Below are 72,089 nucleotides of genomic sequence, written 5' to 3'. Positions count from 1 at the left end.
AAGCTGGAGGCTTGATGGCAGGTGGTGTGGATCAGAGGCCTGAGAGCTGCAGAGCCAGCAGTGAAGACCCCAGTCCAGACCATCAGCCTGTGCACTCAAGGAAGGCACAGAGGGATGCAAAACTGCAACACTCTGGGTCCAAGTTGAACTTCAGTGTCTTATCAACTCAACAGGTTATGGTCAGGGTAGAAAATAAATTGCTAAACAAAGAAAGTAGGAACACAATAGCAACTAGAGAAGTAGCTGAAATAGACCAAAAGTAGGCTTATCTTTCTGGAATATTCCAGATGTAGGCATTGTCCAGGGTGTCAGTAGCTGCCCTCCAAGTATTGTGCCAAGCCCCCATAATCCTCCTGCTGCTCCCTGCTGCTCTCTGGCCCTCTAGCAAGGTTCCCGCCAGTGCATGCATGTGGCTCACACTGCTCACCCACATCACCACTCCCAGGAGGAAAAGGAGGGGAGGTACATCTGAGGAGGCCACTCAGAAGCACTTCTTGCCAGTGCTTGCCCCACAGTGATGGCTTGTCCCATGGCCTCAGTGGGCTAGGTGAAGCAATTCTAACTGGCAACCATGTGATCCCCCAAAGTAGGAAATTGTCATCACCAAAAGGAGGAAAAAGCCAATGTTCACTGGAGATCAGTGACTGTTCACTGCTCCCTGGGCCATTAAGAGACGGATGGGAGACTCCATGGTATTTCTCTTTGGGGACCACATGTGCACACCCCAGCACCACCTGAGCTATGCCAGAGATGCCTGAAAACCTGGATATGCCCTAGACACCCTTTTAAACAGAGACCACCAATGAAATCAAGGGGAAATTATCTCCCTCTCAGCTGTGGGTTAGACACCAAACTCTGGCTTTTAGCATCTTTTTAAGGTTCTTCCTTTTATTTATCCACCTGACCAATAAGACTTCTTGTTTTGTTAGTGTAGAAATTATATGCTTTCTGAAGTCTACACAGTAGAAGAAATCCTTCCTCACCCAATTTTGATTTCAAAGCAATAAAACTTGAAAAAAAGAACTAAACTTCATGTCATGAATAAAACCCTCTGTGTGTGTGTGTGTGTGTGTGTGTGTGTACATGTGTACACCTTCATGGATGTGCTCTGCCATACCCAGTGTTTTTATGGGCCTTTCCATCATTGTGACCAAAATACCCAATGAGAACAACTTAAATAAGGGGAAGTTTATCAGGGGCTCATGGTTTCAGAGGTCCCAGTCCATAGATGGCAGACTTCATTTCTCCAGGCCTGAGGTGGGACTGGAGGATATCATGGGGGAAGGATCCTGGAGAAGAAATCTGCTCAGTTTATGGTGGGATCAGGAAGCACAGAGACAGAGAGGGAGGGGAAGAAGCTGCAGGAAGGCCCAGCTCCTTCAGCCACATCCCACGTGCCAACAGCTACCACCCAGCCTGTCCATTCCAACTGGGATGGACTGATTAGGTTCCAGCTCTCACAGTCCAATCACTTCACCTCTGAATATTTCTGCATTACTAAGCAAGTGTTCTGAGTTCCCCCTGCCTCTGGAAGGTGATTATGTCAATAAATCCTTTCCTAAAAGGTCTTCTAGCAACCTGTTGTTGTCATTTATACACTGAGAGAATTTCTAGCTTTTCTCTCAAGAATGCATAGTAGATTTAGTGATTCACTTCTAAAGAACAGTACGTTGTGAAAGAAGAGTGGATGGTTTATAAGACTGGGTTATAAAAGGCAAAACATACCAATAGTCCACTTCTAAGTGCCTTCTTCCCATAGCCCCCAATTTGCAGTAGAATTCCATTCTTTTACCTTAACGTTAAATATAACTCATGCTGTATTAATATGAAAATAGATTAATGGTCTGTAAGTATAGTTTATGCAATTAACACATACAATCTACTAAAATATGATCACCAAAATAATGTAATGTGTTTATTACATTTCTAAGAAAAGTCAGCCTTGAAAACCTAAAGTTAAATTTAAAACTTAAAGTCAAATTTAATTCTTGCATTTCTCTGTCTTTCTGTGTGTGTGTATGTGTGTGTGTGTATTCTCAATTTCACAGGGCTGGGAATTAAACCCAAGTCTCACACATGCTAGACAGGCATTCTACCAATGAGGTAAATATGCAGCCCTTTTAAAATCTTGAGACAGGGTCTGAGCTTGAACTTCAACTTGCAACCCACCTTCCTCAGCCTCCTGATAACCGGGACTATAGGAATGTGCCCCCATGTACTAATTATGTCTCCGTTTTAAAAATTTGTTTTAATTAGTTAAATGTGTCTAATTATTAACTATTTATTTTTACTTTTAATAATTAATGTGTGAAATTATATATAAAAATAACCTCATTAATATTGATTTATATGAACAAGCACACTAAAAAGTCCCTGTAAGTGAAAGTTGAATTTTCTGCTTCTCTTGGCGAGTGGGTTCCTAGTAAGTGGCAGGCCTCAGCAGCCAAGGTGCTCTTGATAGGAGACTCTACTCACTGGCATTCCAGCAGACCACAGAAGCTCACCACCAACTTTTTTCCCCAGGAGTCCCAGCTTCTGAATTTACAAGATGCAAACTACCTCCAAGCATTTCACAACAATTCTCCAGTTGACTGTGCTCAGCTAGTGGTGTATATACCTGTTGTTTCAATGCTATTGGTTCATGTTCATGCTAACAAGGGTTTGGAAAAAGTACCATCCCCATTGGTGGAAACTTAAGAATTGCTCGTGGCCCCGCGCCCCCTGAGGGAAAAGCAGAAGCCAGGGCAGAGAACTTGTGCTTATCCAACAGGGAGTCCTCCAGTCCATGCTGCAGCTAGAGGTGGGGGGGTGGGGAGGAGATGGGGGGGAGGATGTGGGGGGGGGAGGTGGGGGGGAGGTGGGGGTGGGGGGAGGTGGGGGGGGAGGTGGGGGTGGGGGGGGAGGTGGGGGTGGGGGGAGGGGGAGGAAGAGCCGGGGGAGGAGCCGCGGCTGCCTCCCAGAAGGAGCAGCCAAAATGGAGCCAGAGTAGCCAGAAGAGCCGGAGCAGCTGGAGGAGCCAGAGTAGCTACCGCTGCATCCCAGAAGGAGCGGCCATAGTGTCTAAGACAAAGCTGCAGCTGGAGCATGGGAGCCCCTGGAGCGCAGGTACCGCTGCGGAGCGGGAGCTAATGCCCCCGCCGCCAGGAAAAGGGAGCCACCAGAGCACGCAAGCGTTGGAGTGCGGGAGCCGCCGCCACCTGCTGCCACGGCCGCCAAAGCCTTGAATTCGCTCCAATGCAGGAGGCGACTTTGCTGCTGGAGTGCAGGAGTCAATGACGCTGCCACCAGATCGCGGACCCAGCACCACCTGGTTGGTGGCGTCCAGAATTCAGGATCCCACAGTGCCGCCAGCAGAGGACCGGAGATGCTGGAGGGCAGGAGCCAAGGCTGTTGCAGCTGGAATGCAGGAGCTGCTGCCTCCAGAGCTCAGAGCCGCCCCCAGGGGACCGAAGCCAAAGGATCCAAGCTGGAAGCCCCTGGGGAAAGGTGCAGGCACCGTGGGTCGGAGGACTGCAGCTTCTGGGGAGGTCCTCTTGGGCGAAGGGAGTCGCCACATTGGAGGAGGTCTGACCCAGGGTGGGTGTCTTTCTCTGCAACGCTGGAAGTGTGACTGTGAGTCCCGGGGTTGCGGGCTGGAGGTAAGCGGTACCTCTGGTGTTTTCAGGAGTGTGTAGGGGTAGCTGCAGCATGAGGATCCCTCAGGTGGGGGCATACCTTGCGGTGTCTGGGTGGGATCCCATTTTGTGGAGGTACAGGTCTCAGTGAGGAGATCTTAAAGGGGAGTCAAGCTCCTGGGGACAGGAAGGCCTGTTGTGGGGGTGGAAAGGGGATGCCCAAGGGAGCCCAGCCTTCAGCAAAAAGGAGAGGCTCAATTTAGGGCCATGAAGACTTCCTCCCACAACCCAACATTCTCATTCCTGGGAGACAACTCTAGGAGTCTGAAGGCCCCTTCACTTAGCGTTCCAGGCCAGAGTGTATGGACTGCTCCTTTGGCATATGGGTCTCCTCACCCCTGGCTTTCTATGACAGGAAGATGGCAGGTTTTTGCTTGGGCCAACCTCGAGCTGATTCAGGCCTCTGGATTCATAGCTCAGTCCAGGTCCCTGTAGAGGTTGGGGATGTTTACTGTTGTGGAGACTAAGGGTAGCATTTCCATGTCTGGACTGTGAATGTGTGGGTCCATGAATATGGCTGTGTGTGCATGAGTGTATGTGACTGGAGTATGTGCATATGAGAATGTGTGTGCACCTGTCTGGAGATGTCCAAGTGTATATCTAGGTATTGTGTGTATGTGTATCTGTCTGTGTGCATGAACAGTTTTTGTGAGTCTGTACTTGTATGATACGTGAGATGGTGGGAGTGAATAAGGCTATGACTGTGTGTGTGCTTGTGTGGTCACTGTGTATTACCCTTCCCTCGTCAGCGCCACCATCACTCAGCCTGGTGCCACATTGCAGCTATGTTTGCATCTTGCAAGTTTTCAGCCCAAGATAAAGGGAATACAAAATAAAAGACACAGAATAGAGAAGTAGAAAAAAGCCAGAGGGCAGAGTGTGGGGTAAAGGTGTGAACAGAAAGGGCCAGAGCATGCTCTTCCCAGCCCTGAGTGCTTCCATTTGGGAAGGTGCTGCAGCCACTGCCCAGAGGCAGCATATGACATGAGGCCACAGCTGCCTGCTGTCAGAGCACTCTTGGAGCTGGGAGTGTGCACATAGGGGCAAGTTGGTGCCATCTTGGATTCTGAGTTCTTCTTTGGTTTGCAAAGGTGGTAGCAGCGCCTCTGTAAAGACAGTTGATGCACAGAGGTGTGGCTTCCAGGAGGAAGGACAGTGGCTAGCTGAACATGACCAAGAGATGGTGGAGCACATGACCTCAGCATTTTTGACAAGGCACAGAGTACCTGTGTGAAGGCCACCTGGAGCTCACCTGCCAGGTAAGGGCTGCACTAATTACCTGATGCTCAGTCAAGTGAGTGGCAGTAGTGGATGACCTGGTTCTAAAGCTCCTTGCTAAAGGAGGAAAATATTTTAAGTGCTATAGGAAATGTTTTTGCTAGAGGAGTTGAAAGAAGGAAATTTGGAGGGAACAAAAGAGGTTGTTCTGTCAATTTGGGACCGGGGTCGGTTTGAACCTGAGAAGGCAGTCTGCTGCCTACAAGATTAGAAAAACCTCATGCTTGCTAACATTGAAAGAGATTGGCATGCCCACATTTTACCATTGTTTTCCTTTTCTATAGTTTATGTTCACTTAAATAGCTTAATTCTAATCTAATTACTAATGTAAAAAAAGCACAAGGTACAGCTAAGAGATTGCATTAGGAAACTTTAATATTTAACATAGGATTTTTAACAAATTCTATTTATCCAAAACCTGATTTATTTTGTGTAATGCCTTAAAGTCTGATGATTGATGTTGGTGGTGTGTTATACATGAACTGTCTTCTATAGTATTTTTGGTAATTTTGAAACATTCAGAGTTAACAAAATGAGTCTTTCAATCAAGACTTTTATATTGTAGTTGTATGTCAATATTAATAAGTTTGATATTGCATCTTTTAACCAAGTTCAAATTCTTGCAGATTATACTTTGAGCAATTATTTATATGCAGCAGATGGAAAAAAAATATTCTATATGTTACTATTTTAGAAATGTATGTTAAGTAAATATATACTGAAATGCATTGAGAAGTCTATCCAAGATGTTTTAGAATTTTACAAAATCTTGTCAAATTCATAAAGTGTAGCTTTAAAGACAAATTTTATGAGATATCACAAAACACTATTTTAAAGTACTAGTCACAATCCTTTTATTTTGGTAGACGAAAGAGTGAAGGAAAGCTGGCACTTTTTAAAAAACAAAATTGGTGCAAGAAAATCTTTTGAGTAAAAAAAAATATATAAAAATCTCATATATATATATATATATATATATATATATATATATATATATAGAGAGAGAGAGAGAGAGAGAGAGAGAGAGAGAGAGAAAGGGGAGAAAGTGTCCACTTTAAAATATTTTCCAGATGGAAAAAATGCAAGAATTTTTCCTGCTTTATGTAAATTTTTGTTCTGGTGAGTTGCCAATTTGAACTTGTTTTTGTTTTATGTGAGATTCAGATACACAGTGATATCTATATGGTTCTTTGAAAGGCTTTCAGCTGCTGAGGAAGTGTATTTATGCTTTCGGTTCAAAAGAACTTATTCCCTGGAAAGCACTGAAAAAAAAATGAGGACATTTCAGAATTATTTTCAGATTCCTTTTTGATACTATAGGTTATTTTATCTGTTATAGGTGTTAAGTACTTTTTTATAAAGTAAAAATTTAGACTATATTTGGAAAAAATACCTAGCTATATCTGATATTTAAAAGATGTTTTGTCAAAAGCATAAATTAACAAAGGTGACAAGTTAATGGAGGTGGACAAGTTAATTGAACTCTTTCGCGTTATTTGAGAAAATAGCATATGTTTGCTGACTTTGGGAATCATGGCTGGTGAGAAATCACTAAAGATTTACCAGAGGCGACTTTATCAGAAACAAAATCTACTAAAATCTGCAGGTTCGAATTCATAATGGTTATAAATGTTTCTAGTATTCATACTGTCCAAATGTTTCAAATCACATGTCCAATAGCAGCTGATTTGTTAGTTTTTAGGGATGGTTAAATATATGCCCATATTTTATTAATTCATACTATCCACAAGTCCAGATACAATGTAATAAAACATTTTCAGTGAATCACTTTCTTCCTTTTAAGTATTTACTTCTTTGACCTGGTCAAATTAGTGAACTGATTTAGAAGATAAAATCTAGAAAATACCACAGGTCTTACAATGTCAAATATTGATCATTGGTGGTAGACATAGGTAGCTTTTGTTTTTGTTTTATGGAAAAATATGTTAGAAGTGTTGATGGGAGGCTAAACTATTTGATTCATATCAACCTATATATTTTTAAGTTCTACATATTTTTAATTTCTTTACAAATATTTTAATACTTATTGTTAAGTACATATACACCAAGAGAAAATATTAAATAAAGGGAAACACTTGCTTGGGGAGTTTAAATTAGCTTTAAATATATATACAGTGTAGTTTTTGACTATTTTAGATCATAGTTCATTGCCTCACTTGGCATGAAATAAAAACATCATATTTAACATATTCCTATCAGTATTTCTTTATATTTTATAAACATCCTACATGCAAAATTGGTATTAAGTTTAACATAAAATTTCACTCAAGAATTATAAAGACTAAGTTAGATTACCAACTCAAGTAGTTATGTGCTCTCACAACTGTTTGGCTGCCAAACATAGGTTAAAAAAATTTCTTTACCTAAACTCTTTGCATTGTAATGAAATAAATTCTGACTGCTTGAAAAGTCATGATCTACTGGAAATTTGCCTGTAAAATAATTCGTAAACATTAAATATTTTGAATATAGGATTCTTCACAATTGATATAAATAATTTTGTATGTACATTTGATAACATCAGTGTTGATTTTTAATGTTTATCATTATTTTCTGTGATTTGTCTACTACATATTTGGTGATTTTTATTAAAGTATTGGGTACTTTCTCCAAGACTGAAATGTCAATATAAAGTGTACTTGATTGTATTAAAAATGTGTTGCAGGAATTGAGCAAGCAAAGAAAAATATAAAGGCTTTTTATGGTCTTTTTCTGTAGCTCTTTATTGATGCTATAGATAAGATGGTGCTGCTATGTTAGTGAAAGATAAAATACAAAACATTTCACTTACTTCAAAACTTGAACAGAAAGGCTATTTTATTTTTTTTTATTTATGCATGTAAAGTCCAAGTTTGTTTTCTCTTTTTTAAAATCCTGAGTGACACTTGAAATGTCTCAACAATTTTCAGACTTCTTGATGATGGACTATTTGTGGCAATTTTAAGGAAAATCTGTTTTATAGGTAGCATAAAACACTTTTAAGATTGTGTCTCTAGCACAATTTGTGATACAGGAGGAGTATCTTAAAGACAAAAGACTTAGGATAATACAGACCTTACTGGGTAGATATAATCTTCTTTCAACTTCAGATTTGAACACTTGCAGTGTGGTATATCATAAATGTGGGTTTCTTAAGAGATTTTCTTACTAGAAATCAAATCCTTGGTGACACACATTTGTGTTAGTCTTTTCAACAGTGGGTTGAAGTTCAGCCGTAACCTGAGGGAGAATCTCCTGATCATTGTAAACTGCAATAGTAAAGACTCTGTTTTTGACAGGTGCGAACCATAAAAATTACCCTGTCATTTTTCCTAACTTAATAAAGCTTAAAGACCAATCATATCTAAGTTGTCTTTTGGTGTTTTAATATTTACCATTTTAAAACAGAAAATGGTTCCTTTGGGCCAATTTTTTTGGGTTGATGCATTGTCAGATTCTAAGAACTCACTTAAATAAACAAGATTAGCACTAGCAATCTTATTATTTTTTTTTTTTTCACAAGCAGTAATTCTGACAATAATAGTATGTCTATCAGTTAGGTAAGAACTAGCCAGTGCAGTACCACTGTGAATTCTAGCAAGAAAGATAATGTGAGATGTTTTGGTTTTATGTTTCTCAAGCTAAAAGACAAAGGAGTGTTAGTGAACTAAACTTGGACTCCTTTAGCCCTGACACTTGTATTCGGTGAGCTTCCAGTATACAATTATTTGGTTTAATATCTAAACTATATTTTCATATAAGTGCCAATAGCCCAGTATTTTATAGTAATTGCTTTCAATTATTTCATCAATAAAGCTAAGTCCCTAGATATCCTGGGAAAAAATTGTGTATACTTTATAAATTCTTGTTTGTGGGTGATTCAAAAGATAGACATTATAAAACTGTGTTTTCTAATTTTTACATTTTATTCTCATAAGATTGTCTTTTTTCTAATTTATTGAATATATCAAGATTTGTTTACAAAAACTTATCTAGTAAAATAATTATTTTAAAATGGATAATTTCAAATTAGAAAGAATGTCTAGTTTCTCTCACAGTCACCACAAACGTTTACTTGTGAGTCTGCTTAATCTGTTTTTACTACATATGCACACTCTAATAAAATCGTGTCAAGAAATAACATAGCTAACACCTATGAACAATTTTTTGGCAGTCTGTAACTTTTGTAGCATGTTCTTTGGGAATATACCTTGTCTGCACTTCCACAAAGGCTAATTTGTCATTTATTAATGGAAAAAAATCATAGAGATACAAGTGTACTTTGAAATCCTTTGGAGAACTTATACCCCCTTGATTTAATAAAGGAGTTGCTTTGTGATACCTCTCAGAGATAGCAATACACGTCCTGCTTGAACATGGAAAGTGACAAGAGTACACTACCTCACCAAGATAGCAACTTTAATTCATGAACATCTCTTCTTTTGTTGAGCAAAATTAATTCTATTTTTTTTTAAATCTCCTGATACCAATGTGGCTATATAGAACTTTTTTCTCTATTTGAGCTTGAAAGTCTCATGTGCCTTGGTTTCCAAACCCTATACTCTCCCAGTTCCCCTCACCTAAATAGTTTTTCCATGTTAATCTTTATGTGTGATATGCATCTGAATGTGATCCACTTTACGGGCTACTACGAAAAGACATCTCTCTCTTTTAAACAGATGTTCTGCTTGTCTAAAAGATTTCAGGATTATACTATTTTTAATATGGAATTTACACTTGTCTTTTATGAATTTAGATTTTGCACACTTCTCTTTTTGAGGTTTATGATTGGTTAACTTGCTCCTTGCTGTCAGTGTTCATTCTTTCAGCTGCTTAAGATTTTCTAATCTAAGGAAGCCTAGCATGTGCAAGTACAAGTTAAAAATTTTGTCTTCAGCCCTATTGCATATACATTTTTAAACATCTATTTATTTATTTATCCATGTGTCTATTTATTAATTTATATGTGGTACTGTGGATTGAACCCAGTGCCTCCCACATGAGCGGCGAGTGCACTACCACTGATCTACAACCCTAGCCCACATATATTTTAAAGACCTCTTGGCACCATTTAATGTAATTGAAAAACACTATCAAACAACAAAAACAACAAAACACTATTAAACAAATCTTAAAAATAGCTAGTGTTCTTGTTGCTTTTAGATATTTTGAATAATTTTGCTCATCAATAACTTATGTAGATTCATTATTTTTATGCTTAAATGAGTCTTGCTTCTACATAGCCTCCCACTTTTCCAAACACCACACCCTTCTCTCAGAGGGAAGAAATGCATAATTGCAAATTTTCATACCACAATGGGAAATCCAGAGTTACTGAGAATTCCAAGCATTCAACTTGACATTTAGCATATTTAGGTGAGACCTATGTAGAGCCATATTTGGGGCAGGATTAGGAATAAGAAAGAACTTAGTTATTTGTGTCAATATCTTTATTGCAGGTGAAGAGTTAAGAATTATATGCATTGTGCATTATATTTAAAATTGAAGAGGCAGCCATAGTGTATTGCTATGTATTGTATTACAGATCTTCAAAGCTGTGAGAAATAGGTGGTATAAACCTGATATTCTTGAGGAATCCATACATAAAGGTGTTCCTGAGTAATTAAGTTTCAAAAGTACTCAATTCATTTCCAATCACCTTGAAAGTTGAAAATATCATAAGTCAAAAATGCAGTACACCTACTCAACAGTCCAGCCTACCAGTGCAGTACAATGTAGAATGTTGGTTGTTTATTCTAATGACAATGTGGTTCACTGGGATCTGTACTTTTGCTGCCACTGGACAAAAAATTATCATACCGCATATGTTAATCTTGGAAAAGGATAAAATTCAGCATTGGAAGTTTGTTTACTACTGAATGCATATCACTTTCACACTAATGTAAAGTTTAAAAACAAGTCAAACTATCATTTTGTCAGTGCCCATGTATATATTAAATTTTTTTCGAGCACCAGGGATTAAACTCAGGGAACTTGAACACTGAGCCACATCCCCACCCCTATCTTTTTAAAAATATTTTTTAGTTGTTGTTGGACATTCATTTATTTATTTGTATGTGGTGCTGAGAATTGAACCCAGTGCCTCACACATGCTAGGCAAGCATGCTACCACTGAATCACAACCCCAGCCCCCCAGCCCTATCTTAGATTTTATTTAGAGACAAAGCTTCACTGAGTTGCTTAGTGCCTCACTTTTGCTGAGGCTGGCTTTGAACTCAAGATCCTCCTGCCTCAGCCTCCAGAACAGCAGGGATTAGAAGTGCATGCCACTGCATTCAGCTTATATTAAGTTTAAAATGTTCAGCAGTTACTCACTATTATATGTCAGGCATAATTCTTGTGAGTATGAGGAATATAGACTTGCATCCATTCAGAAAGACTCTTATTCATCTCCCATACAATTTTTATTCATAAATAATTATATTGTTTATTTTATTGTTGTGAAAATCTACAACCAAGAAATATAAGTTAAATTAAATTTTGTTTATTGTAATTTTAGTATGGATGATGGACGTAAGGGCAATGAAAACATTACAGAAGAAAAACATATCTGGAATAAATGAGGAGAAATAAGTTGGAGATAAGTACCAAATTTCAAAGTGCATATCATACAGCATGGAAAATGAAGTTTATGCTTTAAACTTAATGGTATTCTTTTGAACAAAGATAGAACAGCATGCTTAATGTTGGACAAGGAACAATTTATATTTTAGAGGCTTTATATCATATAAGGGTTTACATATTGATTTCCAAAAAAAGCAATAAATTGGTCTCAGACCACAGGATGAAATCTTACTTTAAAATAAAATGATTTTGCTTCCACTTAACACTGAAATATTTTTTGCTGGAATAACTTTTTACGATGAAGGTACCTATTATTCTTATCCACTTTTTTTACATTTATCATATGCTAAGACAAGAACATAGCCAACTTGTTTTGAGAGTGTTTCTTAGAATATTGGTTGAGAAGTGAAAAAAAATCCTTCAAGAAGGAAAATGTAAATAAAACTAATTTAAAACTTTATATCATGTATCAGATACTCTCAATTTCACATGAGAAATATTTTAATTTAAAAATTTGCTGGTTTAGCTTAGTTAAATATAATACTATTTAATGAGTGCAACTGTGAAAGTGCTAAGCACCTTGCATGATGTTTTCCCAAAACTCTATAAAATAAAGTCTTCTTCCTGTTTACACATAAGTACATCCAGGATCAGAAAAGTTAGTTAACTTGCTCAGTTTAATGTATCAAGTAATAAGTGAAGTCTACATTCAAACTCAGGGACACCTGATTTCAAAGCACTTAACTTCTCTAATTCATTTTTATTTTTATTTTTTGGATTTTTGGCTATTTTATGCTATTAATTAGGTAATATTTTACTAGGGATAGAAGAAACAGAAAGATGATGGATGTGAAAGCTCTTTTGGATTAAGTGGTGGTAGTACAGGAAGAAATTGGACATCTTGTATGCTGTCAAGTGGTGGAGTTTTAGGGAAATATTGGGAAATTTTTGTTTACTTGCTGATATAACATTGGTATTACCTTCTGACATTTTCATACTTTCTTAAAGCATTATTCCACCTTCGTTGGTTACCTACCTGTTTCCCTCATGGCAATTATCCACCATGGACATTGCTGGAGCTGCTGTGCTCCCTTTAGCACATCCCCACTCAGTATGTTTAGTACTTTCTTGTGACACTATTATCTCATTGCTTAACTGTGTGCAAGAAATCAAAGGAAAAAAACTCTCAATCTAGTAGGTTTTTTATTGCTGCCCTAGCAATTTATTGCAAATGAATGGCTAAAACATCACAAATGTATTACATTTTTTAGTCATAAGTTTGGTGTTGGTCTCAGCAGTCTAAAATCAAAGTGTCTGCAGGGCTGAGACTGTATGGGGGAATCTGTTTTCTGCTCATTACTATCATTGACCACATTCAGTGCTCTCTGACTGTAGTACTGAGGTCCCTTTCTTCTTGCTAACTGTAAGCTGAGGAACAGTCTCAGCTTCCAGAAGCAGTCTGCATTCCTTGGCTTTTGGTTCTCTTCTTCCTTCTTTAAAGCCAATAACAGTTCAATGAATCCTTTTCAGATTTTCTTCTGACCCATTCTTCTTTCACTTTTATGGATTCAGGTGATTAGATGGATCCATCTGTATAACATGAGATACTCTCCCCAAATCAAGGTCCTTAACCTTAATCAAATATGCAATATCTCCTTTGCCATGTAACAACATATCCATAGTTTCCTGGGATTAAGATATGGGTATCTTTGGGAGGCCATTATTCTGTTTAATGCATCTTCATCAAACACAATCATTTTAGGCTTACACAAGCACTTTAAGAAATTGTTCCAATTAATCGAAGCAGTTCTATAAATTTTACTTTCTTATAATTAAACTGTATTTATTAATCTCTTGGCCTCTAGTTTTGTTCTTGCAAATCACAGTAGTTTAACTGTTAAAAAGACATTTCTCAAACCCTTGCAACAATGATTTCCTGGAAAACCTTTTATTAGTTCATTGAAGTTATTCATAATATTAGAGTTAATTTTGACATAAAGATAGAAGCATGGAATATAATTTGCTCCAGTGCAGTCCACAGAATTTCCCTTTACCTCCCTTCCTTTCTCCCCCTTTTCCCTTTCCTCTACTGCATGAGATCTTTTTTCTGTTTATTTATAGTTTTTTAAAAATTTTAAATCCTTGTAAATATATATAAAGGTGATATGATCCAAGTCTTTTTAAGTTAATAAGTTGTAGTACCACATTTTTAATATAATCATGGAATTCTTTTTCTTAATACACTGTGGTATGTTCACATATGTACATAAGATAGTTTGGTCAGCTTCATTCCACCATTCTTTTCTTTTTCTGTCTTTTTGCTCTTCCTCTCTCCCTCAATCCCTTTCCTCTACTCTACTGATCTCTCTTCTATTTTACTGGTACTCCCCCATCACTTTTACTTTTTTGAGGGGGTAGGGGTTCCAGGGATTGAACCCAGGGGCACTTAAACCTTGAGCCACATCCTCAGCCCTTTATACATTTTAGTTTGAGACAGGGTCTCACTGAGTTGCTTAGGGACCCGCTAAGTTGCTGAGGCTGGCTTTGAACTTGTGATCATACTGCCTCCATCTCCTGAGCTGCTAAGAGTAAAGGCATGCACCACTTGTTCCCAGGAAGTACATTGATTTTGCATAATCACATAAAATGCAGATATAAGTAAATACTATGATGCTAGTTATTAAAAAAAGGTTTCTTATTTCTTTGCTTTTTAAAATGTAGATTGTTTTATGATAATTTGTATGATCCAAATCTTTTTTTAAGTTAATAATTAGTAGTGTCACATTTTTAATAAAATCATGGAATTCTTTTTCTTAATAAAATTTGATGTAAAAAATAGAATTTAAAATGACTCCATTGACATCAGAACTGTCAAAAAGTACAAAAGTGGGCTGGGGATGTGGCTCAAGCGGTAACTCACTTGCCTCGCATGCGCAGGGCACTGAGTTCGATCCTCAGCACCACTTAAAAATAAAATAAAAATGTTGTGTCCACCAAAAACTGAAAAATAAATATTAAAAAGAATTCTCTCTCTCTCTCTCAAAAAAAAAAAAGTATAAAAGTGAGTGCATAATATAAGTTGGTCGGTGTTAATTACATTGAACAATTGAAGGACTCAGCTGGGTGTAGTGGAACACACAAGTTATCCTAGTGACTCAGGAGTCTATCACAGGAAGATCAAAGTTTAAGGCCTACCTCAGCAACTTAGTGAGTCCCTGTGTCAAAATAAAGATGGATGGTGGTGATGAGGATGTAGCTCAATTATAGAGTACCCCTCTCTTCGCTTTTGGTTTTTATCTTAAAACATTTTCAGTTTGTTCAAAGGAGTTCAAAATCAGATAAAATATAAAGGCTGCTATGTAAATTACAATAGCCAAATTATGGAACCAGCACAGGTGCCCATCAATGGAAGAATGGATAAAAGTGTATACTATATATACACAATAGAATTCTATTCAACCATACAGAAAAATGAAATTATGATATTTGTTGGCAAAGGAATGGAACTGGAGAACATCAGGCTAAACAAAATAAGCCAGACTCATGAAGTCAAGTGTTGGATATTTTCTTTTATGATGAGCTAGAGAGAGGGAAAAAGGAATTAGAAAAGAGGGATATTATGAAAATAGAAGTGAGACCAATAGATGAAGGTTCTTAAGAGGGAGGGAGAAGGAGAGAGTATGGGGAAATACTGGTGAACAAAATTACAAAATTTTGCTTTGTCTGTATAAATGTACCACAGTAAGGGCTGGAGTTGTGGCTCAGTGGTAGAGCACTTGCCTAGCATGTGGAAGGCATTGGGTTCCAGCCTCAGTACCGCATAAAAATAAAGAAATAAAATAAGTATTTTTAAAAGGTATCATAGTAAATCCTGCATGTATACATGAAATTGGTATATTATATATGCATATATAATGCCTAAGTATATTTATAATGTATTAATTAAAATAATAATGATAGAAGGAACATCAATAGGGAAGAGCAAGCAGATCAGGGGTACTTGGGAATGAGATTGATCAATTTATGAAAGTATGAATGTGGCATAATGAATTCCACTATTATACATAATTATAATGCAGCAATAAATAATTTTAAAGAAACAAAGGCCACCATAAAATCATACTTTACAACTGGAAGGTCCTCACATGTCTCTGTAAAGGCAAATGGCATAAATTGTTGAGAACCCTTTAAAAATCTTCATATGTGTCAGTTTAAAAATGAATTTATTTTAATTTGAAAATAAAAGAAATTCAATAACCTTAAAAATATTACAGAATTAGGGGCTGGGGTATTGCTTAGAGGTACAGTGCTCACCTAGCATGTGTGAGACACTGGGTTCAATCCTCAGCACCACATAAAAATAAAATACAATATTGTGTCCACCTATAATTAAAAAATAAATTATTAATAAAAAATTGACTTTTTTTAAAATTATAGAATTAGGTAACAGTGGCAGACAACTATGTGGTTGTTGGCTTTGCTAATGCTGTTCAATACTTGGTCTTTGGCAGATGAGTGGGGAGAATATTAAAATTTGGATTGTTACTTAGTTAATGTTGAATAAAATAGGAGCTGTAAAATAACAAGTGATGAGCGATTGTGCTACTGTTTCTGAGCTTTAAACCTGATTCACCAGCAAGTGACTCTAGCCTTAAAATTGGCATTTCTAAACTTGGAGTTGAATGTAGGAAAGTTCTGAACTCAGATTGAATCACCTATCTCCAAACACTGTTTCTAATTGTGGAAAGTGCATGGGTTGATTACAATTGAAAAAAGTTCAAATGCTGTATTTTTGAGCACCAAGTTTAAGAACCAAACATGAGGAGAATGATGGATGGAGTGGCAAGCTGAGTCCAGGGTATGTGGACAGTTGTGCTCAACTAGTGCTTATGCTCTCCCTCAGTCTCGTCTCTCCCTTCTTCCTTCCCACATTTAAATTTCTCACTGCAGGTGTTTCAAAAATTTTAGATGTTATTTTTAACCATGATTTCTTGTATCATATCCTATTTTAAATTTTTATTTTTCTGGTTTAAAAAATGGAGTGTTTCACTGATCATTAAGACCTTGAAATCTTGAAAAGTTTATAATAATCTTGTTAAAGAGTTCCTTGAATTTCAAGAGCTCAAAGAGACTTTAAAAACCACTTGTTTAGTTGTATCATGTACTTTGAAATACCTCATCACTTTTCCGCCACCTAGGTACAATCTTCGTTTACATTTTCTTAGTTTATATTTTCTTAAAAAAACCTTGTATTTCATCAACTGTACTACAAATTAATGTTAAATATCAGTTTACTGTAACATTCAACTATGTCTCTCTTCAAGGTGTGATTACATCAGAACTTTCCTCATGTTCTATGGTGAAACAAGTTCCTAAATAATAGGTTGATCTAGCTAAAGATACAAAATATTCAAAATGGAAATTTGAAAATTCTGTGGATGGAATAGGTTGCTAATAGATGATACAGTAGATAATCCCTTAGCATCACCTGGATTAATTATTATTTTTTATTTATTATTGACATTTTTCCTACAGAGAAGATGTGTGCCTAATCATTTCTGAATGATTCACAGATAAACAGAAATATGGGTAACTGGAACCAAAATTTTGGTCTTAAGCAGACCAGAGACCTGGCTCATTAACATATTTTTCATAGATATGTTGCTGAAGTATATAAATAGATGCAATTAAACACTGCTCTTTTTTTGGAATCATCATAAATTTTGTCTATCTTTAATATAAGTGTAGTTGCAGTTTATTTTTTGAATCGTAGATATTGTTTGATTGCTGATCCAAACTTACAGATAGCCTGATCCAGAAGAAAATAATCCTTTAATACTATAGTAAGGGAAATCTGTGACTTTGTTGCTTAGTGTTCTGCCCAAAACCATCAGTAAACTTCTAAGATGGCACACCAAAATCAGTTTTTCTAGTATCATTCCCCTTTCCATATGGTGGGAATTCTATTTCTTCTTGCTTAAATAAATAAATTTTATTCTTCAAAATTTCTGAGACAAGCATCCAGATACAATTGGTAAAGTGAGAAATTTTGTTTCATCTCAAAATTCCACTTTCAACATAATCAATTATTTTTTTTCCCCATGTTTCTTAAAAATAGGCTTCGGAAAAAGCATCCTATTATATGGATTCACTTTCATTCTTTCTGGAATCACCCCAGGAACAAAGGACTTTGTTGGAGGTGTTCTCCCAAATGGGTTTCAAGGGTATTCACATTTGAAATAGGCCTTAATGGTGCTCATTCACAAATCTTCCAGTTAGCCTTGAGGTGTTGTACAATGAAGCCCATTATCCTCATTACAGGGTCATTTCACTATCTATTCTATTTTATACTTATTCACTGTGAACAGAGAAAAACACTAGAAACAGATATGTGAACAAAGATCTAGAAAACTAGGGGTTTATTCTCAGACCTATGAAGACCTAAGCTGAAGTTCTGGATTTCAAATTTTTGTTTTGGATTTGAGATAAAGCTTCCCTTTCATTTAAAAAGCTTTGGCGTCCTGAGAAGCATGAGCTAAAAGCCAGCATCAGCAATTTAGTAAGGACCTAAAAATCTCAAAGGGACGCTGTCTGTAAATAAAAATACATAAAAGGGCTGGGGATGTAAATCAGTGGATAAACACTTCTGGGTTGCATTTCTAGTACCAAAAAGAAAACAAAAAACAAAACACAAATCAAAACAAAACAAAAACTCATGACTAACAAGCCCTAAAATCTACAGTCTCTCTCATGCATGAATACATCAAATGGAGCTGGGGTTCTCTCCTGATAATTATCCCAGGCTTCACCACTGGGATAATAATCTGGGGACATGCTGGACTTGTGGCACATGGATGCCCACAAAGGGTTTCAGAAAGAAGCTGAAAACTCCATACAATCATGGAACAAAATGCTCAGGTTGTCAACTGCTGACCTAAGCTCCACTAGACTAGTCAGAGGCGGGTGAACCCTGAGCTGCCTCGGAGAGTCCCTCTGGCCCCAGAGTCTGGAGAGAACCATGAGGAGCCCCTAGCCACAATCTCCAGTTTCCACCATTGCCTCTTCCACCAGCTTCAAACAACCTTTCTACCCAGTCCCAGGATAACAAGCACACTTACATTTCCTGGCTTTCAGGTTTCTTAACGTTTTCCCTGTGATTTGTTTTCAGCATCTGTGTAGCAAAGAAACCTAGACTCCTGATCCAGGACAGAAAGACTACAAAAAGATTGAAAGAATGGTGGGCTCCAGACAGGAAGAGAACACAAGATTGTGGAATCCCGCCCCCTCATCACTGGTCCTGTGAGGATGGACAGTCCTCATCTAAGAGACTGGTTGGAAAAGGCTTCAGCACTTCCCCATTTTCATTGTTGAAAGATTAAGGATCAGAGTTGGGGATATAGCTTAGTCAGTAGAGTGCTTGTTTTGCTTATTTAAGGCCATGGATTCAATTTCCTGCAACACACACACACACACACACACACACAGAATAAGTGAAGGACTGTGGGGAATGGGGTTGTCATTAAGTGGTAGAGTGCTTTTCCAGTATGTGTGAGGTACTGGGTTGAACACCCAGCACCACATTAAAAAAAAGAAAAAAGGAAAGAAAGAAACAAACAAACTAATAATGATATTGTATCTATCTACAGCAACAAATAAAAATTCAAGAAAAAAAGGACTGTGAATTAGACTTGTGCACCCTCACTACCTCTGTACCCGTAAACACACACACACACACACACACACACACACACACACACGTCTTCAGAGAGGGTATAAATTTTTCCTGTAATGCCTTTTCAAGTAACATATTATAGGTGTGCTTCACAAACCTAGAATCCCCCCAACCCTTCTTCTTATTATTATTATTTTGAGTGGCTGTGAATTGCATTAAATGCCTTGGGTGTAGTTACTTTGAGGGAGAATTTCCTTCCAATAATAGGACCTAACCCAGACAGAAGTGCATTGACACTTATCACTGTATATAAGGTTCAAGCAATTTGTGATAAATATGTATATATTTTTATTTATGGAAATGATATCACAGTTAGTTTAAATTTTTATTTAACTTTTCTGCTCTCTGATCTTATGAAAAGCAGCTTGAGGTTTAAGCTCAGTAGCAATTTCCTTAGGCATCAAGGTCCCCATATCTCTCACCCCTAAAAAGAGACTCACGAGTATGATTTTAAAGTTTTTTCTATTCAAATGAAAAGTGAAAAACAAAAGTCAGGCCCAGTGACATACACCTGTAATCCAAGTGGCTCAGGAGGTGGATGCAGGAGAACTGTGAGTTCAATGTAACCTTCAGCAAAAAGTAAGGCACTAAGAAACTCAGTAAGACCCTGTCCTTAAATGAAAAAGAAGGAGGAGGAGGAGGAGGAGGAGGAGGAGGAGGAGGAGGAGGAGGAGGAGGAGGAGGAAAAGAAGGGGAAGGAGGAGAAGAAAATAAGATCTTAAACAAATTGTAACTAAAAACACTATATTCAATATATTATCACGGATTGACATTATGAATTTATTAATACATACATGCACTTTTGGAAAACCATCTTAATATTCACTATTTACCCGAAGTCTCAGGCATATCTCAGTTTACTGCATCCAAATTTCACATTGAGAGCTATGGATTCATTGACATCAGCAAGATGAAAGGCCTGAACCACTCATTTTTATGTCCTAGGTGATGGAATACACTTCCTGGACATATTCTCAACAGGGCCAAAGAACAGGGGAGACAGTGCACATTGAGACCGCTGGCAGCTCCAACCCAGAACTGTACAAATGTGGGCATTATTTCTCACTAGATTCTAAGAACAGATTCATTCCCATTTCAGATCCCACATGGTAAACATAAAGAATTGGTGTCCCAGGAGGTGGATGGTGCCAGGTCTTCAGATTTTTCAGTAGCCCAGACTCTACAATATTAATTAAAGGGAAACTTATTTGCAATTTTACCTTGACCCTAGAGGCAGGATTGAGATATTTGGCTTTTATAATTGTGCTAATATTCATACCAAATTTATAAGGTACTGGGAGAATATTTTTACAATTAAAGGCATATATGTCTACAAATATTTTTCAAAGTTCAATTCAGTTTATTAAGAGAGTCAACAAAATTTTAATGAAGAAAAAATAAATCACTATCTATAAGATGATGGCTGTTTTTCATACAACCTCTGCACATCATGTGATTGAATCCTGGCATCCAGCCTATAGTGAATAAATTAACTAATTATCTGTCACTAGTTAACTCATTCTAAAACTTATTCGCTCATATTTGGGATGGTCGTCAATTTAGGCTTGGTTCACCTGGAATCTTTGCTGCATATGATTAGCTGATGGTTGATAACTTTAGAGTGTAATCTGGCTGCCAATAAAACACCCTGATATTTTTTCCCAAAATAACTCATGATTAAAAAAGTATTGTGGGTTTGTTCTCATGGAGGTAACAGTGTTCTGAAAGCAAAAAAAAACACATTCAAATGTTTCTTGACCAGATACCTGACTAATACTCTTTCATAGCCACAGCATTATATAATCCATAAAAAATAATAAGAGACCATATTCAAAGCTTTGGAAACACATTCTACATTTTTCTAGAGAAGGAGTAAAAGCATATCATCTACTTTCTGTATATAGATGAAGCTGAAGAATTGTTACATGTTGGCATTTTATGATTATTGTACCTTTTATAATAGATGAGGTTCACATAGGTGTTCAGTGTGAAAGAATATTTGCTAAGTCTCACAACTACTAAGCAACTTTACTGGAATTCAGGTTCAACTCTACCTTATCTCAAAGCCAAAACTCACCTCCTCTAGGCTACATGAGTTATCAATATTTTCATATTCTCTTGGATGTTAGATAGTGACACTTATTCAAAAGAGCAGAATTTTTGTTTCTTTTGTACCAGAGATCTTACCCAGGGGCATTTAAGCACAAAGTCACACCTCCAGCCCCATTTTATTTTATTTCATTTTTTTGTACCAGGGATTGAAGCCAGGGGCACTTGACCCTGGGCCACATCCCCAGCCCTATTTTGTATTATACGTAGAGACAAGAGTCTCACTGAGTTGTCTAGGGTCTCACTTTGGCTGAGGATGACTTTGAATTTACCATCTTCTTGCCTCATTTTCCCATCCTTCTGGGATTACGGTTGTGTGCACCTTGCCCAACACAATCGTGGTTATTTTTGTTTGTTTGTTTGTTTGTTTTTGCTTTATTATTTACTCAGTTGCTGAAGCTGTCCTTGAATGTGAAATCTCCCTGCCTAAATCTCCTGAGTCACTGAAATTACAGAAACACATCACCATACCGGTTCTTTTCAGTTCATACAAAGGCAGAATTGGGATGTCAAACAGAGAGAGAGAGCTGTTAAAATCACCCCATCTTAAAGCAATCATGAGATTCATATGGAAAAACAAAAGACCCAGAATAGCAAAAGCAATTCTAAGCAGGAGTGTGAATCTGGAGGTATAGCAATACCAGAGTTCAAACTGTACTACACAGCAATAGTAACAAAAAACAGCGTGGTACTGGTACCAAAACAGGCAGGTGGACCAATGGTACAGAATAGAGGACACAGAAACCAATCCACAAAATTACAACTTTTTTATATTTGACAAAGGGGCTAAAAACATGCAATGGAGGAAGGATAGCATCTTCAACAAACGGTGTTGGAAAAACTGGAAATCCATATGCAACAAAATGAAACTGAATCCCTTTCTCTCGCCATGCACAAAAGTTAACTCAAAATGGATCAAGGAGCTAGATATCAAGTCAGAGACACTGCATCTGTTAGAAGAAAAAGTTGGCTACGATCTACATACTGTGGGGTCGGGCTCCAAATTCCTTAATAGGACGCCCATAGCCCAAGAGGTTAATAACAAGAATAAATAAATGGGACTTACTTAAACTAAAAAGTTTTTTCTCAGCAAGAGAAACAATAAGAGAGGTAAATAGAGATCCTACATCCTGGGAACAAATTTTTACCCCTCACACCTCAGATAGAGCCCTAATATCCAGAATATACAAAGAACACAAAAAATTAAACAATAAGATAACAAATAACCCAGTCAACAAATGGGCCAAGGGCCAAGGTGCAACACAGAATGCTGTTTATCTCTAATTCTTACAGACAAAAAATAATAATCTTGCTCTCTTGCCACCTGGGTAAATTATTTTTTAAGTCCACCAGCTCTACTTAACAGGTAAAATGGGGTAAACTTGGATACCTGGGCTGGACATGCCAGTTGTTCACTTGGCTGCTGTTGTTTCATTTTATGCATCATCCATTGACTGGACTTGAAAGCCTTCATTCTTCTTTTTCTCCCCAGACTCAATCATCACAATGGGGAAGGCTGATGGGTATTTTCAAAATACAGAGATCTTACTCTACTGGATGTACTTTGGATTCCTAGACTTCTTGATTATCTTGCAATTCCTCATTCTAGTAGTCTCTCATACACTTGCATCAGTTTTTGCTGTCAGATCTATAGAAACCATTCATCCCATGGCCAGAGCAGCTGCACATGACTCATTTGACTACTTCTCCAAATCATCTATGCCACTGCTGCCACTTTTTTCTTTGGCCAGGGCCTGGGGCCTGGGCTTCAGCAATCCATTGATAGTTCAACTTCCAAGGTTCATGTTTGCCCACAGTGCAGTCAGAATCCTTGTTTCTGTTTACAAGGGACTCATTCCATTATGTCACAGCTCTCCATAGGAGTTCACTCTAATAGGACTGAGGCAACTAAGTGTTGTATGCTTCTTGGTGTCCATAGGTGCCACTACTCCCCTAACAATCTCCATTAATCTATCAGGACTGAGATATCTCTCACCTGCAAATATCCTAAAGACTATGCCAGTTGCTGTGTGGGTGTTGAGACCCAGGATGTAAAATTTTGGTCTCTAGCAATTGAGAGATATGAGGCAGAGTTGGCAGTGTAGTCATGCTTATGCAGAGGTAACAATAGCTCCCAGGTAGCCCAGAGCCTTCAGCCCTCAGACTCCTGCATCATTCTATAGGCCTTTTCATATATAGGCCAGAAAACAAAGGTGCAGGATCAATATTTTACACAGTGAACACATGCTCAGAAGAAAATGTTTCTGACAATGAATGCATACACTAAATCAAGTTATTTATTACTTGAATAAATGATAATAATATTAATCATCATCATCATAATAATAATAACAGTAACCTGTTGGAAACATCAACAACAGAGTAGCTATAGTCATGTCTGGCCTTTCCAATGATCCACCCTTTTAGGATTCATATTCAAAAAATCTACACACCTGAAGTCTTCTGCAATGATCTATTAGCAAGGAGGTAAGAGCTCTGCATCCACAGGCCTCAAAAAAATATGTTGTATTGTGATATGACTAGAACACAATCCCCCTGTCTAGGATTACTAAAAGCCATCTCCAGATGGTATCTAAACAAGCTCATCATTCTTGCAACTTGTCATTGATCAACTGCTGTGTGACTGCATCTAAAGATATCATACATATTGAAGTCATACTGATATTATTTTGGTGATCTAGAATATGTATACAACTGAATATGGCAGAAACCCATTCCTGTGCTGCTGATAACAAACCAACTGCTATGTGATTTTGCAACACAACTTTTTGTATTTGACATTTTTCTTTATTAACTAGAGATAGAGCCTGTTTTGTATGATTTAAGGTTTGGCTGTGTACTCTGTATCTTATTCACCAAGGATACATAAAAATAAAGAAAATACCTCATCCTCATGAGTTTAAAAATTTTATTTATCATATAGTCTTCTCTTTAGCTATAACCACACCATAATTTTCCATAGGCTGTATGGTTTGAACCTAGTATCCTAATAATGCCAGAAGAAAAACCAGAAGTTCAAACATATTGAGTAATATTTTCAAATTAAATCAAAGTTTAGGCAGTAAAAAATTGTCTGGATAAAATGGAGATTAACAGACTATTGACTATAGTAGATAATGTTACCTTCAATATACATTGAAATATGGGTTTCAATATTTAAACATTAGGAAGTAAGCCAGAATTAATAAAGGGGTGATTATAACAGCTGGTTCTCTGCTTAGCATTTCAATTTTGCCTATTCATAAACCAGGAAACAAGAGCCAATATTTTAATGCATATCTGTAATTTCAGTGACTCAAGAGGCTGAGGAAGAAGGATTTTAAGTTCAAGGCTAGACTCAGCAACTCAGTGGGGCCTTAAGCATCTTACTGAGAACTTGGCTTGTCTTTAAAAACAAATGGGCTGGAGATGTGATTTGTGATAAAGTGTTCTGAGTCCAGTCCTTGGTACAAAAAAAAAAAAAAAAAAAACAACTCTGCTTTTTGTGTGACTATATAACTTCTAAGACAATAATGAAAGATTGATAATTCATGTAGTCTAGAGGATGTGAGTTGTGGCTTTGGGATCACATAGACTTGATCCTGAATTCCAGTAATGTTGCTTAATATTCATGAGTCCTTTCAAATATTCTTTCACACGGAACAGCTATGTAAACCTCATCCATTACAAAAAGTAGAATGATACCGAGTGTCACCATATTAGCAATTCTTTAGCCTTATCTGTACACATAAAGTTGACAATGTGTTTTTACTCCTCTTGTAGCCAAAGTGCAGAGTATATTTCCCAAACTTTGGATCTGAGCTCTTATTTTTTGTGTGTGACTTATGTAAATCTGTGACTATGAAAGTGTATTAGTTAGAAAACATTTTGAGTACTTTGTTTTTGCTTTCATAACATTGTCACCTCCATGAGAATGAGGCCATCTTAATTTATTTGATTCTGAGAAGAAGGGTGCTTTTTTTTTGGCAACCATATCTCCCTCTGAAGTTCAGTAACCTTACCAACCATCACCTAATGCAGTAAAAAGATCCCATATGAACCCAGCCTTAATTGATGATAAGCCCACACTTGAGACAATAATTTTTACATAGTTTCTTCTTATTCAGTGATAGATATCTAATTCACTAAACCTAGGCTGAATGTCAGGATTTAATCATATGTGGAACAGAAGTTATAAGAAAAACATATTGTGCCTTATAGGTACTGATTAAATTTTTATTAATTTAAATTTAAACTTTAATCTCTTGACAGGCTTTATTGAATTATATAGAAATATGTGTAGACATCTATGCCTTTAATGTTTGATGATATTCTCAGCGTACCCCATACTAAAGAAGAAAATTGAAATCACAACCCTGCATTAGGCTAAAGACAAAACTTCAAAATATATATTTTTAAATGTTTAGATCCCAGTTTCTGGGTTACTGATGATCTGATGACCTAGAGTCTTCTCTCCAGTGATACCAATCTCTTTTGGTTAAAGTATGATATCTAAAATGAAAATGGATCTGCGCCCAGAATCCTGTGAGAAACAGAGTCCACTTTTGTACACTTATGAGATGTAGATGGCTGCTCTCTCAAAGTGCAGAGTCTCTCCTGTTCTTTGGCCATGAGAGAATGTTGTTTGGTATGTTTATTCCATAACCTATGACACAGAACTGAGTTGTCCTTTTTTTTTCACCTTGTTGAGGTCAGGGTATTTATGGATCTCAAATATGGAATATAGCTGTGGTGAACATAGATATCCCTGAGAGGTCAAGAGTGAATTTTAGGATGAAGCTTGAAAAATACATTTATTTATTAGTCAATTTATATTTTCAAAAATAATAATATTTTGGATATAGTGCTTTAAATTATTAAATTGATTTAAGCTGTCCTTAATTTTTATTATGAATACTAGAAATTTTTAAATGATACTAGTGCATTATATTGTTTTTCCCTCTGGGAAAATATTACTGCCTTAGGTCATTGCTTAGAAGTTTAAAATAAAATTTGCTTTCTCATAAGACCAGACAGCACAAAAGTTAAATGAAATTTTAAAGTAATTTTGATAATTTTTTTTTTCATAAAAATATATATTTTGGGTGTGTGGGAGACCTTGCCTCTTGGTTTTATTTTCCCCATTGGGTTTCTCCCCACTGAAATGAAGTTTTCATCACATGAGAAGAACATCACATACTCTTTTACCTTTCCCCCTCTCACTAAGGTGTGGCTGTAGAGGTCTAAGAGTGGTGAGGATAATGCAAATGATGAGAAGTGATGAGATGTCATTCCAACTCCTCATCAGCCTCTCCAGATCAAGTGCATGTTTTGTTGAGCTGGCTGAACATCTGTTCATTTGCTCTATTATTTATACTAAATGTTGCAGCTTTTTTAACCCTTTTTTCAATCCTTGTTAGTTACCACCAGATTTTTCCATGACATCATTTACTCTAGGGCCAGAAACATCTGGTCTGGTGGTCTTCACCTTGGTCTTCTCACCCTTTCCTCTTATTAGGTGAGGACAACCTGCCAGTGGCCTCACTCTGTTTATCAAGTTGAGAGGAAGTAATTTGTTTATGTCTGAGGGCAATATTGCAGGGCTTCTTTAGGCATGCCTGGTGAGACTGCATGTTTCAAACTGAAGTTTTTAAAATGGAGTTTTTTAGGCCAGGCCTAAGGCCATCCTCACAATAGTGTAGTTAATTTGTCCAAAATTAAGGTTTTTGTTTGTTTGTTTAATGTATTTGTCCTCAATTGAGTTTTTTTTTTTTTTTCTTTTCTCTCTCTCTCTTTTTTTTTTTAACCAGGTATTTAACTCAGGGGCACTGAGACACATCCCCAACCCTTTTTTGTATTTATTTAGAGAGAGGGTCTCACTTAGTTGCTTAGTGCCTTGCTTTTGCTGAGGGTGGCTTTGAACTCATGATACCCATGTATAATTCTTCTGAGCCACAGGGGTTATGGCCTGTGCCACCAAGTTTGCTTTCAACTGAGTTTTTAAATATGTAAGACAACTTTATTAAAATGACATTTAGAAGCATTCCTAATAATAAAGCAAACTCCTTTGTCCTGGTGTGGCAGGAAATAAAAGTGGAACTGGACTTTAATTTAAATAACAAGAAAGTTCAATTGCAAGGGCTTAATTAGAACACAGTTAATTAGAAGATTATAGGCCATAGCACTGTTGTACTTTGTTAAAATATTTTTTTCTTAGTTGTAGATGAACAAAGTATCTTTATCTTTATTATTATGATTATTATTATGATTATTATTATGATTATTATTAATGTGGGTCCAGTATGAAACAGACTGCCTCATGCATACTAGCCAAGCACTCTACTACTGAGCAACAACCCTGGACCCTTAAGTGGTATTTTTAAAAATATTTATTTATATTTTATTTATTTATATGTGGTGCTGAGAATTAAGCTCAGGGCCTCATATATGCTAGGCAAGCACTGTACCACTGAGCCACACCTTCAGCTCTTTCTTGGTACTTTTTAAATACCTATTTTACATAAATTTTAAATAGTAGCTTTGACGCTTTTTCCAATATCTGTTTGGATTAAATCAATAACCTAGAAATCAGTCAAGCAAAGTCTAGTTTTATCTCAAACTCTGATTTTACTTTCTCTTTCTTCCCCAGACTCAGACACCTTATCACAGTGTCTGAATTAAGATTCCCGCTTGAAGAACTTACTGTATGTTGTTCACATTCCAAACTCCAAAATTTACCTGTTCCTTAGTTTTAAAAAAGTCTTACACAATTTTTCCAGAGGTACCAAAATCTCTTGGAGTACTCAGAAATATCCTTATCTGAGTCTTTCCTTTTAGGGAGCAGTTTGAATTATAAGTATGCAGCCTTTAAGGCAAGTAGATAAAAGGAACCTTTTCATCAATACCTTGTATCTAAAATGCACTTCATTTAATTCCTTTTATTAGATACTGTGAATAAACCTACAGTAAAAATGGAAATAAAGTAATGTCTTTAACAAAAATGTCCCAATTTCTTTAGATATCTATCCAGAATTATAATTACTGGGTTATAGGGCATTTTTTAAACCAAGAATTGTTATTTATTTTTATTTATTTAGGCACTTATCCACTGTGTTACATCCCTATTTTTTTTTAATGAGACAGGATATCACTGAGTCACTTAAGCCATTGCCAAGTTTCTGAGGCTGGTGTTGCATTTAAGTTCCTCCTGTTTCATCCTCCAGAGCCACTGAGAGTACAGACATTCACAATAATACCCTGCTTTAAAAAATATATATATATATTAGTGGATTATATGGCATTTTTATTTTGAGCTCTTAAGAACCATGATAGGGGCTGGGGATGTGGCTAAAGCAGTAGCGTGCTCGCCCGGCATGTGTGTGGCCCGGGTTCGATCCTCAGCACCACATACAAATAAAGATTTTGTATCTGCCGAAAACTAAAAAGAATAAATAAATCTTAAAATTCTCTCTCTCTCTCTTTCTCTCTCTCTGTCTCTCTCTATGTCTCTCTCTCTTTCTCTCTCTCTCTCTTAAAAAAAAAGAACCATGATAGTTTCTTCAAAAGTATCTTTATTAACTTTATATTGTAACCAAAATTTTTATCCATACATATACACGTATTCTCTGGAGTCCCTACTGTCTTTCAGGTATTTGTTTGGTTTGGTAAGGTTTGGTGGTAGGAATTGAACTCTGGGGGTGCTTACCACTGAGTTATGACCCCAGCCCCCCCCCCTTTTTTTTTGAGACAGGTGATATATCACTAATATCTCACTAAGTTGCTTATAGCCTTGCTATGTTGTTAAGGCTGTCTTTCAAATCACAATCCTCCTGACTCAGCCTCTCCAGCCGCTAGTATATTTACCACCACACCTAGCTCTTTCATATTATTATAAAAACCTTTTCAACAACACTGCCCAGGCTACAGAAAATCTCTTTGACTGATGCATTTTATCCCTGTGGAAAGTTTATATGAAGTAGCCAATGTAGGACTATTCTGTAAAGATTTGTTGGAATAAACAGGGATCATTGGTTTTCAACCTCCTTTTTAAACTACTGTTTGGTATCATAGTTCATAAAAGTGCTGGGAAAAGAATGTAAATTCATTTGTTTGAAATCTACATAAGCTCAGTCACCTTTTGTTCCAGAGTTTGGAACTTCAGGACACAATAACGTAAACAAAAATGTTAAAGTTGAGACATTCAGTACACACATCCACACACACACACACACACAAAAAAAAAAAAAAAAAAAAAAAAAAAAAAAAAAAAAAACCTTTCTAGGAACAATTGGTTGCTCTGGCATTATTACTAGTGTATCAGGGACATAGTAATATAAACAAAATATGTTAAATTTGAAACATTCAATACACACATACACACACCCACAAAAAAAACCAAAATTTATTTCTAGGAGGAATTGGTAGTTCTGGCCTTATTACTAGTGTATCAGGGTTGGGGCGAGATTCAAGAAGTGCTAAATCTCACTCAAGCTAAGAGTAGTTTACTGGATTCCTCCCTATATCACCTATAGTACAAGCTAGAGTGAACTTCATCTGTCAGCAATAGCAGTTGGGAAAATATGCTGGCAGATTTTTTTTTTTTTTTTTTTTTTTTTTTTTGAGATAAGTTGACAACTTTGATATTTGGGTATTTTTGTGTCTTGGTCACAGCTGATGAAACACTTGTGAAGGCTTTTATGGCTCCTAGATATCACCACATTTTTTTGGTATCATTTCTTTCATATTTCCTTCTTCTTCTTCTTTTTTTTTTTTTCTTTTCTGGTGCTAGAGATTGAACCCAGGGTCTTGTGCATACAAGTCAAGCACTCTAAAAACTGAGCTACATCCTCAGCCCCTCTCTCACATTTCTGTTCACTAGAGGTGATGATGGTAATTGGGGATTTTGTCCCAAATGTGGTACATTTCTTAAGACAGGACTAATATCCAGTGTATGTAAATCTCTCTACTCATTCATGATTTTGCCAAACAGACACTCATAGTAGTTTTTTTAAAAATGTATCTATAGATGGAGGGAGAGTGTCTCATTTAATATTCTGCTTTATTTTCAACATCATTCCCTCTTAATATTTGCTTTTTATAGTGTTGTTAAGGTTGGAACTGACTATCTTGCACATTCTGCATACACACTCTAACAGTGAACTTTGCCACTAGGTCCCAATTCTAACTTTAGGTTGGATAGATTCATTCATTCACGTCTAATGTTATTTTTTATATGATCAGTTTTACAAATGCCTTTCTATTGCTCTTAACAATACTATTGATCTACATATGGTTTCAGATTTGATTAATATTATGATTTATTGGTCTGCATTATTGCAATATAGTTTTATAATATACATTAAGTGTGTCTCATAACAATAACTATATTATTTGTTTTTTTATTAAAGGCTTTGGGGTATTTTACATATATTTTATTTCAAAGATAATTTTTTTTGGTCCCTTCTTTTCTTTTATTTGCTACTTGGAATTAAACTCAGGGGAATTGAGCCACATCCCCAAACCTATTTTGTTTTTTTAATATTTATTTATTTATTTATTTTAGTTCTCTGCGGACACAACATCTTTGTTTGTATGTGGTGCTGAGGATCGAACCTGGGCCGCACGCATGCCAGGCGAGCGCGCTACTGCTTGAGCCACATCCCCAGCCCCCAAACCTATTTTGTATGACATTTAGAGACGGTGTCTCACTGAGTTGCTTGGGGCCTCACTTTTGCTGATGCTGGCTTTGAGCTCACAATACACCTGTCTCAGCCTCCCAAGGTGCTGGGATTACAATTGTGCACCAACACGTCCAGCTCTCTTCTTGTATTTAAAGAAAAACATGCTAAAATTTTGATAGGAAAATATTGTATATTAAATTGAGTTAAAATAGTTGTCTTTGTAATGATTAGTTTTATTTACGTACATGGTATTTTATGTGCTTTTGTAAATTGTTATTTAGTTTGTGATAAGTTCCACATATTTTTCCTTGAAAGCCATTATACATGTGATGTATTTAACAGATGTAACTTCAGTATAATACTTATGTGGTATTTTGTTCTCTAATTAAACCAAAAATCTTTCTGGGCTCTAGAAACCAATCTTTCTCAAACTTTATTATTTTTATTTTTCTGAATCACCTCCTCTTTCCTCCTAGGCCCCAGATTTCCACTGTATTGACAAGTATAGCTCTAGATTTATGCTATCACATAACTGTACACTGTCATTGTACACACATATTATAATTTCTACAGGTATAAGCTGCTTGGTGAGGAGTATTTCATCTATATATAAACAGTTTTCATGATGAAATAACAGCAATTTCTACTCCATCTTTAGTTCATGAGAATTTATTTTGTGTCCTCATCAATACTTTGTATTCTTTTTGTTGTTATTGTTTCTTACTGGAATTTTAAATCAGGGGCACACAGAGATTGGGTCACATATAGTTGCTTAGGGCCTTGCTAAATTTATGAGGCTGGCTTTAAACTCAGGATTATCGTGCCTTAGCCTCACAATCCAATGGGATTAGAGGTGTGTGCCATGGAACCTGGTTCTATTTTATTTTTATATTGAAATATATATCACTTCTGAAAATAATTTATTCTTGATATTAAGAAAGCATAGAATACCATTTTCCCCCACAAATAACCCTTCCTTTTTTTTGGAAAAGATGTCATTTTTTTTTTTGGAAAAGATGTCAGTAGTGCCAGATGTATAATTTATTAAAGTCTAAATGGCAAGGTTGTTATTATTATTATTATTATTATTATTATTATTATGCTATGTATTAGTTACAAAACTTTACGTGTTCATATTATTATAAGGTATATACTGTTTTCTATAACTTCATAGCATACATCAGTGTGTATAAAAATGACATTTGGGGGGTTGGGAGGTGAGGGGAGGGATCATGGGGTTAGAAATGATGATGGAATATGATATATATTATTATATAAAGTACATGAATAAAGGGGTGAATTCATGTAAATATAATTTGTATAAAACCAGAGAAATGAAAAATTGTGCTCTATATGTGTAATAAGAATTGTAATGCATTCTGCTGTCATATATAATTAAAAAATAATTAAAAATTAAAGATGAATGATGGCATTATGTTCTAACTGAAAATAAATACCACTCCTTTTAAAAATTGAAAAAAAGGTCTGTTGGTCAGTTGTAAACTTTATAAAGTACAAAATGTATCTTGAACATTGGTAATACATAAACCTAGATGTAGGTATTAATAGTGGTGTCAGCAAAATTTAAAAAAAAAATACTGTAGAATTAATTTTTTGCAATGTATACTCATAATTATATGAGATGCATTTTGTACATGTACATGTATACTACCATTATATATAATTAATAAATGATTACTACATCTCGCATTAACCACATTTATTTCAAATTAATTTGTCTTTTGAAAGCACCAATATATGACACTCTTTGATATATACACATGGTGTGTCTTCAAATTTGTCACTTTTATATATTATGTTCTTTTCTTTATTCTCATTTTTATAGAATTTCTTTTTCCAAATTATTGAGATTAATGAATTTTAGACACTTCAGTTTAACAGTGCAGTCTGTAGATTTTCTTTTTTAACCTCAGATAAAATACATTCCAATTTTAATAAGCTTATTGTTATGTAAATGACTTCTAAAAACCTGCATATATAACACCCTAGCCTGACCTTACTCTGGACTATTGATATCTGGGTGGAGGGGATCTCAAAGTGATTCATGGAAAAGGCAGAACAGGGATGGGTCAGGATGTGAGATGATAGATGCTGAGTATGTAGTAGTGAGTATTAATGAAAAAGTATTGGTAGAATAGATACGGGTAGAGAAAAAAAGTGCTGTGAAGAAAAGAGGGAAAGAATGACCAGCTCAAGAGTTCAGATTTAAAAAGTCTAATGGTGGACCAATGGTAGTATGAGGGTAAGGGGTAGTTTCTTTGGAGGCAGAAATAAGGTAGAAGTGAAAGAAGAAGGCAACTATGACACAGTCCCCAAGAGAAAGAGTCAAATGAATGGGTTATGTGTTTATTTCTTCCCACCTCCAAGTGGAATTGATAAATCAGAGTATGTTTCAGTAGGTAGTATAAAACCATTTCCAAGTAGCTTTACAAATTTATATGGCCACAATCAACATTTGATAATTCCAGTCACATGAAATCTGTGTACTTTTTTATCTGTTTTGTTTATTTATATATTTATTCATTTCATTTTTTTCATTCACTTTTGCTTTACTATTATTGTGTAATAGTAAAGCAAAAGTGAATATATATATTGCAAACTTCTATAACATTAGATTAAAGTCAGCCAGCCTCAGCAACTTAGTGAGGGTCTAAGAAAATCAGCAAAACCCTTTTTATAGAATAATTTATTAAACGCTGAGAGTGTTTCTTAGTAAAAAAGCATATCTGATTTCAATTTGTCATATGAGAGAGAGAGAGAGAGAGAGAGAGAGAGAGCGAGAGAGAGAGAGAGATCTTGCAAAAATAAAAAAAAAGTAATCAGTGACACTCTTAGTGTCAAGGATGTAAATAATTTCAAAGTAATAGTGAGCTAGTTGGAAAACTCATCTAGGTTATTAACTACTGCTTGGGAAGTTGGTCTGCTCTCCAAAATATAAAAGTGAGAGGAATTCTTTATTAAAGTGTGCATAAGAAAAAAGAGGAGTTTTGACACAGCTTTTAGTTGATCCAGACTGGGTCAACTTTAGCGGGTGATTAGGGTTCTGCCAAGATGATAAATCCTTGAGTTATTTGGAATAATGTGATTTTATCTAGTCTTCATAAATGAAGATTGAGGTATAATATAAATAAGGCTTGGCAAAGGAAAAACATTTCAATGAAAAGTAAATGTATGAATAAACACATAAAACAATATTTAACAAAAAGTTAACATTCAGAATATTTATGCAATTATGTAATCACCAGTAATGTAAAAACAATGACAACTAAAGAAAAAGTGAATTAATAAAAAACAAATAAATAATGTAGTGAATGAATTAATTAATGAATAACTAACAAGTGCAAAAATGTAATGTGACTGAAATTGTCAAAGTCAGCTTGTAGCCATGAAAAAGTGTAAAGGTACATAGAAATGGTGTATTACTACTTACTGAGACATACCCTATGAACAATAAATTCCACTCCTAGGTGGGAAGAGTTGAACACAGAACCCATTCACCTGGCTCTCTCACTTGGGAACTGTGCAAAAAATTACCTTTTTCTTTCCCCTCAAATTTTATTGCTGCTTCCAAGAACACTACCCTCTATATTCACGCTATCATTGTAGACTTGTAGCATCTGAACCCGTCTACTGTTCAAGTTTTTCTTCTTTTTTTCATTGCTCTTTTTCAACCTACCCCCATATCGTCCACCAATACATATTTTGTATAGCAAAATCTACGTACTCAGCAATGACTAGTCTTATATTTTACTGTATCCATTTCCTACCTCGTGCATGACCACTTTGAGATCCCCTCCATCAAAACGTCAAGTCCAAAGTGATCAGAATGGGGGTAAAATATGCAGAATATTAAAGGTCAGTTACACAACAAAAAAGCTATAAAAAGTGGGCTTCATTTAAAGGTGAAAATAAAAAGAAAATCTTTAGACTTCACTAGTTAAAATAAAGGATCCAAAATTTATGAGTCTCAATAATTTGAATTATACCTGTGAGTCACTTTTTGGGGGGAAGGGATATAATGACATTGTTAATGAGTTTAAAGCTCAAACTTTTTTTTTTTGAGACAAAAAACAGAAAAATTAAAAAAAATATTAAAGTAATTGTTATATAATTTTCATAAAAAATGCATATTCACAAATTGCTTTAACCTTATAAACAGTTATAAGTGTCAGTACACTTCTCTCTGGGCTAGTTCCTATTATTGGAAGAAAACTTTACCTTAAAATAACCCCATACAGAGGCATTTAATGCAATTAACAGGCCATCAAATAATAATAATAATAATAATACGTGAGGTGTGGCGGATTTCAGGGTTGTGAAACATACCTGTAATATAAGTTACTTGAAAAGCCATCACAGGAGAATTTTAAACACTGTCTGAAGACATATATGTAAATATTATTTATAAAAAGTGTTAATGGGTTCTGTAGTCAGGGTGCACAAGTCCAATACACAGTCTTTTTGTTTTCTTGAATATTTTTTGTTGTAGATAGACACACTACCATTAGTAATTTGTTTGTTGGTTGGCTTTTTAATGTGGTGCTGGGTGTTTAACCCAGTACCTCATACATGCTAGGGAAGCACTCTACCATTGAACCATAACCCTAGGCCCCAAAGTCCTTTACTTAATTCATTTTTTGGTGGGATTGTATGTGTGTAGTGCAGGGCATTGAATCCATGGCCTTATATAAGCAAAACAAGCACTCTACTGACTAAGCTATATACTCAGCCATGATCTGTAGTCTTTTTTTTATTTAAAAAAAAAAAAAGCGTGAAACTGTATTTGTGCAGACACAGCACCTTTCTCTGCATGTCATGGAGAGGATCGAACCTGGGATTCATGGATACCAGGCTAGCGCGCTACCGCTTGAGCCACATCCCAAACCCCTAGTGCGGTCTTTTAACAGTGACAATGGAGCAGCCTGTCATTCAGACTTTGATTCTGCACCCACTTGGCTCAGGTTGGAGGCAGTGCCTGAGGCCTTGGCCAATCAGTCTCTTAGGCGAGAACTGTCCAATGCGCACGCAGCCGGTGATGAGGGGGCGGGCTTCCACGAACTTCCGTTCCCTTCGTGTCTGGAGCCAGCCATTTTTTCAAACTTTTTTAGGCTTTCTGTCCTGGATCCGGAGCCCAGGTTTCTGTGCTATGGAGAAGCTGAAAACAAACCACAGGGAGACCGCTGAGAACCCTGAAAGCCAGGAAATGGTAAGTGTGCCTTGTCATCTTGAGACTGCGTAGGAAGGTGGCTTAAGGCTGACAGGAGTGGCAATGGTGGAAACTGGCAGTTGTGGCTAGGGACTCCTCCTGGTCCTCTCCAGAGGCTTGTGGCCAGAGGGTCTCTCTGTAGCAGCTTAGCCTTCACCTCCCTCTTACTAGTCTAGTGAGGCTTAGATCAGCAGTTGAAATCCTGGGCATTTTGTTTCATTATTGTATGGTGTTTTCAGCTTCTTTCTAAAGCCCTTTGTGGGCTTCCATGTCCCATGAGTCCAGCATGACTCCAGATTGCATAGTGAAGACTGAGATAATTATCAGGAGAGGACCCCAAATCCATTTGTTGTACTCATGCATGAGATAGGCTGTTGATTTTAGGGCTTGTTACTCATGAGGGTTTGTTTGTTTGTTTATTTATTGTGTGTGTGTCTGTGTGTGTTGTTTTCTTTTTGGTACCAGAAATTCAACTCAGAGGTGTTCATCCACTGATTCACATTCCCACCCCTTTTTTTAAAAAAATATTTTTATTTAGAGACAGGGTCCCTTTGAATTTCTTAGGGCCTCACAATTTGATGATGCTGGCTTTTAACTCATTCTCTTCATGAGTCCTGAGATTTTTAAATGTAGGGGAAGCAGTATCTCAAATCCAGAACAGACATCTGAAATCCAGAACTTCAGTTTAGCTCTCCATAGGTCTCAGAATAAACCCCAAGTTTTCTAGCTCTCTGTTCACATATCCAAAACTAGGGTTCTCTGTTCACAGAGAATAAGTAATAGAATAGAATAGATAGTATAATGACCATGTAATGTGGATAATGAGTCTCACTCAAACACACGTGGCCGCTAACTGAAAGATATGTTAATGAGCACCATTAAGGCCTATTTCAAATGTAAAAGACCTTGAAGCCCACTTGTGGGAACACCTTCAACAAAGTCCTTTGTCCCAGGGGTGATTCCTGATTGAATTTGAACATAAAAGAATTGGTCACAGAAAGAATGAAAGTGAACCCCTGTGGTAGTCAGGATGCCTTTTCCAAAGCCTATTCTAAATGCATTATGCTCCGTGTTCTGCCCAAAACCATTAGTAAACTTCTAAGATGGCACATCAAGATGAGTTTTTTTTCTGGTATCATTCCTCATATCACATAGTGGGAATTCTATTTCTTAGATTTTTTTTTCTTCAAAATTTATGAGACAAGCACCCAGGTGCAATTGGCAAACTGAGAAATTTTGGTTCATCTCAAAACTCCACTTTCAGCATTATCAATCATTATTTTTTCATATTTTATTTTAATTGGATGCATCATTTATGTTTTTCTACAAGAAATGAAGGGCATTTTTAAAAGAGTTTAATTTATCATTCTGAGATTTTCACATCATGAGAAGAAAGCAGAATAAAATTTGGTGACATTAAAAAGAATGAATCTCTCCTAAATGAGGTTTATGTGTCCCAATTAATAAATTTTAAAAACTGTAATGGGTCATCAATTGATGTTTTATTTATTTATTAATGTATTTGTTTACTTATTTATGGCCAGACCATTTTATTAAAATAACCCACAGAAGGGCTGCGGTTGTGGCTGACCTATAGAGCACTCACATAGCACGTGAAAGGTCCTGGGTTGGATCCTCAGCACCACATAAAAATAAATAAATAAATAACCCACAGAAACATTCCAAACATTTCAGGAAACTCTTTTCCTGCCTGGTGTGGCAGGAAAAATAAAAGTGGGACTAACTTGAATTTAAATTACTTGCAAGTTCAATCTCTCTCTCTCTCTCTCTCTCTCTCTCTCTCTCTCTCTCTCTCTCTTTTTCTCTCTCTCTCTCTCCCTCTCTCCCTCTCTCTCTCTCTGTACTGGGGATTGACCCCAGGGCCTCATGCTTAGAAGGCAAGCACTCTACAAGCTGAGCTATTTACTCAGCCTCATTTTTTTTTTTTTTTTTTTGGAGGGGGGGGAGACCAGGGATTGAAGTCAGGGGCACTCTACCACTGAGCTACATTCCTACCCTTATTTTGTATTTTACTTAGAGACAGGGTTTGAGTTGCTTAGTGCCTCACCATTGCTGAGACTAGTTTTGAATTCATGTTCCTTACGTTTCAGTCTTGTAAACAGCTGATATTACAAGCATGCACCACCATGCCTGGCCAATTTCAATCTTTTGGGCTAAGTCTTACACAGCAAATTAGATCAAAGTCCATGTCAATAACGCCGTACATTATTTAAAATATATATATATATATATATATTTTTTTTTTTTTTTTCTTAGTTGTTGATAGACCTATATTTTATTTACTTATATGTGGAGCTGAGAATTGAACCCAGTGCCTCACATGTGCCAGACAAGTGAGCTACCACTGAGCCCCAGCCCCAGCCCCCTGGAACATTTTTTATGGGGGATATTGGAGATTGAACTCAGGAACACTTGACTACTAAGACACATCCCCAGGGTTGTGAACGTCTAGAGCGTTCGGGTCCCTGGGTGAGGGTCACGAAATAACCGGGACACAGGGGATGCAGAGCCAAGGCAGCAATCGCAACTGCATGCTGAAGTTTATTTGCAAGTTCCTTTTATACACTTCTTCTAACAAAGCAAGCAATTCTTCAATAACACTTTACCCACATTGTCCAAATATCATGCCTCAGTGGATACACAGAGCTAGATTCAAATTGTTCCTGTTTGTTTGATAAGTACCCTCCTGAAGTTCTTTGTAGACATTATCTACTCCTCTGAGGATGCATTTGTTTCTTCAGAATGTACTGTTCCCAGGATAAGTATGCAGGAAGCTTCTTCCTCTTGGCCAAACCATGCAGAACTTGTGACTTGCCATAAGGGGAAAAGAACTTTTCCTCCTCCTAGCTGAGGTTTGCCTCAGCTGACCTAAATCACAGCCACAGCTCTTGCAAAATGTCAGGCCTGAGGGAGCTAAACTCTGCACACTGTTTTTTGTTTTTGCTTTATTTAGAGACAAGATCTCACTGAGTTTCTTAGCACCTCATTTTTGCTAAGGCTGGCTTTGAACTTTTGATACATCTTCCTCAGCCTCTTCAGCAACTGGGATTACAGGCTTGCACCAACACACCCAGCCCCTGGTACATTTTTAATACCTGTTTTACATAGATTTTAACCAGTAGCCTTAACTTTTTTCTAGTATATGTTTGATTTGAATCCATAACCCAGAAATCAGTGAAACAGAATCTATTTTTTTATCTCTGACACTTCTTTCAGTTATGACAGTGTCTGAGTTAAGATTTCCCATTAAGGAATCTACTATATGTTGTGTTCACATTCTGACCTCCCATATGACCTAGTTCTGAGTTTTAGAATATCTGAAACAAGGTTTCCAGAGATTCCTTTTTTTTTTTTTTTTTTTGGAGTATTTAGAAAACATCACTCTCTGAGTCTTGCCTTCTAGGGACCAGTTTGAATTTTAAGTGTGAGCTTCTGAAGGGATGGACTAATTGGATGCTTTGCACCTGGGAGGCATTTTCTGATATACTTTCTATCTAAAAGGTACTTCATTTGTTTCCTTTTATTAGATACTGTGAATAAAGATACAATAAAAATAGACATGTGGCAATATCTTTAACAAAAGGATTCAAATCCTTTACATATATATCCAAAGTTATTATTAGTGGATTGTTTGACATTTTTTTTTACCAAGAATTATTATTTATATCTTTTTATTTATTTAAATAATAGAGATTAACCCCAGGGCACTTTACCATTGTGCTACATACCCAGTCTCGAACACTTTTATTTATTTATTTATTTTTGAGAGAGGGTTTTACTGAGTTTCTTAGGACCTTGCCAAGTTCTTGAGGCTGGACTTTAACTTGAGAATAAACCCCTAGTTTTCTACCTCTTATCCTCCTAAGCCACTGGGAGTTCAGGCATGTAGAACTTTGCACTGCTACCCCAAATTATTACTAGTGGATTATGTGGCATTTTTATTTTGGGCTTTTAAAGAACCTTAAGACTTTTATAAAAAATATATTTATTGGTTTTATATTGTCATCAATATTTTTACATATTTGTGTACCCTGGAATCCCTATTAATTATGAGATATTTACTTGGTTTTGTTTGGTTTGGTGCTGAATATTGAACCCAGGGGTACATACCACTGAGACACATCCACATTACTTTTTATGTTATATTTTGAGACAGGCTCTCACTAAGTTGATTGTAGCCTTGTTATGTTAATGAGGCTGTCTTTGAACTAACAATTCTCCTGCATCATTTTTCATAGCTTCTAGAATTTCAGGCATATGCCACCATACATGACAATTTTAGATTTTTATAATAGCCATTCCAACATTTTCTGCATAGGCTGCAGACAATCTATTTGATTAATGCATTAAATCCCTGAGGCAAGTTTATGTGAAGTAGCCAATGTAGGAGTGTTGTGTAAAGATTAGCAAGGATTGGGGAATGTGATAGACATTATTATCTAAAGTACATATATGAAGATAGGAATTGATGTGAACATACTTATGATGTGAATATACATATGAAAAATTGTTCTATATGTGCAATAAGAATTGCGATGCATTCTGCTGTCATGTATTTACAAAATAAAACAAAATAAAAGATTTCTTTATATGTATTGCTGAGAATCAAACTCAGTGCTTTGCACATGCTAGCAAAGTAGTCTACCACTGAGACACAACTCCAGTCCATGTACCCAGCTTTTTATACTCTCTTTGTAGTAGTCAGAAACAACTTTAAAAATTGCATTTATATCACTTTTCCTAGTACAGTAATGTATTGCTAACTAAATTTATTCTTAGTATTTTTAAAAAAATAATCTAATGGATGACTGTTATTTTTTTTCCAGAGATTATTTTATCACTTCTTTAGGGCTTGGTGAAGGGTCTTCTTTTTTTCAGAATGTAGATGTCTCCTATTATCAAATGGTTCCATGCTAAGTGTGTTGAAAATAATGATTCTAAAAATTTACAATTCACACATTTCCAAGACTATAGGGGATAGGGAAAGGACAATATTCACAACCAAGATACCATTTCCCATGGAAGCATAGTATCAGTGTCCAACCTGGAGTGTAATCCAGATCTTTCAGTGATAAGGTTGTTTAAGAACTACAAATGTAGATTTTTGGGATCCTCTAAAGTACACTGAATGGCTTTAAATCATTTACTCTTCTTCAAAATAAAATTTCTACTACCTACTTAAATAATAAAACACTATGAATGAGAAAGGTGAATGAGATTTAAGTTCTGTGGAGGTACTAAGATTGACCTATAATTATAGTTTATAAATAGTCAAATAAGAAGGGCCTTAGAGTTGTCTCATCTTTTCCAATGCATGATATGGAATACTTAGATGAACTGACATGAAATAATGAAAATGCATTTCAGGGAAGTGATATCACAGAAATTTTCAGGGTAGAATCTTGGAAATGTGGGAAAAATATATTCATATACATATGCATTTCTATTGAAAAAATAAGTGTTAAATACATGAGTATGAGAGTAAATTCAGTGTGCCTCATGCATTGTAGGATGAAGGTAATGATAAAGGAGTAACTGAGGGATCCAGAACTCTATAATTGTGGGAGATATTAATAGCAATTTAGAAAAAGAAAATATAGTTAAATCCCTTTAGATTTGCCTCTGTCCTCTGTTCTTCTTATAAATTTAATTCTGTCAAATGAGATTATGTGGGTATGGTTGTCTCTGAATTTATGTTTTCTCTTGTTTTTAGGATTTTGTCAGCTATGTCATGTAAAGCCCTGTCCTAAACTCACTTTGGGGCTCTTTTACCACCTGTTCTGGACTGCAGAGCAGAGACTCACCTCACTCATTCTGTGCAATGAATTGACTTTTGTCAATCTTTGCAAACAATGGTTGGGAGAACAAGGATATTGGAGGTCTTTCATATCCTATAATATGGTTGTCAGACCCTGTGGGTTAAAGGGCAGTTACTTGCTATGTTAGAAACATCTTCCCTATGAGAAGGGCTTATCTATATTTTATGTTTTGGAAGCCCCATAAACACAGAAGAGAAGCATTTATGGTCACAAACAAAGGAATGCCAGAAGCCATTAGATGTGAGAAAAAAAAAAAAAATCTTAGAGCTTTCAGAGGTAAAAAGTTTATTTCTGTTTTCTGTAAGAAAACTAAAATTTCTCTTTGGCCTGACAATATTTTGATGTTTTAAACTTGCTTGCAATTTCTACCTGTGTTTTGAATTCACCTATGCCTGGCTATCCCTTACCAGATATCAACCCTCTCTAAAACCTTACTGGTGCCTCATAAATCCTGGCTCCCACTGACCAAAATACAATTCTCTCTAAATCTCAGTGGCAGCTCATAAATTCTAATGTCTGCAGCTGAATTTATTCCCTCCCTTGAAATGTTATCCATGTAGATCCTTAACCAGCTATCTGCCTTTGTATTATGATTGTCAAAATCTTGTTAGCTGTAAGTACCTTAGACACCCACTTCCTTTGTAACCTTTTGTGCTGTAAAAACTTTTTCCTGAAGGTCAGGGGGATGATCTCTAGCATGGGATCTTGTAAGAGACAGTCCTGGCCAGCTTTTGTGTACACGATACAATCTTGATTTAATTTGATTTAAAATTTGAGTTGGTGGTCTTTTCTTTGTGTTTTGGTTCAACATTAACCTTTTTTTTTAACTTCACTTTAAATACAACCAAAGAACACAACAAAACTCCTGTTTATGAGCCAGATGCATAATAATAGTCATTCTTTCCTGAAAGCACAGTATTCATTAAAGAAATAATATAAGCTTAAAAATTAAAAGATAGCTCAAATATCAAGGGAGTTTAGGAGTTAGAAATTTTTTCTTTCAGAATATAGGTAGTAAAATAGGAAAAAAGATAAAATGTGAAGCATAAATATATTAAGTAATATGCAAAAAAATCACCAAAATATTTATTACAAAAAAATCATATCTACAGAATGGTTCAAAAGAAGCAGTCTTTTTGTCAGGGAATAAACATTTGGACAGGAATGGAAGTTTTGGTTCTCTTTTTAAGTAGTTTTACCAATAGTGAATAATCTTTACACTATTTCTGCATTTTACTGGTTGGAATTAATTATAATTCATATATCTGTGAAAAAGGTACTGAATGCAAAAAAATATTATTGCTCATGTTTAAATCACCTACATTATTTGATCTTTCCCTTTTTAAACTAAAAATCTGCATAAAACCATCTCTTAATAAATATCTCTATCTGTATATTAGCAGCAACTGAGTTATAAAATTTGCTATGATAACTTGTCTCTTCATGTACTTAAAGACTATGAATTTACTGCTTAGCATTTACGTATAATGTTTTTTATGGTGTTCTCTAGTTATTTACGTCTCTGTGCCAAGTTTTATACCAAGCTCTTAGTATGTGCCTTAATTATTCTGTGTAGCAATGTAGGATCCATGTCTTATTTGTGACACTTTGTTCCCAGAACTGTGTCTAAAGGGAAATATGTACAAGATGATTATTCAGGGAAAAAAAATCTATCTAATATTTTATTTTATATTTATTTATATATTTATGTATACATATTTTATTATTTAGAAACACTTTGGTCTTAAACTACACTGATTCTAGTGTATTTTAGCTTGAATTGGTTGTGAAAAACAAACTAATAAGACTTTTCTCTTTGTTGTTTGGTGATTTCTGCAACCTCAGGAACCTAGTGAATAATGGCAGAAATAAATAAGTAATTCTCTAGTTTGAGGCAGAATCATCAAACTAGATGATGTTTTGCTTCTGCTTTCTATCTTGATCATTAGATCACATACCTTTAAATTTACATGGAACACTTTTGGAATTCTGTTCTGTTAGTTCTTCTAAAAAAAATCAAAGAAAGTGAAAAATAATGAAGGAAAGATAAATGATTAATTTAAAGCAATTCATTTCTTAAAATAAATAATTTTTTTAAATTACAAAAAAATTCTGAAAAGTTAGAAAAGTTAAAAGATTTAGAAATAGCCTAAGGCAACTTCTCTTTTGCTCAGGACAGTAGACTATATCTCCAACTCATTCCTCTCTAGAATTGGACTGTGTGCAAATATGAAAAAAAAAAAAAAAGTGCTAAGATGCCCCACATGGCTTATAAGTTTTAAAATCCTGACAGGAGCTCAAATCTGCCATTTTTCTACTTTACAAAATACAAAATCTTTAATTTGTATACTTAACAAAGATTTGCAGAAGTGTAATTTAAAATGACCTAAAAAAATGAAAAAATCATTGAAGGACTGACCCACTGAACATGAGGGACTTATAGTATTGAAGCCCTTATATTAAATGTCTTTTTATCATTGTCAAAATTTTCCACGTTTATATTATCAATATATTAATCAAAATTTTTATGCATTTAATAACAAATATCTTAATTCCTCTTTTACTCAGTCTTTTAAAAAATTAGTAATAATTAATATTAATAATTTAATGCTCATGCTTGTTAAAGTATGAAACATATACTTTAAAAGCTATGGCTATAGCAAGTGAAAAATCCAGCCTAATTTCCTCTTAAGATTGGAAGCCATCTCATCACAAAGGCATGAAAAGTTAATTTCTGCTTCATTATAAATTACTGTGATTTGTAAACTTGCTTGAAATGCCTGCCAGTGCCTTGAACTCACCCATGTCTGGTTTTCCCCAATGAGATAACAACCCTCCCTGAAACTTTAGTGATGACTCATAAATTCTGGCTTTCCCTGACCAAATAACAACTCACTCTGAAACTTTAGTGGTGCATCATACATTCTGATGTTGTGATCTAAACTTACTCCCTAAGTGCTGAACCATTTAGACCATTAACCTACTACATGCTTTTGTATTATGCTTGTCAAAACCCTGTTATCCGTGTAAGTTCTCAAGTCACCCTGCTTTTGCAACATTTTGTGCTATGAAACTGCAGTCCTAGAGAACTGGAGTGCTGTCTTCTTTTCCCATGGGTTTCAGGAGAGACTGTTATGCTCAAATGCGGGACCCCCAAAAGACCACCAGAGACCAAGATAGATGTATACAGCAAATAGGTGTTTATTGTGAGCTAGTTCAGTCCTCCACACACACAGCAACTGGTGGCTTAGAGGCCCTGAGCCCGGGGTTTGCAGCAGTTTTATACACTCTTTGGGGAAGGCAGATACCCCACATACATCATAACATCTCTTGGCAAATCATAAACAACTCTAAAACATGATTAGCATATTCACTGGTGGGAACAAGTTGGATAAGGGTGATTGGTTAGTACAAGATGGGGATTCATTTGAACAGATTGGCTTAGGCCATGAGGGGAGTATGTGCTGAACTATATGATTTCCCAAAATGTTATCAACCACCATAAAGTACTGGGAAGGTCATCTAGCATCTCAGGTATTTTCCCTGTCTCATGCTGATTGGTGGCTGCTAGGGGGTTGCTATGGATCCCCACCTAGCCTGACTGAGTCAGGGACACCAGGCACAGCAGATCTCTCCTGTTATTTGTAGATAAACAACTCAGCAGGGTGGGGATGAGCCTAGGAGTGCTCTGTGTGTCTTTGCAAGGACAAGATTCATGCCCCCTTCCTTGGACAGTCTTTGCTCTGAGGTAAAGGTTAGTTTCTCACCTTGTACCTTATGTTTTTGTTTTTTTTTATGTATTTTTTTAACTGTAGGTGGACACAATACCTTTATTTCACTTATTTATTTTTTATGTGGTACTGAGGATTGAACCCAGGGTCTTGCACATGGAAGGTGAGCACTCTACTGCTGAGCCACAATCCCAGCCACTTATGTGTTGTTTTTATTGGGCATTTTTACTTTAGGGGGTTTCTTCCCAAAATCATGGCATTTTCAGGGAAATGGATGGCACTAGAGCAGATTATGCTAAGCGAAGCTAGTCAATCCCTAAAAAACAAATGCTAAGTGTCATCTTTGATATAAGGAGAGCAACTAAGTACAGAGCAGGGAGGAAGAGCATGAGAAGAAGATTAACATTAAACCAGGATGACAGGTGGGAGGGAAAGGGAGAGAGAAGGGAAATTGCATGGAAATGGAAGGAGACCCTCATCGTTATACAAAAATTACATATAAGAGGAGGTGAAGGGAAAGGGGGAAAAAAACAAGGGAGAGAAATGAAGTACAGTAGATGGGATAGAGAGAGAAGATGGGAGGGGAGGGGAGGGGGGGTAGTAGAGGATAGGAAAGACAGCAGAATACAACAGACACTAGTATGGCTGTATGTAAAAACATGGATGTGTAACCGATGTGACTCTGCAATCTGAATACAGGGGAAAAATGGGAGTTCATAACCAACTTGAATCAAATGTATGAAATATGATATGTCAAGAGCTATGTAATGTTTTGAACAACTAATTAAAAAAAAGAACTCAAAAAAAAAAAAAGCAGCACTCAACGACCTGAGATTCTAGCCCTTATCATGTCTGGATTGGATCATATTCCCTGTCACTCAAAAAAAAGGCTCACTTCTCTCATATTCAGTGTTCATGATCTGAAGCTCCTGCCAATCAAGAGCATTTTGTGGGAACTGTCCAATCCTGTGTGTCATCAGGGAGGAGGAGGGTGGGCTTTCACTTCTTATCTCCTGAGTCCTCCATTTTTTCCATTTGAGTCTCACACTTCACAGTCACAGGCTGTTCTGCTGTACAGAAACTGAGGATCCCAAGTAGTCCTACTCCTGAGAACCAGGCAATGGTGAGTGTACATTAGCCTAGCAAGGGAGGCTGGGGCAGAAAGACTATTGGAATCACAAGACTGGCTGTGTTGTAAACAGGAGCTAGCAGACTGGGACTCTGGGCAGTCTTTGGAGTCTGCAGACTTAACTCATCCACTGGGCCACTATGTCCTCGGTCCTACTGGCCAACCAGGTGGGGAACATGTCAGTGGCAGAGACTCTTTGCTGCCTTCCTTATGCTCAAAGGGCATCCTCAGCATCTGCATAAAATACTATGTGGCAGGTGTGTTCCTGCAGCCCAGATGCTGGAGATTGACAGGTGGAATAATTATCAAAATCAAATCTTCAAGGGCCATTTTCCTGCAGGAGAGGAGTTGTCATTTTGGGATAACTAATTTCCTCTTGAGCTAGCTAATTTTCATTTTGACATTCTTTTATTTTTACTTTCTTCATTATTATTATTATTAAAGTTAGGTGAACTGAGGGATACTGTACTACTTAGCCATATCCTTGGTAATGAAGCCAGATTTGCAGATAGGTAGTTAGTGTAGTTAGATAAATTGGGTCTAATATCCAGTAAAATCAAGAATGAACACCATATTGAGAATGGAGTCCAGGAAAAGGGGAATTGAAAATGTGCCCAAGGCCCTGAGCCCATCCCAAGGAAATTTTAATGAAGCAGCTCACAGCAAACATGGAGATGCTAATCCAAAAGCCCCTCCTGCCCAGATTATTCCTTCTGCCCACCTGTCCTCCACACTTTGGGCCTTCCCACCTACATTTCATCACTGCAAGAAAACAGAATAAAGGACAACAATGTGACAGGAATGCCGGATAGCTGAAGGAAGACCTTAGCTATAAAAAAGCTAAAAAGACCTTAGCTTAAAACAAACAAACAAACGAACAACAACAACAAAAAACCCTTCCATGGATTCTACCTCTTGGGTCCCCTTTTTCCTCTGGGGAGAAGTCTTTTCTACTGTCCTTTAATAAAGCTTCTATTTTCCACTCTAAACTTGCCTTGGTGTACTTCTCTGGTGTTATACTTCAGCATTGGGGAAGAAAGGACTCTTCACCAGTAAACAGCCCTAACATGTTTAAATTTATTTTGAGAAAGGTCCTAGCTAAGTTGCTAAGATTATTTTTGTTATGGTTTGATTTATCTAGACTTTGCTATTGCAATAAAGCATACTGTTTTTACATGCATAAGTATTCATATGGGGATCTTATTTATATTGTGATTCTTTGATGATTATTGTAATATTATAATTTCACAATGTACATGAATACTTGGTCATGATAAGTTCTCTTTTTTTTTGCTCTTATATTTAAAATGGTTTTTGGCTAAAGTTACTTATAATTTTGTATATGAATTTTAAAAATGTATGCTTTACTTTCTTATTTCATTTAAAGTAAAGCTTGTTGATCTTTTTTATTATTATTGCATTATTCTTGTATTTAATAGTCAGGTTTATTTTGACATAACCATAAAACATGGAATATAATTTGCTCCACCTTAAGTATACAGTAGTTCCCCTTTCCCTATTCTCATACTTTCTTCTATCATATATTTATTTATAGTTTTTTTAAAATTATTGCTTTATAGAATACACATAAAAATGGACTTCACTGTGATATATTCATATTTGTACATAGCAGTTTTCGTGAGATATATTGTGGGTTAATTTGGGGGAAAATTATCACCTTTATAATGATGAGTTTTATCATCTGTACATGGGATGTATAATTTAGTCTTCTATGTGCTTTTTGTGACTTTTATTATAAGTTCTACAGATTTTGTTTCTAAAAATGTGCATATGTGAAATACCACTTGCATAAGGCACCTATGTAAAATTTATATATAGTGTTTTCTGCTGTGTTTTAGACTGGATATTTTATGAACTGTGACTGGCCCTAGTGACCATTTTTTTTCCTACAGATTATTTTTTGTCTCTTCCAAGATGTGTATTGTATTGAGCCATGCCCTTGGGCTTCAAGTGTTTGGATGAGTACCATTCTATACTTATATGTTATCAAGGTCCCATATGCTCTAATTTCAGTAAGTCTCTGTGATGGGGAGTATCATGTATATGCAATAGCAAAATAGTTTCCACAAATAGATAGTAATTTAAACTTCTTTTGAGTTAATGATTATTCATTTGTCTTAAATGTTCATCAATATTACTTATTTTTTCCCATGATGGGTTTTTATTTTGCATTTCTTTAATTTGTAAATATTTTGAATTTTTATAGTTAATAAACATATCTCTTGTATAAATTTGCATTCAAATTTCTGGCCTTTACATCTTTTTGGGTTAAAAGATGAGAAAATGGATCAAAAAATGCAGCTAGAGTTTGATTTCAAGAAAAAGAAAAAGGTTTAAATTATTTTTTAAAATTGCCTTTTTTCTTTCCTCATTATTTATTATAGGTTTCTTGTATGATTGTAAGTATAGGTTATGTAAAGTGGATTCTAGGGCTTATCTTTGGAAATTACTACAGGAAAAAAAAAAAAGAAATATCTCTACACTATGGCTGCAGCAAAATGAGAAAATTTCCTAAAATCATATGGTAATTAAATTGTTAAATGACAGATTTACTAAATATCCACTCCTTAAAGAATTTTCTTCTGGAATATTTTTGGCAGTGAATCATGAATTCTATTATCTGGATTTGGGGGTTTAATATAAAATCATATGGACTGAAATTTGGCCAATCCTAAAAATATTCATACATAATTTGTTGTTTACTTAATGATATGTTGTGGAGATAGCAACTAATGAACATATCTATTTTTAGAAATAGTTACTTTTTTTTCTTTTCAGTTTCTAATAACCTTTAGATTTATTTCCTTACTGAGTCACTCAAGGCCACTGATGTGTTTCTTTTCATTTTGTAATCTCTAGGCATTTACTCTTCTAAGAAATCTGTCTTGAGAGCTCTGTTTCTGAAGAGTATCTTAACATGAAAGAAGAAAAAAAAAAGTATTTGTGTTGCCCCTGAAATTTATTCTCAACGCACTCTCTTCAAAATGGAGAGAAAATAATATTTCCACCAACTGGCATCCCTGTGTTAGAAGCTAATAATACATTGATGGTCTTTGAAGAAATTTCATACAGTTCTGTCTTTGGGTAGTTTTCTGTGGGCTGCTGAATTTCCATTTAGTATCCAGATGCCCAAGTTTTTTCATCTGTACAATGAGCATAATTTTAGAGGGCACAGAGGAATAATGCTCTTCATGGAGGTTATGAATCCCTGTATGTTCTGTAGTGCACAGCTGACAAAGGCCCTGGGAGACACTGTGCAGATACTAATTGATTAACAATTATCTGCCACTCACATAAATTTTCTTTCAAAAGCTTGTAATAACTTTAGGCATCTATGTCATCCACATTGCCAAGTATAAAAGTTTAAATCTTTCTTTTCTGAATTCCAAGTTCCAATTCTCTTGTGGTTCAATGTGGTACAAATAATTGTTTCTTTTTTCTTTTTTTTTTTTTTTACACTATGTTTGTAATAAAAATGTTCTCAGCTCCAAACCTATATTTCCCATGTCCAGCTATGTTTAGAAAATGACATAGATAATTGTATTTGATATTTTATAAAGGAGAGTTGAGAATACTCCTTGCTTGTGTCTCCCTTCCTTAGAAACTGAACCAGAACTGTTCTTGGTCCTGAAAAGGGAGAACCATAACCAATCAGATAAAAAAAAAAATGTTGATTGATTGTATATTCTCTTCTCTGTTAAGATCCTTGGCCGATTTCTCGATTGGGTTATCATCATCATCATCATCATCATCATCATTATTATTATTTGCTTAGTTTTTTGATTTCTTTATGTACCCTAGAGATTAGTGCTCTATCTGATGTGTGAGGGGTAAAATATTCCTCCTAAAATGTAGGCTCTGTCTTCACCTCACGGATTGTTTCTTTTGCTGAGAATAAACTTTTTAGTTTGATTCTATCCCATTTATTGATTATTTGTTTTAATTCTTGTGCTATCAGTGACTTATTATAGAAATTGGGGCCTAATCCCACATGATGAAGATTAGAGGCTGTGTTCAATTCCATTAGACATAGAGTATCTGGTTTAATTCCTAGGTTCTTGATACACTTGGAGTTGAGTTTTGTGCATGGCGAGAGATAGTGGTTTCTTGAAGAGGCTGTCTTTTCTCCAGTGCATGTTTTGGCACCTTTGTCTAATATATAATAATTATAATTTTGTGGGTAAGTCTCTGTGACCTCTATTCTGTACCATTCATCTACAGTCTTTTTTTTTTTTTTTTTTTTTTCCAAATGCAATGCTGTTTTTGTTACCATTGCTCTGTAGTATAGTTTAAGGTCTGGTATAGTGATGCCACCTGCATCAATCTTTCTGCTAAGGATTGCTTTAGCTATTCTTGGTCTCTTATTTTTCCTGATAAATTTCATGATTGCTTTTTATATTTCTATGAGGAATGCCATTAGGATTTTGATCAAAATTGCAGTAAATCTGTATAGTGCTTTTGGTAGCATTGTCATTTTGATAATATTAATTGTGCCTATTCATGAGCAAAGTAGATCTTTCCATCTTCTAAGGTCTTTTTTGATTTTTTTTTCTTTAGGATTCTGTAGTTTTCCCTGTATAGAACCTTCACCTCTTTCATTAAGTTGATTCCCAAGTATCTTTTTGGTTTTTATTTATTTTTTATTTTTTTTTTGAAGCTATTGTAAATGGGGTAGTTTTCTTCATTTCTTTCTCAGAAGATTTTCACTGATATACAGAAATGCCTTTGATTTATGGGTGTTAATTTTATACCCTGCTACTTTGCTAAATTTATTTACTAGTTTAGAAGTTTTCTGGTGGAGCTTTTTGAGTCTTCTAGGTATATAATCATATCTGGCATTTGCAGGTAAATGGATAGCATTGGAGAAGATTATGCTAAGTGATGTTAGCCAATTAAAAAAGAAAATGCCAAATATAAGGAGCTGATTCATAATGGGGTAGGGAAGGGGAGCATGAGAGAAATAGATGGATTCTCAATAAAGAAGAGGGGTGGGAGGAAAAGAAAGGGGGCAGGGGATTAGCAAGAATGGTGGAATGTGATAGAGACCATCATCAAAAGTACATGTATGAAGACACAGATTTGTATCACCATACTTTATATGCAACCAGAGATATGAAAAATTGTGTTCTATACATGGAATAAGAATTGTAATGCTTCTGTTGTCATTTATTTTAAAAAAATCAATAAAAGTATGAAAAAAATTGTTCATAAATTTTATACATTTAATATGTGCATGTTATATATAGAATATATGCATATATATATATATATATATATATATATATATATATATATATATACACACACACACACACACACACACATATGTTTATATATAGATCTAGGGAAAGGCAAGTCTCTTTCCTGAATTTTTAAAAATCAATTAATTTATTAATTTGTTCTAACTTGCTAATAGAGCAGAATGCATTTCACTTCATAGTACACAAATGGAGCACAAAATTTTATTTCTCTTGTTGTACAGAAAGTAGAGTTACAAAACCCATGTAACTCTACTTTGTGTACAACAAGATTTTCATCTCATTCCACCATCTTACCTACCTCTATACCATCTCCCATCACCTCCCTCCACTTTGTCTTATTCAAAGTTTCTTCATTTCTTTCATGCTACCTTTCACTTCCCTCGTTGTGGATCACCATCCACTTAGCAGAGAAAACATTAGGTCTTTGGTTTAGGGGGATTGGCTTACTTGCCTTAACATGACATTCTCCAACCCTTAAGAAAAGAAAATGTTATAGACAGGCCATTGGGTCTAAGGCCATGTCATAAAATAAGAAATATACCATTAATCAATTTAAATAATAGACTCAAATCTTTGGATCTGGGGGAAAATACACACACACACACACACACACACACACACACACACACCATACACTTTCTGGTTAAATCTCCTTGCCATCAATCAGGGCAGTTTCTCTCTAGTTTTTTATATCTCAGGAGAAATATTGGTTAAAAAAAATGTATCTTTTACCTGTAGCTTAAAAAGAAGTGATCATGTCCTTCATCTTCCTGAACTCAGGAGAAGCATAACTCTCAAATATGGTTCTGTGAACTGAGATTTTCTGTAGTCTTGACATCGTTTTGAGGGTGCTGTTCCAAAAATACATATACTTTATTAGTAATATTTTAAATACATAATGGGAATTTTCACATAGTGGAAATTTTGGGTTATAGTATAAAATTCAATTTTTACTATTTTTATATGAATTCTAAAAAAATAATTATCTTTCCACCTCATACAATTTTAATGTTCAGTCTGTTTCCATACAAGAGAAGTGAACTGAAATTTTACGGGATTGTCACTGTATTATTTCCATCCATAAATAATGTATTTACATGTATAATCTACAAATTCAAAAGGCCTCATATGCAAGTTTAAATGCAAATGCTTTTCTGGGTTGGCTAGATTTTACTTCTCCAAGGATACCTTGCCTTAAATTTGCTGCAGCCTGAGGATCTGGATTTCAATTTCCAGAGCCTCAAAATAAATAAATAAATAAATAAATAAATAAATAAATGTACAGACAAGACCCTACAATTGTGACATCATTTATTTCTGGATTTAAGGTTATGTCCTGTCTCTCAAAAAACTCACTAGGCTCAGATTGAGCATATGAAGACATAAGTTGTGTCCAATCAGGAGCCCTTATATAAGTATTGTCCAATCTACACATTTCAGTAAAGAGAAGCAAGTTTTGACCATCTGGTGTAAAGTCTGCCAGAGTGGGTATCCATTTCTATGCTCCCTCACTAATGTTCAGTGCACCTGATTTTTTTCTCCTGTATAGGTACTTTGTGATTTATAGAGAGGACGTGTGGTTCCTAAAAATACAGTAAATGATGAGTGTGCAGTTAAATCCTGAGACTGGATGGTGAGTCTGGTTGAAACTGGCTGCACTGACTATGGTGGGAACTGGCAATGGTGGACTAGAGTCCCTGGTGTAATCTTTGGTTTCTGCAGTCCTGCATCTTCTGAGAAAGGTCAGCTATGAGTCTCCACTGGCCAGTCAACTGGACCATATATTAACAGTAGACCTGGAAGTCCTATGTATCCTATAGAATATCTTCAGCCCTACCTTAAATTCTATGTGAGAACATTTGTGGCAATATTTCCGAATCTTCTCAGATTGTGTTGTGGATTCTGGAGTGGGGAGATCATCATAATCACAACTCCATATATTATTTCCTCCAGGAGGGGGGTGAGATACTCTATAGGTATCTCAGTTTTTCTTTCCTCCTGAATTCATTCTCCTTCTTTTTGGATATTGTGGTATTGTGGATTGAGCCAGAGGTACTGTACCACTTAGCTACATACCTGGTAGGTTTTTTTTTTATTATTATTTTTTTTTTATCTTCAGACAGTTGCTGAGTGTGATTTTAAATTTGTGCACCAGTATTGTGAGTTGTATTTATATATAAAACTTTAGCTTCCTGTTCAATGACAACTTCCCCCTTTCCCAGTATTATCAGTTACATTTATGCAGTATTATCAGTTACTTTACCCATCTTATATTTCAAATGAACATGGTATTTTCAATTGTTATACCAAAAACTGGATGAGACTTTAAAGTATTTTTTTCTCTCTGAGTGCAATGATGCATGCATATTAATTCCAGAGACTCAAGTGCCTAAGTCAGTAAGATTTCAGTTTCAAGTTAAACATCAGGAACTTAGGTAGACCAATTAGACAATTAGAAAAACCTGTCTCAAAATTTTAAAACATGGCTGGGTATGTAGGCCAGAATTAACATGCTCCTGTTTCAAATCCCCAGTACCATAGAAAAAAAATCAAAAGCAAAATTTTTTGTTGTTGTTGTTGTTTATGAGCATTTTACATGATTGAAAAGTAAAGAAGAATTGCTTGATCTTGGAAAAATCATGTGTTTCTATTCTTCCTTTGTGTCTCCAAAGGCAGACAACCTGTCAGAGTGTCTTTATGCTCAGATTTCCTTTTGTGGAATGTATATGAGAGCATTCTCATTCCCTACTCTAGTATTTTCCTGGAACTGTGTTTCAGAACTATGTAATATGAGGACCCCACAGCTGGCAAATCTAATGTCTCTCGCAAGTCCAGACCAGTACTTGGGGCTTTTCTTGTTCAAGAGCAGTATAAATGTAGACAGCTTAGTTTCTCAAAGAAGTAACTGAGAGAACTCTCAACTTCCATTTTTTTTAAAATGTCTTCACTAATTTTATAGTCTAGCACAGTGTTTCTTTCTTCCATATTCATATAATTGGAGTACTACTTACTATTCCACTTTTTCAGAGTAGCCATTCTAACAGCTGTTCTCAAGCTGCAGAAGATCTTATAGTTGGCTGGTGCACTAAAATTCTGATGCAAGCTTTTTAAATTCCAGGGTGTCTTATGCTCACTGGGAAAAAAAATTGATGTGCACCTATTTTAGAAATAAAGAGGGATCTGTGATTGTAACCATTTTTCTTCACTAATATTAGAGATTTTAGCCCATTACAATGTTTGTACACCAATGTGAAACCACTCCTTTTTGATCTAGAGAGATTTGCACCTGCACAGTTACCAGTGCTTTCAATGCTTTGAGGTTTCAGATATAGTCCATTGAATGGAAAAAGTTAATATCAGGACAAATTACTTACAGAACGAATTGGTTAGGTCTGGTGTTATTAGTATAGTGAGCTGGGTGAGAGAGCTCAGGAAGTGCTAAACTGCCACTTTGGATTTCAGTGGGGGTCTGTATTTCCCTGTTAATTTTTTGGTACTGTCTAGATAAAAGTTCAACTGTCAGCAACAGCTCTTTGCATTTTTAGAGAATGTTGGCAAATCCCTCTAAGGGATTAAGGGGTTCCCCTAAGATTTAACACCTCTTCCATCTGGTCTAATGGAATAAAGCCCATGGATCTTGCATGGCCATAGAAAACCACTTATTTTCCCCCCCCTGGAGTTGATACTCATGTATATCTTATTCCTTCCTCTGTGTGTACAGATAAATTAGCATTCAAACTACAGGCAATTTAGAGTTAAATAATATATTTCAAACTCAAATCAATCTTCCTTTATTTATATTAACACTGGATTTGGGCATTTTGTTCCAGTAATTTTGCATATTGCTCAAATCAGGAAAATCTTCAAGTGCATTTTACTCATCTCTTGGTAGATATTTGTTTTTTCTAGTTTTCCAATGTGTGTGCCTCTAATTCCTTTACAGTTTTAAGAAGGACTCAAAACAGGAGTATATATTTATTTGGTGTATCCATAAATGGAGGGAGATTTATATTCTGCTTTTATTTATTTTTATTTTATTTTTTTTTTAATTATCTCTCTTTATATCTGCTGTTTGGTGGATGCTTGTGTATAATTCCAATGTCACACCCATTCTGCACACAAGTCCCTTCTTTTGATCTATGCCTTTATTCTAACATCTACCTTGAGGTTGGATTGTAGCATTCACTCACATTAAATATTTTATTGATATGTTTTGATTTATATACTTATAATAATTAACAATAAAAAGATATTTGCATACATATGAATTGCCCTATGTACTTTTCTGTATTGTGATTTCTTTATCTTAAAATTACTACACTCTTGTAATATTATAGCATGCATTAGTGTCAGGTAATGATCACTAGTACATTTGCCCTTATTTTTTTTTTTTTTTTAATATTTATTTTTCAGTTTTCGGCGGACACAACATCTTTGTTTGTATGTGGTGCTGAGGATTGAACCCGGGCTGCATGCATGCCAGGCGAGCGCACTACCGCTTGAGCCATATCCCCAGCCCACATTTGCTCTTATATATGAGAGAGTTCTTGCCTAATTTTATATACATTTATCTTTCCAGGAAAATTTTAGAAGTTTTTGCTTTGATTTCTTCTTAAACAAAAAGTAAAAAACGGTAAAATTTTGACCAGTTATTATTAAAGGGTACCTTGGGGAAAATGATCATTTTTATAATAGTTTTATCCTTTGTAAATATGTTGAATATTTGAGTCTTTTATGTTCTTTTCTGTATTTTTATTTTCTCAAATACTGCATATTCCTTTTGTAAACATACTTACATATGAAATGCAACATTCATGTGACATCAGCATAAAACATACATGGTATTTTATAGTATTTGTCAAAGTGGATATAATACATCAACAAAAATTCTAGCTCCTAGAATTTACATTTTACAAAATTTAATAATTATTTCTTCCTCTTTAGCCATGCCCCTTGATTTCACCTCTGGAAGAATATGGCTGTATTCTCATGTACAGTTGCTGTAATTTTAGTCTCTGTTTCCTGTGTGGGTGTATCATATACATTTTATTACAAAACAGTTTCTACAAATGGATAATAAAAGCTTAATTATTTTTTTTCTCTTTTGTGAATGCATTTATTCCACATATTCATCAATGCTATTTAATTCATCTATATGATGTGATTTTATTCAATGTTACCTAATTTCTAAAGATTTTGAGTTTTTATGATTATTGAACACTTAGATATATCCTTTTTTAAAGTGACTCTTCAAGAACTTTTTCTGTTTTTCTTTTGCAATCTGTATTATTTCTTCTTCTTATAAGCATTTGATGATATGTGAGGAAAATAGGGTTTCTTATTACCTTGTCAGTTTTGCACCTTTTAATGTAATCACTTGATGAATATATTTTTTGTATTAATATTTTGTAATTCATAAGTTTAAGCCTATTATATTCTATAATTTTGAAAACAAAAACTATTTTTTTTTTCTTTTGTGATATTAGGGATTCAACCAAAGTGTCTTAATGCTGAGCATATGCTCAGCTCTGTTTTAAATTTTATTTCTAGATGGGGTTTGCTTAATTTCTTCAGTTGGCCTTAAATTTTGAACTTCATGCCTTAGACTCCAGAATAGTAGATAGTTCAGGTGTGAACCACCATATGAACCCTATCTTTTGTATGTAAACTTTTGAGCTTTGTACTTTCTTATATATTTCAGTATTATTTATTAATAACTTATATTTACCATTTAGTGTGTCAAAATATGTTGTTATGTTTTATGAGTGAAGGGATAAAATAGCATTTTATTATTACACTGTTTTCCCAATATCCTAGCAAGTTTTAAGAGTTTTGTTGTTGGTGTTTTCTGTAGTTCCACCATTTATTTTATTATGAGGTTTACCCTGATTGATTTTACTTCATAACATCAATCATGTGGCATCATGGTATTTTGGTCAACAGTAGACTTTATGTACAACCATGGATCTAGCAAATATCTTAGCCATGTACTAGTCTATACCATCTAGATTCTGTCATTGCACTCAGAGAATTGGAAAATTGCACAAGATTCTTAGGATAAATTTTCCAGAGTGTATTTCCATAAAGTGAGAAATCATTATATATGCCTATATTTGCAATTATACACTGTATAATTGATATAATTTTTATTTGTTGAATTTTCAAATTTGCTAGTGCTTTCTTTTTTAATTTTATCTGCTTTTTTTTTTTTTATTTGTACTGAATATTGAACCCAGGGGTGCTTAACAATAAAGCCACATACTCAGTCCTTTTTTTTATATTTCATTTAGAGACAGAGTTGCTAAGTGCCTCACTAAGTTGCTCAATACAATATATATAAGACAATATTATATATATAATATTATCTTAGAATTTATGATCCTTTTTTCTTATCCTCCTCAGTCACTGGAACTACAGTTGTCCATCACTAGACTGGGCTCATTTGCTTTTTAAAAGCACCAACATTGATATTGGTAACTCTGTGTTATTTTTATCTTAAATAGCTTCTAATTTTGCTCTTTTCCTTAAGACTTTCTTTACTTTTAGTTTTTAAACTTTACTTTTTATTGGGATGGATGATTCGATAAGAAATTCTAATCATTTTGTGGATTACTAAGTTTTTGTATGTTTTATTTTCACCTCAGGTATAGATGAATTCCAATTTTTGCAGCTGTATGGAGGTCTAAGTGAAACATAATAACCTGTATGGATATTGTTAAAGAAATGGAACCACAATTTTACCCAGTTTTTCGACTGCACTGTATATGCCCAAAGGACATAAAATCAGCATACTACATTGACACAGTCACATTAATGTTTATAGCAGCACAATTCACAATAGCTAAGCTATAAAACTAACCATTCAATGATGAATTAGTCCATTCAGTGATGACAGGATAAAAAACTGTTGCTTATGTACACAATAAACAATGAATCAGCCATAAAGAAGAATGACTTTATGACATTTGCCAGGAAATGGATGAATCTGTAGATTTTATGCTAAGTAAAACAAACGATTTCTTTGAAACCAAAGGTTGAAAGTTTTTGCTCATAAAGTGGGGAAGGGAAAGAAAAGAATATCAGTAGGTTGCACAATAGTAAACAAAAAATAAATAAATGAATATATAAAAGGGACAGGGATAGAAATATAAAACATATATCTCTAAGTTAATCCTAACATCGTATCCACCAACAAGAACAGAATTTTTATTAGGATAAGATATATCCCATGCTTGCATAATACCATAAAAATCGATATTACTGTCAAGTAGAACTAGAAAGAACAAATAAAATAAAAAACAAATTATATTTGTTTGAAGAGCTATATGTATATTCTATATAAATATCATACAATATAAACATCGATCAAAGTATATATATATATATATATATATATATATATATATATATATAGTTTATATATATATATATGATCTTTATAAAGTTTATATATATATAAAGTTTATATATATAAAATTCATATATATATATAGTATGTTAAAAATGTTAAATTATAAAAAGGAAAACTCAAATTTATATATATATAAAGTTTATATACATATAAAGTTTATATATATAATGTTAAAAATGTTAAATTATAAAAAGGAAAATTCAAACAGGATTGTTGTTGCTATTTTTATATTCATAACATACATAAATACTATAAAATGTTTGAACTTAAATAAACTATTAAATATTTCCATTAAGTGGTCTGTCTACCTTGTTACATTTCAAAATGTCTCTTATACCATTGGTATTGGAATTAGTAGAGATCTCACTACACATTCAGAACAGCCAACTCTATTAGAGAAATAACAAATAAGATTCCACACATTAGTAAATCTCTGATTAGTGGTTGTACAATTAAAATTTGAGGATTTCCTTTCTTAATTACCATAATTTTCTCATCTGAATAATATACATAATTTAGATCATGATATAAAAAATTAGAAAATATATATTTTTAGGGTAATGCCTGAGTTTTATATTGTGTTTCATAAATGTGGAGTATATATACTTTTTTGAACTTAAATCACTTTTTCTGCAGAAGTAGATAATAGTATCATGGTGTTCCAAAACACCACCTACATGATAGTCTACTAACTCTCATTTCAACTTCAATTACATTACAGACTGTGCAAATGTTCATGTGGTCAATGTGTTATTTATTTGCCTATTCTTATTTTAGGAACTGTTAACATTCAGGGATGTAGCCATTGATTTTACTGAAGAGGAGTGGGAATGCCTTCAGCCTGCTCAGAAAAATTTATATAGAGATGTGATGCTAGAGAACTATAGAAACTTGGCCTTCCTGGGTAAGTTTAATTTCCCTTTAAAATTTGAATTAATAATTATTATTTAATTTACTTCTGTTGCAGAGTATCTTCTGGGAACTTCTCAATAAGAATGAGTTTCAGATTTTTGTTTCAAAGAAAAAGGGTATTTTTATACAGATATTTTCTCTCTCTCTCTCTCTCTCTCTCTCTCTCTCTCTCTCTATATATATATATATATATATATATATATATATATATATATATATATATATATATATAATTTTACTCTTTAATCTGTCTCTTTCTTTGTGTGTTATACATCCTTCACTTTAGATAAGTAGTACCTAGTATAATTTATTGATGTAAATTATTGTAGACTACACATAGCAAGGGACACAGTTGAGTCATTCAAATGTCACGGAGAAAACCAAACTAAAAAATGTTGAAAGAGTAGTTATCCAGCAGAAGAAATTTTCAGAAGCTTAGGTTTATTTATTTTGATTGTAATCATTGAGTACATACTGTCCTATATTTATCACATTTTCAAATTCCTTGTTGTTCTCTATTTTCTTCTTTAGTGATGTCCCAGTTTATTCAGATTCACCACCAAAACTTACCTTTTGTTGTGAGGGACAGCATGATCTGTTTCAAATCCTCTTGTGAGGAAGCCTTTAAAGAATAAAACAGAAGAGAGAGACACACACACAGTGAAAAGGAAAAAAGAAAAAAAAAAAAACTGGCCACCCCTCTTAACAGCTGCACATATAATACCCCAAAATTACATAGCTTCTGATACCATGACTACATTCTAACCCAGTGTTTCTTTAACCCCAAGTGCTAGATAACCAAGATTGGGTACAGTTAATACAAATAAAGAGCCCCTTCTCCATGAGGACATTACCACAGAAACTAGATAGTGCACCTGTAGAGTTGTCTTAATAGCTTCAGGGAGAAAGTGCTGGGCATTACAATTGTGGGACTCAGGGTGCCAGTTACCATCACCACCACACTTTCCTGTCTATTTCCAAGGTCAGAACACCTAATACCTCCCCTCTTTTTTAAGGCCTTTTGAATAAATAATATTACTTATCTCCTTAATGCTGATGGGGGCAAAAAATAGGGCAGGCATAGACAACAGCAAGTTCCAACATCAGTAAACATCCACCTATGAAATTGAGTAAACATGAAGTTAGCCATTCCAACAAGTCTAAACATCCATCAACTTGTTGAACCTTATTAATTATATCTTTAAGGTAATCTAAGTCTTTTGAAATAAAATTACTATTATAACTTAAATTGAAGGAACACATGTTATTAAACTTCTGATATCCTTTATGATGTAACAATAACACACAATCAATTGCAGCATGATTGTCAAGTATGGCTTGACAATGTTGTTTTTGTTCTTCATTAAGCCTATTTACATCCATGGAGGCATGATTAATACTGTTTATGATAGCATAGGCGAGTTTCATAGTAGTTTGCACAACTACTGAATCATTACAGTTTTTATCAAGAGGAATAGACCTTTTATGAATAAATTCCACAGGATGGTGACCTATTAAATACTATGTGGATGGTAAGGACACATTATTCTGCTAAGACAACAATGAATACCATGAGACATTTTTACAGGTATATGACAATTACATGCAAGTGAGTCAAGATATTGTAATGGGTTCTAGAAGTCCAGGATCTGACAGTACTGAATTTCCCACAGCTGGTGTACAAAAAACAGAGCAACATTGTTATTAAGACTAAAGCATTTACAGAGTTTTGTGTGAGTTTAGCAATCAAAGAAGTAACAAAATTATCTAGAGTACATTCTAACCCCATTTTAGCCAACATCTGTTGAGCTGAGGCTGTTAATGATTTTATACCCCCCAAGTAACTAGAATTCAAGTATCTTGGGGTCCTCTTTTAATGTATCTCCTCTTTTGAGGAGAATGATTATTCTCTTGTTTGGATGGACTCTTCTCATCCAGGGTTAAATGAAACTTGGAAATCAGCTTGTGAAGTCCCTGATGTTCATTTATAATTGCTATTTTTCATACATGAAGCTAGAGTCCAAACAGGACATGTTGGCATAAGTGTAGCACTCTATGCTTTTCCTCATGTGATCAAAGGCATAGGATCTTGTCATGCTGGTGAGGTGGAACCTCATATATTACATAATTTTTTTGGTAATGGCTGTTTGAGAATAAAATGTCTCTATTCAATGCAGATGACCAATTTTGAGTATTTACTTTATGTTGTATATTGAGCACATTAACTTAAATAAAACAATATTTAATGCATATTAATATAAGAGAGGATAGATCTTTGTTTGTTTCTGTTTTAAAAGGCAAGTATTAGGATACAATTTGCTCACTCAACCAAAGCGCGTCCAAAAGAATTATGAGAAATTTCATGATTTAAAACTATATCTCATTGATTAAAAATTGTGCGAAAGGATGAGATGTAAAGGCAGGGGCATTATCCATCTTTAAACAAATAGGGCCTCTAGGAGAAGATCATGCTTGGTTTCTTTCCATGCTCTCTGCTGGAACTGACTTGACATTTTCTTTTTTTAGATTCAATTCTGGTAGTAAAATTTTTTCTTTTGTTTTGTGTTTTGCAATAATGCATTAGTAATCATAAATATTTTGAAGTGAATAAATCATTATACTTCTACTTTGTAATTTTTTAATGTTTTTTGTTTTTTTTCTATTTTGATTACTGATTTAATTTCTGGATCATTGTTTTTTTATTGTGGCATGCTTGGATTCTTTTCATACTTTCTATATCTATCTATCTATCTATATATATGTGTGTATATATATATATATATATATATATATAGAGAGAGAGAGAGAGAGAGAGAGAGAGAGAGAGAGAGAGAGAGTCTTTGACTATAATATCAATCCTACACAAAACACAGTGTGTGTGTGTGTATAATATATATATATATATATATATATATATATATATATATATATATATATATATATATATATAATCTCACTTCTATTTATATATATTATAGATTTTTAATTTTTACAGTATTTTACAAGTTGCTTAGACTTGTCTTAAACTTGGTACTGCTTGATAAGCCTCTCCCATATTGGTAGAATTTCAGATTTGCACACTAGGCATGCCCCTCTCATTTTTTTCTTAAAGAATTATTCACATAAACATTGTGCTCATTGATGTTAATATTTTTCAATTTTACTCTCTAAACTTTTTAAAATAGTTATTTAGTGTTCTTTGAGTAATTCATAACTGTCAGTATCATAATGTTAAATTCTTAATGTTTTTTTTTTCTTTTTTTGTCACTTGGATTTAGCCATGCTTCTCTTTGTTTATATTTGCTGTATTATTTTTTATTTGTTCATTAAAGGAGCCATCAGTAGATTATATAGTCCATTTTTGGGAAAAAAGTATAAAAACTTTTAAATAAATAAAAATAGGCAAGAACAGTGCTGCATCCTTGTAATATTTGCTAATTGGGAGGCCATGCAAAAGTACTTCATGTTTGAGAGAAGTCACAGAAATTTAGAAACAGCATGGCTCAAACAATTTTAAAAAGACTTGTGTTGTAGTTCATGATATAGAATTTTTGGAGTAATCTCAAGCATTACACATGAAACACTAAAAGTTGGATGACCTAAAGACCCAGAATTGCCAGTACTAAATATGTATCCATGAACAATTAAATCTGAAAATTGAAGAGATACCTCTGCTTTTGTGTTTAGTGCAAACATTTTTCTCAGTGTTAAAGCTAGGGATTCAATGTGTGTGCCCATCAATGTCAAATGTGTAAAAATATGTAGTTATATACTATTATTATTTAGTTATAAAATATTTTGTCTCTTAAAGTGTTATAAGGAATATATGCAGGACTTTCAATTAAATGAAAGGTGGCAGGCAGATATTAAGTTGTAGGAGCATTTGATTCACATGTGGAAGTCAGAAATTTAGTGAGCAACATTTTGCTCACCAGGTACTGTGTTTTGTGTAGGGTTGATATTATAGTCAAAGTCTCATATTTTTTTAAGTTTTATTGCACATAAGAGGCTCAAGAGTTTTGTTTTACCACATGGTGAGTGTATTATGTTCTTTATAAATACTATTAGAAGGAATACAATACCTTGTAAGAACCAAACTGATAATTATATGAAAAAATGATTATGCTAATTCATTCTTTTTTTGTGCATTATTTCGTTCTATTTAGTCATTTTACATTGTACATATAGTATAAAATACATGATATATTTAGGAAATAAACAAAGGTGTATTTGTCAATGGAAGAAATCATCATATCACACAAATTTAGAAATAAAAAAATCAATTTATTATACTTGATTGTTATGTGTTGACTTCATCCAAGTATTATAGCCATAGGCTATGCAAGGTTTTTATAGTCTTTTAAAATGGTTTTTATGAAACATTTTATAGACATATATGTGTATATTTCTTAGTAAATTTTTTGTTCATATTTCTTTTTTAAGAGCCCATTGCCTCTTTACCCTTGTTGAATATTTATGGTATTATCACTCAAAATCTACTAGTTATTTTCATGTCTCTATGTCACGGTAGACAAAAACCATTTTTTAGACACTCTTTGAAAAAGCCAGAAATGTTTGTATATGTTTTACATTTCTCTTATTCTACTGACAGTGAAGGTAGCTGGTAGATATTTCCTAAATACACAATACTATCTTATGAAGGACAAAACGCTTTAACTACACTTTATTATATTACTCTTCTTAATGATGTACTCCTCTTGGATACTGTGGTGTCTACAAGAATGTGAGCAATATTCTCAAGGTAATTTTGTCTTTACATTTTTATTGAAGTAATATATTTTTTTGAATTTATGGTGACTTTGGACTTACTAATCTGCTACACTCCTGATGTACTTATTTTACCTTAATTTCATGTTATGTATGCAAAATATATTTATCCCAGTCTAATAGGTATTGTTTTTTTTTTTAATTTTTGTTTCTTTCAGCCATGACTTCTAATCACACCCAAGAATATTCACCAGAAAAGGGCCTAAGACATATATTTCATGAAGTGATAAGTGCAAAATATAGAAGTAGTGATCTTGACTATTTACAACAAAAGAAAATATGGAAAACTACAAGTGAGAGTGAACACCAGAAATCATATAAAAGATCAGGCCTTGTTCACCACCAGAGAATTTATACTGGAGAGAAGTCCTACAAATATGAAAATTGTTGCAAAGCTTTTAGTAAAAACAAAGGTCTTATTTACCACAGAGGAACCCACAATGTAGAGAAGCTCTACAAATGTAAAGAATGTGGCAAAGCTTTTGGTCAAAAATCACACCTTAATTGCCACATCAGAACTCACACTGGAGAGAAGCCCTACAAATGTACAGAATGTGGCAAAGCTTTCAGTCTAAAATCAATCCTAATTTGCCACAGAAGAACTCACTCTGGAGAGAAGCCCTACAAATGTAAAAAATGTGACAAAGCTTTTGATCGAAAATCAAACCTTATGTGCCACAGGAGAACTCACACTGGAGAGAAGCCCTTCAAATGTAAAGAATGTGGCAAAGCTTTCAGTCAAAAATCACACCTTATTCGCCACAGGAGAACTCACACTGGAGAGAAGCCCTACAAATGTAAAGAATGTGGCAAAGCTTTCAGTCGAATATCATACCTTGTTTGCCACGGAAGAACTCATACTGGAGAGAAGCCCTACAAATGTAAAGAATGTGGCAAAGCTTTCAGTCACAAAGAAGGCCTTATTTACCACAGCAGAAGTCACACTGGGGAGATGTCCTACAAATGTAAAGATTGTGGCAAAGCTTTTGGTCACAAATCACACCTTGTTAACCACAGCAGAACTCACACTGGAGAGAAGCCCTATAAATGTAAAGATTGTGGCAAAGCTTTTGGTCAAAAATCATACCTTATTTACCACAGTAGAATTCACACTGGAGAGAAGCCCTACAAATGTACAGAATGTGGCAAAGCATTTGGTCACAAATCACACCTTGTTAACCACAGCAGAAGTCACACTGGAGAGAAGCCCTACAAATGTACAGAATGTGGCAAAGCTTTTGGTCACAAATCACACCTTGCTAACCACAGCAGAACTCACAGTGGAGAGAAGCCCTACAAATGTACAGAATGTGGCAAAGCTTTTGTTGCCAAATCAAACCTTATTCACCACAGCAGAACTCACAGTGGAGAGAAGCCCTACAAATGTACAGAATGTGACAAAGCTTTTGTTGCCAAATCAAACCTTATTCGCCACCACAGAACTCACTGGAGAGAAGCCCTACAAATGTAAAGAATGTGGCAAAGCTTTTACTCAGAAAACAGGCTTTATTTGCCACAGAGGAACTCACACTAGAGAGAAGCCTTACAAATGCAAAGAATGTGGCAAAGCGTTCAGTCAAAAATCACACCTTATTTGCCACAACAGAACTCACACTGGAGAGAAGCCTTACAAATATAAGGAATGTGGCAAAGCTTTTATCAATAAAACAGGCCTTATTCACCACAACAGAACTAACACTGAAGAATAGCCCTACAAATGTAAATAATGTGGCAACACTTTTAATAAAAAATAAAACTTTATTCACCTCAACAGAAGACATCCTGGTGAATGTGAAATGTGAATAAAGTGATAATAACTTTTAAAGAAAAACTAAACCTTGGGGCTGGGGTTGTGGTTTAGTGATAGAGTGCTAGCCTCGCATTTGTGAGATCCTGGTTCAATCCTCAGTACCACATAATAATAAATAAGTGAAATAAAGGTATTTTGTCCAACTACAACTAAAAAAATAAACATTAAAAAAATGACTAAACCTTATTAACAACAGAATTTATACAGAAAAGAACCCCTACAAATTAAAACAATGCAGCAAATCTCTTAATAAGAAATCAATTCTTATCGCCACTAGGCTATTTATTCTGGAAAGAAGACATGTAAATTGGAGAATGTAGAAACATTTTAAGTTACTTTACTAGACATCAGAGAAAACACTGGAGAGAAGCTCTACAAATGAGACCATTGTACCATTATTCTAAGAAAGGGACAACATTTAATCATCACCAAAATAACCGTAACATAGAGAAAGTTTGAAATGTGAAAATTGACCATGTGACAATGCCTCCAAAATTTATTCACCAATACTCAGTACCTGTGGATACATACTGGTTAGAGAAAATACAGATGGGAAAAAAAATTGTAGCCACATGTTTCTTAAGCACTGCTTATTTTTGGAGAATTCATTTTGCCCAGAAACCCTAAAAAGTTAAATAATATTTCCAAAACATATTTAAATTTTAAATTCATTGAACATCTGAAAACTCATACTAGTACTGAACATTGAACAGATTTTGTCCAAAATGTATGCCTTATATAACAATGAAACATTTATAATAAATGTGAGAGTAAAGTTGTTATCTATACATTACACCTTGATGTATATGAGGATCAGTAAAATACAGAACTCATTTAAGTTTAGAAAATAAGTAGTTGTCTTTAACTTTTGCTTAAATTTATTAAGCATTATCAAGTTATTTTATAGAAATATCAGTCATAAATACCATGCATGAATAGTGAAGAAACCTCATCTTTGAAAGAATATAATTGTTTTACTAAATCAATATTTACTATTTTCACTTTTGAATACTGAGAAAAGAATTATATGAAATCTATTTTTGATGTTTAACACTGAAGTGTAATATTTTAAACTTTTTTTTTTAATTTCAGTTTAAATTTAGGTATTTTTAAACACTGAGCCACAATCCTAAGCCCTCTCTCCACTTTTGCAAATTTTGAGACTCTTTCTAAGTTGCTTGAAACCACACTAAGTTGCTGAGACTGAATTTAAACTTCTGAAACTACTCAACTTCCCAATTTGCTTGGATTACAAGCATGGACCATCATGCCAGGTTTACAGTGCATTTTTTTTAACCTATATTTACCTTATGTAGGCAATATGTCTTTATAACTGAATATTTATTTATATGTTAACACTCATGTATTGCATCCTGTTGTTAAATGACAGACATCACAGTGTTCCACTTGACTAAATGTTCTATGTAACAGTAAAACATACTATTTAGTAAATAATACTCTAGCATCTCTTAATACTTTTACAGATGTTAATCAAATTTAATGTGGAATACAATTTGCATAAGTCAGATCATTATTTTTTTCTGTTTGTATTTACGGTGAAATTAAGAGTTATAAGAAGGATATAGATATAGGAAAATAAGCCCCAGATTTTCATATCTTGAATTATAAATTTTAACTTTTTAACATTTTAACATTTCCTAGGGATTTGAATAGACTGAATTTCCACAAACTTAAAGGTAGCTCTTACAGGAGAGAAGAGCTTTATCTTTCTTGTGTGTGCATAATGGCCTTCTAGACTTCAGCCTCATTGGAGACATTTCATTTTTCTGTGAATGAGGTCAGTGATCAGTGTTTTCATGTGCATAAGTAAATTCTGACATCATTGTTATTCTATAGGTAGTATTATTTCAGGGCAGGAATCAGAGAAATGGATGTGGAGTCAAGGTTGAGTGAGGCCTTATACTTATGACAAAATAATCAATGAGCTATGTTGTATAGTCTCATTTTCTGTGGACCAAGTAGTAAGAGGTTAACTGAGAAGGTTGTATGTAAAGATTAAGTTTCTTATCGTAAAATGTTGGCTTACCAGCTACAATAGGGTAAAGGCTTCTTATACATAGAATCCATACAAAAATCATATTGAATATCATTCACAATTTTATTAACATTACATATAATTCATGAAGAACTGAGTTTACAACAACATATGCCTAAGAACAAGAACAGAGGACATTGTACACTCTCCAATATAGACATATTTATACCAATTTAATTATACATGAAACTACACTAAATGAGAAGAAAAATCAATTGGATTAACACACAACAATATACAAATAAAAACTGGATGAAGTGTGGCTTCCAAATGCTAGGGAAAAAATGGACATATAATCAGTTAAAGGTAATTGAAGAAATATAAGTTACCCACTTTGAGCTAGACCAGCATTTGAAAGAAAAAGAGTCACAAAAAAGCAAAGATTATTCACTTCCATTTGAATGCTTTGTAATATTTTCCAAAAGTTTTCTGCATATTTTATTGCAGTCAAATTGGAAACAATCCAGAAAGTTAAAAAAGACAAGTATTGCTCCTGTGGTTTTAAAAGCAAGAAAAGGAATAGAGAATTATTATTTTTTTTTAATATTTATTTATTTATTTTTAGTTTTTGGCAGACACAACATCTTTGTTTGTATGTGGTGCTGAGGATCGAACCCGGGCTGCACGCATGCCAGGCGAGCGTGCTACCACTTGAGCCACATCTCCAGCCCCATAAATAGAGAATTATTGAGCTAGAAAAATTTACTAGTTAGAGGTTAAAAAAAAAGAACTGAGATTACCAGAGTCTAAGTATAATGTATTTCAGCCATCCCTGGCTGCACAGGGCATTTTTGCTTAACAAAGAATTTGTTCACGTATGTCCAGCTTAAATAACATTGCTGTTTTTACTCGGTCTTTTTCATTAATAACAATGATGCACCTTTCAACAGTTTCCATCCACAAAAATACATAATTTCAGAAATCTTCTGGTTCATCTTCCATATATTCTGCCACAATATTCACCAGGGCAAGATAATATAAACCTTTTGGCAGCCCATCAAGGCATTCACTTCTTTTAATTTTAAGGCCAAACATATACTGCATAGAAAAGTATGATACATGGAACAACATAATTTTACTTAGTAAATTTTTTTTTCATGAAAAATATATCCCAACTCCTTTGTCTTGGGATTACATTAGAAAAATATGAGGTAATTATACTGTGTACTATGACCTTAGGCTATGAGCCTTAAAATTACCTTAAAATACAAAAAAAAAAAAAAAAAAAATTAATGTTTACTTTTAAATATAGTTTTTATGTTTCAAAACATTCAAATCAAATCCCACAGCAATCAATGACACAAAAAAGATGAGAAAAACAACTGCAGTTTGGTGTCTCATCATGACATTACAATATCTGCTGTAGATTTCCTGTGGCTTCCACTTTTAATTTAAAAAATAATAATTTTTCCATACAATTTGGTTGAAGTGGAGGACAAAATCTCCTGCATTGCTTTCCTGAGCAAGCCATCATACTTAAAACAACTGAACCCCAAGTCAAAATATGTTTTCTCTACAATCTAATTATACCAGTTCTTAACTCATCTAGCATAAAACAAATCCACTTTCTTCTGGTTGAATATATTGAGCCCAAAGATATGGAACCTGGGAGCTAAAAGAAGTGTGACATAAATAACGAGGTCTTTTTTTTTGCCTAAGGCAAATTGCACTTTTTGTATTTGATTTTCCTGCTAGTCAGTTCAGACCATTTCTGATTAATTGGTGTCATCAAGGTGTAAATTCCCTCTGATCAGTAGCAATGAGACAATTCTTCCCATTAAAAATAAAAACATTCTCATAGAGTCTTTGCTATGTTCCAAGGAACAACTCTTGCTTTTGCTTTACTAAACAAAATAAATTCCACATATTTGAGTCCCAAAGTAAATGGCAATACATTAACCTAAGCACCATGAGGAATATAAGAAATACATGATATCATCTTTGAAATATAAAAAAAAATAAGAATCATAAATGCTAAGCCATTACCATCTAAACTATCCCAGAGTTTTTAAATTGTAATCTTAGATGTTCTACTCACTCTCATAGTAAGAGGCCTTAAACTCAAAGATATTTAATCACTCACTAAAGATCACTCAGTGAATGCATAACACTTCTTATTCTAAAGCTTTTCCAGAATTTTTTGATAATACATTGCAAAGTCTCACCTGTCTTCTTTAGAAATAAGACACAGAACTTTTTTAGTCTGTTTTATAATGCTATACAAAATGCCAGAAACAGGCCAATGTATAAAAAGAGATATAAATGCATAAAAATATTTTCTGAAGGGCTGTCATTGTGGCTCAGTGGTAGAGTGCTCACCTGTCCCATGCAAGAAGTTGGGTTTAATTCTCAGCACCACATAAAAATGAATAAATAAATAAAATAAAGGTATTGTGTTCAACTACAACTTATAAATAAATAAAAATAATTTTGAGTACATAGTTCTGAAAATTTAAGTGCATTGTACCAGAATCTTCTCAGCTCCTGTGACAGCCCCTTCACCTGCATTACATTTGAGATGGCATTATGGTGAGGGCTCCTTTGAGAAGTAGAGAGAACATAATGAGAAAGGAAGTCAGAGAAATTCAGAAAGAAGACTTGCTCTTTTTGTAACAACCGGCTTTAATAAGAACTATCTTGTGTCCCATGAAAGTTCCATTAACCCTTTCCAAGAGCATCTCCCCCAATGATCTAACCACAATTTACTAGATCTCACTTCTTAAACATTCCACTATTTTCCAACTCTCTCCCTTTGAAACTAAGTTCCAAACACATGAGCATTTGGGGGACATACTCAAATCATAATGAAAGTAATATGAGAGAGATAATGGTAAAAATGAGACAT

The 72,089-nt window shown here is 34.7% G+C and overlaps 1 protein-coding gene across 1 annotated transcript; it reads left to right on the top strand.

Moving 5' to 3' along the window:
- The first annotated feature begins 36,139 nt into the window (after positions 1–36,139).
- LOC139706090 (zinc finger protein 420-like) lies at positions 36,140–67,317 on the top strand. Its single transcript, XM_071613740.1, is given in 4 exon segments — positions 36,140–36,285; positions 60,456–60,582; positions 65,537–66,824; positions 66,826–67,317. Coding segments are annotated over 4 exon segments (1,737 nt in total). The 5' UTR covers positions 36,140–36,225; the 3' UTR covers positions 67,088–67,317.
- The last annotated feature ends 4,772 nt before the right edge of the window (positions 67,318–72,089 follow it).

This window comes from Marmota flaviventris, chromosome 6 (assembly GCF_047511675.1).
Source record: "Marmota flaviventris isolate mMarFla1 chromosome 6, mMarFla1.hap1, whole genome shotgun sequence".
In the NCBI taxonomy this organism is placed as follows: domain Eukaryota; kingdom Metazoa; phylum Chordata; class Mammalia; order Rodentia; family Sciuridae; genus Marmota; species Marmota flaviventris.
Note: the sequence above shows the minus strand (reverse complement) of the source record. Positions and strands in the feature narration are given on the sequence as shown.